This window comes from Passer domesticus, chromosome W, assembly GCF_036417665.1.
Source record: "Passer domesticus isolate bPasDom1 chromosome W, bPasDom1.hap1, whole genome shotgun sequence".
NCBI classification, from domain to species: domain Eukaryota; kingdom Metazoa; phylum Chordata; class Aves; order Passeriformes; family Passeridae; genus Passer; species Passer domesticus.
Window position 1 is genome coordinate 46,254,803 of NC_087511.1, and position 72,089 is coordinate 46,326,891.

The following is a 72,089-nucleotide window of genomic DNA, read 5'->3' on the forward strand; positions in this document are numbered from 1 at the left end:
CCGAACTGTTTTTTTTCTTTCCCTTTTCTTGGAACTGTTCAAGCCTGCTCTGGACTGGGGACCCGGGAAAACACCAAGTTCTTGCACTTTGTGGCCTACCAGGGCCTACTCTGGCCAGCAGCCTTTCCCAGTGCTAGAGGTACTGATAACAGAGCAACCACCCACAGGAGAGACTTTCTGAATTTGTCATCTTTTCAGAGCAGCGAATGAGTTTTTTCATCTGGTATTGTTCATTTTTTGTGCTGGGGAGTGCTTTGCCTGTTAAATAAACAAGTTTTTTCTACTTCTCTCTGAGGAAATTTTTCCCAAAGTTTTGCTTTCTGGGGGGACCCCCTTTTGGAGGCTTTCTCCCAAATTTGCCCTAAACCAGGACAGGGTCTCCATCATCTCCATCATATGTTCACTGGATGTTATCCCAACCAAGCAGGCAGTTCAATTATCACAAGTTTATCAGCTATTTCACTACTATGTCTAAGTTTAGTTAACAGCAGAAATAAAAACTATATATTTGTAGTAAAGTTATTTTAACACTATACATATAGCATCCATCCTAATATTTGTGAGAAGCCAATATTATATGTATTTATAACACTCAGAAACTGGCAATGACATGACTGGCAAGTAGGGAAAGGAGAAGTTTGGGGATGCTTGTATTGGGAAAAATTATATTAATTAGCTTTATCCCATTCCCTTTGAGTAAGACATGTACCTGCCCCACTAAAAGCAAACACTAAAGAAGCTGAACTCAATGCCAAGGCTGACCAGATGCCTCAAACTGATATTGCTATAGATCCTGATTCCACTAAATGGAACAGATTAGCCCACTGGCTGCATGCTTCATTAGGACATACTGGTACAGATGATTAAGCGCATGTTTGGGGTGTGGCAACTTTTATGAAAATTCCTTTCTCTATTGTATCAATCAGTCTTTATTGTATGAAAGTGTATTAACTTCATTTACACACATATATATATATATATATGTTCACATTATACACTGTAATGTAATGAGGTAGTGGAATTTTACTGGAGACTTTGGTATTTTTCATTAATAATTAAAACAAATTAAAGGACAGCCTGGCCCTGGAAATAAGGACTTTTCTTCTTGGTGATGCCATGGTGATTTTGTGCCTTTTCTTTTTATATAGTTTTTATATATTCTCTGTTGTCTTGGGGTGCTTTTATGATGATGCTTTGTTCCCTAATCATCTGCTTTATGCCCAGAAATGGCTGCTGTATCTTTAAGATGAACCAGGGGGTGGGGCCAGAGCTTGGGAACCCAGGGCACGGGCTCTGTTCAAACTCTTTCTTTCCGGCGTGGTCAGCAGCTACACAGATTGTTACTTTGTTGCCTTTGCTGAATTAATTTTTACTAATTTAGGCAAGAAACATCTGGGTTTTTTGGTTTTTTCCTTCCCCCAGCTTAGAGGCTTTTCACCAGCAAATCTTTTGGTGGCTTTTTGTTTTGTTTATTTTCCTTGAACTGTCTCGGTTTGTTTTTTTTTTCTTTGGTCCAAGGAGCCTGCAGGGTGGCCCCAGCTGGTTAGAATCCCGGGAAAGACCTAGTCAGCCAAAAGAAGGGACATTAAACTCCACCAACTTTTCCTGCTGTGAGGAGAAGACCCATGCTAGAAATCCAACAGGTTCCCAGATGCTGCATGTATTGTAAATCAGGGCAACCCCCGACAAAGGGAAGAAATGATGAGGAGGACTCCATGGATATCAGAAGGCTAATTAATTACTTTATTATACTCTATTATTCTATATTACGTTACATTATATTACATTACAGCTAAACTGAACCTGCCCAAGCACTCAACTCCACTGAACTGCACTGAATCTCGTGACTGTCAGCAGACAGTCCCAACACACACACACACACACACACACACACACACACACACACACACACACACACAGATTCAGTTGGTCAATGAATCAAAACATTCACACCAGAATCCAATTGCCAATTCCCTTCAGGTAAACAATCTTCCACAATGCATTCCACTTGTTCCAAAACACAGGCGCAGTAAATGAGATAAGAATTGTTTTTCCTTTCTCTGAGGTTCAGAGAATGTGAATCTCAGAAAATCCTTGGGAAGTTGTGCCTTGCTTTTCTCTGTGAAGACAAATGCAGCCACATGCGTGAATTCTTTTTTTCTTCCGTTCCCTGAGACAAAGAAGGGCAGCTGCCATCTTTGCCTCCCAGCCACATGGTGAGATGAGGGTGGGATTTAAAGTTCAAATTTTTTTCCTGTGCTTTGCGGATATTTGTTAATAAACAGTTTTACTTTTTTTTTTTTTTTTCCACTTTCACCCACAGGTATTCAGTCCTCTCATTGGCAAAAAGGGATTATTGGAGCCCTTCTCTTTAGAAGAAATGCTCATTTCCAGGTCGGTTTTCTCCTAAAATTTGTCTCTAAGCCAAGACATCTGTATTCTAAGCATAAATATTTGTAGCCTGATATCGAAACTTAGTTCTGGTATTTTTCTAGGCAGGAAGACAAAACATTCTAAAAGTGTCCTATCTGAAGGCCTGAAGCCCCTATGCTATCTTGGTTCTCCATAGAAACCAAGACTGAAACCAGCTCTCTGAGATATCTTTTTGTAAACAGGATACAAACCTCATCTGAGATGGGGAGACTCTAGAAGTTACCAGAATAGGGCGACATTACTTTATCTATTAAGCTTCTCATTGGGAAATCTTTATCAGATATGCTAATTTGAAAACTCTATAAAAATTGTATATGTGTCACATGCAGTGTGCATTTTTGGCGTTTTCCATCTTGACGAGTTGTGCACCTATGGATCCTTATTAAACGAGGTAAAACCTCTTTTATCTTCTTAATCATGTCTGGCTCATAATTCTTGGACCAGAGGAAAAGGCATCACTGGAAGCTCAGAGCTATCCTTGAAGAATAAAGGATATCCCTCGACTGACATGATCCATACTAAGGACGTGATTCGTGAAGGTTCTTTTTCACTGATCTCAGGGTGCAAAAACTGACACGACAAGGGGATTTGTAGTAAAATCAAAACAGAGATACTTTTATTGTATAGCCATAGCAAAGATGCGTTAGAGAGAAGGGGAATGAAGAAAGGGGAAAGAATAAGGAAAAGAAAAAGAAGAGAGGGAGGGCAAGGAGGTATATAGCTACCAGACGTGCGGATGACAAAGTCCCTCGAAGTCCGGTTGACAAAGAGGCCTGTCGTCGTCACGTCACGGGAGATCTCAAAGGTATCAGTCAGCTCTAACCCTTTTTATAGTCCTTTTGAAATGGGGGAAGGGGACACATTTCAAAATAGTCTATTGATAAAGGGTACAAAGAGTCCATCAGTAGTCCATCAGGAGCAGGCGTCGTCAGCAGCAGATGTCGTAGGCAAGAACCATTGTGTTCTCGGTCCAGTGGTCGCTTGCAAAACTTGCTTTGGTCCCCACGCACACCTTCCCTCACCCTACGGTAGGGATTTCAGTCTCAGTCCTTTTGGGAAGAAGAGGGGAGCTTTTCCATGTAGGGGTCGCATGTCTCAGTCCTTGAGGGGAGAGCCCTCTCCCATCTCAGTCCATCTGTCACGGTGGTTGATGTATGGTGAATGGAGGGTCTTTTAGTGGTGACCACCGAGAAGGTCCTTCCAGAGAGAAAGTCCAGCCAAGTCAGAAGGGTGGAGAAATTCCAGGACTAGCCTTGCTAGGTGATGCAGGCGAAGGAGAGCACACTGCCCCTTCTCGGGTGCAGTGTTCCATGAGTTGAGCAAACACACCCGTAGGCAATAATCTGGCTTGGTGGACCAGACAGACCTGGATTTTCAGAACAGGGTCTTTTCCTTTCCCCGGTGGTCTTGGCTTTCATGACGATCGAGAGGCAAAAAAAAAAAAAATGAGGGAAGTTTCGGACAGACACTCACAGACAAGCAAGATAACACCAGCATCCTAGCCCCTCTGACATGTCTTCAAAATCCTCCCAGTGTTTTCTGGCATCATAGATGAGTAAGTATAGCAAGGTTGACTCCAGTGACATCTGGATCAATAGACAAGAAGCAAGAACACTGCAGAAATATCGTTGCTTTGCCAGGTTTTACTATGATTAGTAAATGGCAGTGTGGGTGTTAGCAATTAGTTAAATTGTGTTGTACCTGAACACTTGAAGGGTCTAAGAACCCTGTGTAAAACCCCATTCAGTTTGCCCTAATTTGTCTGAGACACCTCATGTGCATGAATAAATATTTATCCTTGTAGTTCTATACTTTATGTCCTGGCCTCTCTCCTCTATTGGCACAGGCCAGTTGCAAATTTTCACTACACCACTAACCACTTGGCAAGCACATGCCTTGATCTCCAGTTGTGAAATATGTGCAGAAATTGGAAAACATCACATGGAAGGACAAATCTTTGCTATTTAGAGATGGTGAAGTGTGGATGCGACAGCCTGGTCAGAGAGCGAGAAAATTGGATTAGTTTTCTCACAGTGGACTTGTGAGACTTTTTAGGGAGTTGTATAGAAACGATGATAACTTGTTAGTATAAACAACCTGCAGGTGGTGTTTTCCTACTCTGTTTTTCTGTTCTTCTCAAGGACTGTTTGTGAGAAAGATGTTTTTGTTAATTAGCCAATCAAGTAGAATATGTCGAACCTGTCTATAAAAGAGGAGAGTTTTTTGTCTTAAAGCTGCTGTTGTGCAAACCAACCTTCTGGTGAATTTGTGTCATTTCTTGCTCAACGGTGACAGTGAAGTCCCCTGATTCACTTGGCAAACATTAAATTGGATGTCTCGAACACCTGAGGGGTGACACTATATACTTACTGGAGTTGAAATGATATCAGGCTTAGGGAAAGCTTTCTTCTGCTAGAGAGCTGATGGTCTTACCACTGTGACAGGGTTTAATCGAGTTTGCTGATATTTTCATGCCCTCCGCTGTGCAATCTGACAACAGCACTTACTTTAAAAATAAAATTGTCCAAGAATAATGTGAATGCCATATTACACCTACCCTATAGACCTCAAAGTAATGACATGGTTGAGAGGTGGAATGGTCTGTTAAAATGAGTTCCAGGACAAAATTTATATACAAGAAAATGGGGTAAAGTCTTAACCAGGACCACCTGACATCTAAATAACTGACAGAAACCCACTGGATGCCCAGCAGAATGAGCTCATTTTCCCACTATCCATCCCACACAACCTCCAGAGATCCCACTGTCAACCTGTCATTTTTCTCAGGGTGACACTGTTGTTACTGGTAAGCCTTCAATGGGTAAAATGTCTGTTGCTTTACTGTCTCCCGAAGAAAGGGGCATATGGATAGCCATTTCCAAATGGAGACGCTCTTTAACTATCACTGAAACTAGGATAATCTCTAGGACCAAACAATGTCTTACCTCTTTCAGGTAACAGATTCTACCCAGATGGATCCTTTGGCCTGGATGAGACTAGAGTGCACCCAGGAATCCATAACTTTAAAAATATGATGACATCTGCTGTACTGTGCTTATTCTTATTTGTATCTTGTTTTTCCATATCCTAAGAATGGAACAATAACCATATCATTTGTCGTGGTTTGGCCTGGAAGTGTGTTTCTGGAAGAGTCTAAGTCAGACCAATCAGTGGCCAAATTCGAAATTGGCATCTGGTGCTGGCCACTGAGGTTTGGATACGCCTCTGAGAACACACAGGGGTTAAAAGCAGGAGCTTCCCAGAGAACTTCCTCTTTGGGAATCTGGAGTTGGTGAGTGGAGTCTGGACCTCTCCCCTGCCCAGCTGCGTCTGGGTGGGGGAGGGGGAGGCCATGCAGCCTGTGGGGAGGAGGCCCAGGGCCCCAAAAGGTGCAGGGGTGGAGGTTATTAGACCATGCAGGGGTGGAAGAGACTTGAGATGTCTGGGCAGCCCCCCCGGAGAGAGAGACAGAGACTGTGCTGGCAGCTCAGCTGGCCAGAAGCGGGGGATGCGGCAGCTGTGGGAGTCCTTGGGCAGGCAGAAGTGAAGATTTTAATCCCTTTGTAGAATAATGGAAACCTTACAAATACTGAATCCTCCTGAATCAGAATGAGGAGAGAGAGATGAGAGATGAAATGGGCAAGCGTGAGGAAAGCTGGAAGAGGAGAGAAGAATCCAATGTGGAAGAGATGATGGAGTAGCCTTGGGCTGGACTCTTTCTTGTATAGCCATGGACAGACCCGTGGTTTTTTTTCCCTGTGACCCAGAGACTGTATTTAGGGGGAGGCAACACCTTGGAGTCAAGAGTGAAGCAGCGGCGTGAACACAGACGGCTGAGGAGGGTGTGGGATGCCCTCTGTCTCCACGGAGAGGAAGATCTCTGTTCATGTGGCCCCTCGGCCCCAGGGGGTGAAACCTGGGGGGGACTGGTGTCCCAAAGTTGAGAGACTGCTGCTTCTGGAAGTGGGTGGAGCATCTTTAAACGGGGAGCCCTAAAAGCAGTCCTGGCCCGTGTCCAGTGGTGAGAGCGCTGGACATGGGGGGGGAAGAAGTCACGAGGGTCAAATGTTCTCTGAGTGGGGCCATGGGTGACACGGAAGCACAGGAGATTTCAATTGTGCTTCCAGGGGAAGCCTATGATGCAAGGGAGGACTTCTCTCTCCCTGATGGATTTGAGGGTGGATTGTTTGAGGGGTGGTGAATCTGTGGAGAAAAGGGAGGGGGGAGGAGGAATGTATTTGGAAGGTTTTCATTCTTAGCTTTGTATGTGTTCCTTTCTAGATTTCTAATGAATAAAGTGTTGTGTTTTTCCCTCCATCCCCGAATGGGAGCCTTCTTTGTTCTGTTCCTGGGTCACATCTCACAGCAACCATTTTAGAGATATGCCCTTCATGGAGGCCCTGGCATCGTGCCAGGGTCAAACCATGACATCATTCAATTTATGAATACAATTTCTCACTCAGGTAAAGTACTGGATTTTAGGTATTGCCTACATTACTTTCAATCATTAGAGACCAAATTTGGGTGGTTAGCTGAACCTGTTTCTGAAGCATCAACCTGATTCGCTTACTTACTCCCCAACACTCCAAATTATCAACACCAACCTTTTAAGGCAGATTCTTATGATAGAACCCTGTGGTGCATTAGAATTTCCCACAGCACAAATTCAACCTGGGAAAAACAAGCAATTATGATGACACTGTATTACAATTAAAACCAAACATGCTTTCAATTTAAATGTAACAGAGTACAAACTTGTATTGGTTCTGACCTGAAATCTTCATGGACCTGTAATAATGACTCAGCAATTATCACATTTTTGCTAGTCTAAAACTCTGAAACTGTATGTGAAATGTTAACAATACAAATTGTGACAGATTTTATGTAGGGTGCAAGAAGATCCAGCATAGTTCACCTCTCTCATCAAGTATGTAAAGTCCCAAGTAGGTCTTGTTGCTACAGTAACCTGGGATAGTTCACCTCCCCTATCTGCACCTAATTTTGCATGGGTGCCAATGCATGCAGCCAACTGCAGATCTTGGAAATAGGATAACAGCACCTGCATTACATTCACTAATGAGCAAAACAGGACATTGGATATGTATATGTTAATCCCTCAAGCTTCACTCCTGAGCAGGGGTCTACTGTCTCAGCTCCTCATTTTGATTAGTGTCCATCTTCCAGGGCTCACACTGTGATAACACAGTGCTTTCATGAAAGCCAAAGCTTTCACTTGCTGAGCAGTGTGCCTTGTCCCTGAGGGATCCACACCTGCTTTTTGCTCATGACACCACTTGATATTTTGTGACAATTAAAAACAAAACAAACAAAAACCAAGCAAAACCCCCCTTCTGCATCCCTGTAATTAGGCAACAGGTAAGTAAAACAAATGGGACATTTCAGCACAACAGTTCTCTCCTATCTTCTTAAAAAAGCAGACGACACATACAACATATGCTACAAAACCAAAATAGCACATACTAGACTGTCAGCTTTTTAAAACAAATCTGCTTATTAAGACTGATCAAATATTTACCTCATTCTTGAAAAAAAATCTAAGAATTATTTAAGAGAATACCAATAAATCAATATGCATCACTTTCCCCATAAATGTAGGACACAACTGCAGCAACACTGCATCAATGAGATCACAGAGAAAAAGAAGACATAGAATTTCAAACTGCTAGTGAAATCTATAAGTGAGTCATAAGTGGTTTTCTCATCTGACACTGATACAGTTTTGTAGTATTTGAAATAACATGCTGGTTCTGCAATGATTGATTTTTGGTGAAGAGGGAAAAAGTCAGCCAAGGAAGTGATTTTCTGTGAGGAGCTGCTAGCAGCTTTCTCTGTGCCTGGCAAAACAAATTGCTGGCTAGTTCTGAGACTTGGCACACTGTTAGGCCAATTAGAAAAGCTGGAAATGTTTCTATGATATCATATTTAAGAACGAAAAAACACAGAAAGCTCTCTTGTTTCTTGCTCTCTACAGAGGAGTGGGGGGTTGGCTGCCCCCCCCCCCCCCTTCCCGGGGAGGCTGGGGCCCCTTCTCGGCAGGGCTGGGACCCTGTCCTCGTGTAGCTGCCGGGCTATGCTGCTGAAGACCATCCCGGTGCATCGAGCAACCATACACCGCAGTTGTTTTGACATGGCTCACAATGGACTTTATTTACTTCGCCGCTTTTAACCAATCATACTGCAGACAAAAAAACCAAAAGCACCTGCAGAAATTTTTTTTTTTTCAGCTTCCCACATGAAAAAAAAAGCATGGAATGGAGCCAGCAGCCACAACAGCTTGTGCAGTGCCAGTGGAGACCATGTGGCCAACAAAAAAAGAGAAACACAACAAATTATTTCCCTGTGGACCCTAGATAAAAGTAACCTTTCAGCATTACAGAACTCTATAAAAACCTGTTTCAATTGATAGAACTTAAGAACAAATGAACCTACAAACACCAATTCTCTCCCAAGTCAGAGAAAAGGAAAAAATGTGAGGACACGTGAAGATATGGTGACACTAAGGTTGGTACAAAAGAGGGAGGGGGAGGAAGAAGTGCTCCGAGTATCATGACTGAAATTCTTCTGCAAGTCATAGTAATTTGTGGAAAAAACAACTAACTCCACAACTTGTAAAAGTTGTAAAGCCGATATGTTTATTAGAGCAGTGGACACGTGTGGGGATCGTTCCCCCTAAAAGACACACACACCCCTGAGAATTCCCAATCCTTTTTTATTCCCCCCTCACTGCTACATATGCATACTTTCACAACAGTTTCATGCATATTCATTTTACTGGTTTTGCATTACTGAAATAAATAGGGCAGGAGTGTCGGGACCCAGGACATCTCTGGATGCCCTGGATGTCTCAAAGCCCTGGCAGGGGCTCGGAGACCCTGGCAGGAAGCCAAAGACACCTGAATGTGAGGAAATGAGAGAATTTCAGGCCTGAATGGTGAGGGGATGATATTCACTTGATAAAACTTGAATTATAATGCATTGTACAGGGGGGTTTTATATGTTGTACAGGGGGATTTGGAATTCTGTACATGGGTCGGGAGTCCCAAGATGGATGAATTTGGGCGTGCCCTGTCCTTCTTCTTTCTTCTCCTCGGCATCCATGTTCAGGATGATGTTGGCATGTGTGGATTGGGTTATAGGGAAAGTGCACTTGCCAACAAGGGTGAAAAGTATTGGAAATTAAAGGTAAATATCTTATACGCAGTTTTTACAATAAAAGAGACAACCGCCCCATGGGCGGGAGAGAGTGCCCTTGGCTGTCTTGCTGATCAGACCTCGGCTGGACAGACAGAAAAACTTTGTAGATAAGGAACAATAAACTCAACTGAAGACCAAAAAGCAAGAGTCCAGACTCCTTCTTCGAGAGCGCGGCCTGCCCAGAACCACCTTTTCCCGTGCTGGGGCAGAGACCACTGGCAGCCAACCCTGGCACAGGACATCTTTCTCCTTTTTAATGCCTTTATTAAAAATAATCAGCTCAGGTGGGGAGAAAGCGACGGGTGCCACCCACGCCGCCAGTGCTCCCAGGAGTGGCACGGAGGAGGAGGATGATGCAGCTGTGTTCGCTGGTCTGCAGGCAGAGCTGGGGCTTCTGTCCTCACAGGAGATTAGGAGATTCCACTTTTTCGGTCTAACATTCCAGGTCCTCTCTCTAGTTAACATCTTTTCAGGTTAGGGTGAGAAGTAAAAAGGATCTTAGCAGATACTGGACTAAGTTCCTCACCTTTAGACATCACTTTGGTCTTTTAATTCTATGTTGGCTTGTTGTTTTTAGGGTTTTTTTTCCTGGAAAACTGCAAAATTTGGTGAAATGCCTTCTCATCTGCATACCAGCTCTGATGTCACACCCTTCCCCTGCTACCTGCAGGGGTCCGGTGTCACTCCCTGGCAATCAGCCAGGCTGATCACCAACCATTAATAGGTAATTGAAGAAGAACTCTCAACAATAGGTAACTGCAACATGAAGCTAACTTAATAGCAACTGGTTCAACTTGTTTTGACTCTGCAACCTTAAAAAAAATAGGTAACTTTTTACTCATAACATTACAACTTGCAATTAGTCCTTGTACAGAGAACTCTCTGGTCACTTTGTCCTTCTCTTGCAGACTCAGCTTTGGTTCTTTGCCTTTGTTTCAAAATTCAAAGGGCCCCTCTTTTCTCCCTTTTCAGCTTGGGAGTTCGCTTTTTTTCCCTTGGCTGAGGCAGTTTTTGTGAGAACAGCAGAGTTAACAGACTAAACAAGTTAAAACAGTACATTTCAGCTATGCTAGCAAGATGCAGACTTAATAATTCAAAGCAGCACATTTCACCTAAATCCAAAATGATTTCTACCCTGTTAAATTTCCACTCTGTTTCAGTCGTGAAGACTGTAATACAAGTTGTTTCCCTATAATTTATAATGTGCATGGAGCAATGCAGCATTCACCTGCAGCCCATGAGAAAAAAGCACTTCTGCTGGAGCATGTGGATGCTGAAAAGCTGTGATCTGGTGAAAGGCTTAAACAGACAGAACCCTTGCTTTCAGAAATAGAAGAAAGCCTTTTATACTAGAACAGCTAATCCTTAAAACTGTACCACATAAACTAAATGGCCCACAAAAAGCAGTTGTGAAAAGACTGCAAGCCATGGGAAGGACTTCACGTTGCAAGCAGGTTCTGGGCAGACTGTCAGTGGTGAAAATTAAAACCACATTGGAAAAGTTCTCAGAGAACTGTTTCCCGTAGGAAAGACCCTATGGCATAACAAAGGAGACTCGTCTCCCTAAGTAGACTGAAGGAAAATCATAAAAACCAGCAAACTGACTCAAAATCCCATATCTTGTTTCCCTGCCTTGTCATTGGGAAACAAAGAAGGGCTGGGATGGGGGGGGGAGGGGGGGGGGGGGAAGGTGTTCTAAAGGTTTATTTTAGTTCTCATTATTGTCTTTTAATTCTGTTAATAAATCTTTTTTTCTTTATACCTTTTAAAGTTTTGAGCCTGTTTTGCCCTTAAAGTGTTTTCTCCTAATCCTTCTCACCCCATGAGTTTTCTTTTCCCCTCCTCTGCATAACTATAGCAGAGGAAAATGAATGAATAATTTTCATAGGTGCACTAGCGTTTGTCCAGAGTCAACTTGTTATGAATAGAAAGTTGTAATTTTTTTTAAGTTTCAGAGTTAAAAAAACCAAGCCAGACCGAGTCAGACTTCTTTAGGTTCCCTGCAAAGAAAAGCCCTTAATCACTCGTTGATGGTGGGTGATTAACTGATTGTTTCCCTGATGCTGGCTGCATGCCAAGAAGATACCAAGGGAAACCCTCCAGGGTAAAGAGATGAACAGTGACACCAGAGACAACATGCAAATGAGAAACGCAGTGCACCCTGGATTGTTACAGTTTTACAGTTTTTATAAGAAAAACCCCTAAAATCACGAGCCATAAGTGACTTAAAGTGACGTCTAAGGATGGGAGCATTGTCCCGTACCTGCTTAAACCTTTTTATTTCTCACTCTAACTTGAAAAGAAACTGATTAAAGAGACCCCCCGGGTTTCTAAACCAACAAACTAAGGACTCAACGACTCTCCCGTGAGGACAGAGTCCCCAGTTCTGTCTGCAGACCAGCGGACAAAACTGCATCGTCCTCCTCCTTCGTGCCACGCCTGGGAGCAGCGGCGGCGAGGGCGCAACCCGTCGATTTCTTCCCACCTGAGCTGATTCTTCTTAATAAAGGCATTAAAAAGGAGAAAGATCTCCTGCCCATTTATTTCAAACTTATCACAACAGCACATACTAAACAGCACATGATAAATTTGCATATTAATGAAGACACAAGAAATATTAAATGCATTCAAATATTTGCTTCTAAGCTTGAGTGAGTGGGGGTGTTGATGGGGATTTGTTTGTTTTTAAAAGCATCTTGCTCCTGAAAAATTTTCAGTGATTTCTCACTTGAATTGAGAAGGCTTTAAACTAGGTTCAAAGGGGGAAGAGGATGAAACCAGGCTTTCCAAAGAGGAGCCTAAGGGTGGTAAGCCAGAATTAGGGGTGAAATCATCAGCCTAGCTGAAGTGCATGTACACTAATGCACGCAGCATGGGTAACAAAGAAGAGGAGCTGGAAGACGTACAGCAGGAAAGCTATGATGTAGTCACTCTCAAGGAAACATGGTGGGATGACTTGCATGACCAGAGTGCTGCAATACATGACTACATGCTCTTCAGAAGAGATAGGTGAGGTAGGCGAGGTGGAAGGGTGGCTCTGTATTACAGGGAGTGTGCTAGGGTGACTTTATGATGCTTGTATCCCCAATTGTCTCTTCTGCTTATGCTGGATATTAAGTTCTGCACCTTTAAGACTGGTTCCGAGAGCGAGGGGGGAAGCAGAAGCAAGCAGTTTGTTTGCAGAAACTGCATTTGCTCCCTGGCATTCTTGCTCACAAACTATGTTGTCTGCAACACAGACAGCAGGAGAGAGCTCTCCTTTGCTTTTAGTTAGTTTTTTTAGCTAGCTGAGGCCAGAAATTTTTTGGAACTGTTCAGCTATTGTTTGGTCCAGGAACACCAGGACTATTGTCTGGAAGCCCCCAAAGCTGCTCTGCGACCAGGACACCAGACCCAAGCACTGGAGAGAGACACCCGAGCCCTAGAGAGACTGAGAGAAAGCCAAGAACACACCCATGAAAAGGACTCTTTCTCTCTGATCCGCAGAAGGACTTTCTGAATTTGCCATCTCTTCAGAACATGGAGAAGTTTCATTGTTTAATAGTATTCATTTTTTCCTGTTTGCGAATACTTTGCTTGTTGAAAAAAGTTTTTTCCACTTGTCTCAAAAGAGATTTTTCCTCCCAAACAGGTTGGGGGAGGGGCAGATTGAATTTGCTTTCTAGAAGGGACCATTTCAAAAGTTTCTGCCCAAAATTTGCCCTAAATCAAGACAAGGAGTCTGTTGACACTATAGAACTTGAGGCCAAGGAAGATAAGGTTGTGTCTATGGGTAAGAATCAGGGGGAAGGCCAAGAAGGCAAACATCCTGGTGGCTTGTTATAGACCACTGTCTTGGTTTAAAAGACAGGTGTCTGCCAAGGAAGGCAGGAACCTTCCTGGAAGGGAAAAGATGACCCCCTCTGTCCAAATTATTGTAACTTTGAAACTAGGGGGCTATCAGGCAAAGATCTGGGAAAAGGGATAACAGTTCATTAGTAAAATGTGTTTGTGTGTATGCATATATATCTATATATACATACATTAAAAAACCCAAGATGGACTGTCTTGGTTTGAAAGACAGGTATCTGATAAAGAAAGGCAGGAGCCTCCCTTGGGGTGGAAAATGTTAAGAATATAGTTAGTAATTCGTGCAGATAAAAATTATATAATTGTATAAAATATATGAACCAAACCGACTGTACATAGGGAAAGGGGGGGGGGGGGGGGGGGGAAGAATTTTATTCTCAGGATGACGAAACTGCGGCAGACTGACAAGTAGACACCATGGCATTTACGTAAGAAGGAAACATCAGCTGCACAGGAGATGGGCATTCATGGATGCATGTGTCCAGTGACGCCCAAGAGATGATGGCCCAGAGAGATACCCATCTGAGATAACCAGAGCCATCAACACCTGCCATCTGAATACCAGATTCCAGAATCGGGGAAGTGTATTATTCAATTCCCGGACAAAGGCTTTGTGCAGCCCAGACTGAAGAAAGGACCCAACGTGAATATGAAGAACTCTAAAAAGAAACAAAGGGACTCTGCCGCGGGCAAAATAAAGAGTATAAGAACTGCTACCTTGGAACAGCCAGTGTGGACAAAGGGGATTTGGTGCTCTAGAGGCCAGATCTACGTCCACCCAGCCTATCTCCCGGGGGTGTTGTGCTGTGCTTTTGATTGCCAGCTGTCGGGACTGTAATACGGTCACGAATAAATTCATTTTTATTTTATTAGAATTGGGCATATTTCATTTTTACCTACAACAATCTTGGTGACCTTGCCCAACGTGATCTGATTAAGGATTCCAGGGTCCCCTCTCGAGGTCCGGGTAGCACCCCTCTGAGTTCAGCGGCCAGACAAGATTGGGAGAACCCAGATTACACAAACTTTGTGTAGCCTAAAAGCCGCAATCAGGAGGTAAAAACAGGCCCAGAGCTCTCGAGGATGGAGTTAATTCTCCGTAAAGCCGGCAATTTTTACTCGTAAAAACGACGTGCATGAAGACTCCACGTGGGAAGACGAACCATAAGTATTGTGTGGTTGAGTGGGGAGTGATCGAATGTGTGTGAGACGTGATATTATCACGAAGCGAGTGTGGACCCCAAGATTGCAGTTCCACTCTTCCACGAGGAAAGTGGTCGGTCGTGGGGGAAGCGGGTGAAAAACTCGTTAGAAACACACACCAACCCAAAAACCCCGGGAAATTAGGAGGAGAAGGGGGTTGTTTTATCGATCACGGGCTGGATCAGGAGGGAACAGGAATCCATCAACAACCAGGAATGACGAGACCTCGCTGGATCCAGGGATAGGTAAGAGAGCTCTTCTTTTTTGTTGACTAAAAATCCGCAGATCGGTTCACTGCGCGACTAGTAAGTCAGCAAAAAGTCTTTTTTAATTAGAAACAGGGTATACTCGTAAAAACAGAAAACAGATCGGCTACTAAATAAGTTTATCAAAAAGAAGGTAAGTGAGGTGTAAAAGATATGGGGTTGAAAAAGACTAAGATCCAGGGAAAGACCCCTGAAAAAAACAGGAAGAAAAGGAAAGTATTGTATTCCCGACATACCAAGGCACAGTCCTCTGGGATGGATGTTAGAACATTGGGAAGATTGCCATATGAGAAGGCAAAAATCTAAGGAAAAGGTAATCTACTATTGTATGGAAAAATGGGCAGATGTGGGAATCAGGAAATATATATTTTGGCCTATGTTTGGGTCATTTAACAAAGAAGTATGCAGAGCGCTGGGGGAGTTTGTGTTTGAGGAAGAGTCTATGGGGGAAGAGATGGAATATGCTCGGTTATGGGAATACACCAGTATTGGGTTATTCCCTGTCAGAGCTTGTAAGCAACCAAAAGATCTAGTAAAAACTTGGGAACCCCTGGAGAACCATCCTCCCCCTTACCCAAACCCCCAGATGCAAGGACCTCTCCCCGAACCCGCGAACCCCGGGCACCGACAGGTAACACCGGAGGGACCGCCACCTGAAGTCCCATCTCCACAGGAGCAAGCATCGGCGATCCCCTCCCCACCAGAACAGACCTCGTCCCTTCCCCCTCCTACACAACCAAAGGAAAACACTACATGTGCACACACATCTGCAGGGAAAGGATCCCCACCCTCCAGTCATACGAGACGCAGGACCCGGAAAGTGCACATGGACTATAGTGAAGACATGGAGGGACAACAGGGTCTCTTTCCCCTCAGAGAAGTTCCGACCGCTCCAGGGGTCATTGGTTATGTAAATGTGCCAATAAATTCAGGGGATGTACAGGCATTCAAAAAGGAAATGAGAAAGATCATGGATGATCCGTTGGGGGTGGTGGAGTGACTGGATGAATTTCTGGGGAACAGCATTTACTCATATGATGATATATGTGCTATTATGAGGTCATTGTTTAATGTCAAAGAGTGGGATATGATACGAGTGGCTGCAATAAAGGACTGGGAACATAGAGACCCACCAGGGGGGAGCGGGGAGGTTAAATGGCCCAGCCAAAGGCCATCCTGGAATGCTCAGATAGAAGAAGATTGACAGAAAATGATAGAACTAAGGAACATGGTTATCCAAGGTATTCGGGGAGCGGTGCCGAAGGGACAGAACTTGGGGAAGGCTTTGGGGGAATGCCAGGGGAAGGATGAAACTCCTACTGAATGGTTAGAGAGATTAAGAAGGAGTCTCCAAATATATTCGGGTACAGACCCAGACTCTCCAGTAGGAGCCATACTGCTAAAAACACAATTTGTGGCCAAATCATGCGAGGATATACGGAAAAAGTTAGAGAAATTAGAGAACTGGCAGGAAAGGACATTGTAAGAGTTGTTGCGGGAAGCTCAAAAAGTTTATATGCGGAGGGAGGACAAAAAACAAAAGATACAAGCCAAGGTTCTGGTGGTGGCTGTAAGAGAAGCCCAGAAACAGGAAAAGAATATTACCACTGGGAAGGTGGCGCATGAGCAAAGGCCCTCGGGGAAACCCACGTATCCACCGAGGAAACCTGCGCCCCGTCAAATGGAGGTGCCGGAGTGCTATTATTGCAAACAAAAAGGACACTTTAAAAGAGAATGCAAGTAAAGAATGAAAGATGAGAAAATGTTCCAGGAGGACTAGAGGTGTCAGGGGCTTTTTAATATGAGGTCTGTAACACTGAAGGAGCCCTTGATAAAACTTAAGATCGGACTCCATAAGCAGGAGATAATGTTCCTGATGGACTCAGGAGCTGAGAGGAGCACCGTTCAATAACTACGACAGGGATGCTCAAAAAGCAAGGATTCTATGATGGCAATCGGGGAAAAGGGGGAACCCTTTAAGGTACCGGTGATCAAAAACGTAGAAGTAGAATCTGAAAATAGAATGTGCTTGGGAAATATGCTATTAGTAGAGGGGGCCGACTATAATCTATTGGGAAGGGATTTGATGGTGAACTTAGGCGTTAGCCTGATAGCTCAAGAATCACAGCTTGTGGTAAATTTATATAAGCTGACCTTGGAGGATGAGGGAAAAATCAATCCCAAGGTATGGCATACTGAAGGGGAGGTGGGGAAACTGGAAATGGAGCCTATATATATATAAATTGAGAAACCTGAGGACCCTATTAGGGTAAAACAATAACCGATACCCCTGGAGGTATAATAGAGGATTTAATAAAGAAGGGTACTTTAGAACCGTGCATGTCAAGGCATAATACTCCCATTCTTGCAGTCTGGAAACTGGACAGGAGCTATCGCCTAGTACAAGATCTGAGGGCAGTTAATCAAAGTTCTAAGACCCTGTTTCTTACGGTCCCTAATCCTTATACCCTCCTAAATAATGCGTCACCTGAAGATATCTGGTATAGTGTAATTGATTTGAAAGATGTTTTTTGGACTTGCCCTCTGGAGGAGGAAAGCCGTAATTATTTTGCTTTTCAATCGGAGGATCCAGAGACAAATCGTAAGCAACAACTCAGGTGGACTTCCCTCCACCAGGGATTCGTAGACTCACCAAACTTGTTTGGCCAGGCTCTCGAGCAGCTCTTAAGTGAATTTATCCCGATAGAAGGAACCAAGTTACTACAATACGTAGACGATCTATTGATAGCAGGACCCGATAAAGATAGGGGAAGATCAACCACCATTGCCCTTCTAAACTTTTTAGGAAACAAAGGTCTAAAAGTCTCGAAATCCAAACTCCAATTCACTGAACCCAAGGTAAAGTAGCTGGGTCACTGGCTTGTAAAGGGAAAAAAAGTTAGACCCTGATAGAATAGCCGGGATTATCTCCTTGCCTTCTCCTCAGTCTAAACGAGAAGTAAGAGAAATCCTGGGACTTTTGGGTTTTTGTAGACAATGGATGTAGGGGTATAGTGAAAAGCTAAAATTTTTATATGAAAAGCTAACCACAGAAAAACCCAAATGGAACGAGCAGGATGAGAAGAGCTTTAGAGAACTAAAGGAGTTTCTCATAGTAGCTCCAGCATTGAGCCTGCCAGATGTAAAAAGACCCTTTCAACTGTTTGTGGATGTAAGCAATCATACTGCTTACAGGGTGCTAATGCAAAATTGGGCAGGGTCAAAGAAACCGGTAGGCTATGTGTTTAAGCTTCTGGACCCTGTAAGCAGGGGGTGGCCTACTTGCCTCCAGGCTATAGTGGCCACAGCTGTGTTGGTGGAGGAAGCCAAAAAGATAACCTTTGGGGCTCCTTTAGAAGTATACTCTCCACACAATGTCAGAAGCATTTTGCAACAGAAGGCAGAGAAATAGCTCACCGATGCACGGCTTCTAAAATATGAGGCCATTTTAATCCATTCTCATGATTTGGAACTTAAGACCACAGCAGCCCAAAATCCAGCCCAATTTTTATATGGAGAAGCCCTAAGTGTGCCCCCCCACAATTGCGCTGAAATCGTTCAGCTACAGACCAAAATCAGGCCTGATTTAGAAGAAGAAGAATTGGAGGAAGGGGAAAAGTGTTTTGTGGATGGATCAGCCAGAGTTATAGAAGGGAAACGAAAAACTGGATATGCTATTATAAGTGGGGTAACAGGAGAAATGGTAGAATCAGGTCCTTTAAATGCAAGTTGGTTGGCACAAGCATGCAAATTATATGCAGTGCTAAGAGCCTTGTTAAGATTGAAAGGTAAGATAGGAGCCATTTACACAGACTCGAAGTATGCCTATGGGGTTGTTCACACTTTTGGAAAAACCTGGGAAGAAAGGGGGTTAATTAGCACCAAAGGAAGGGGGCTGGTACACAAAGAATTAATAAAACAAATTTTGGCAGCTATCAGGGGACCTGAGGCAATTGCTGTAGTACATGTAAAAGGTCATCAAACCCAAGCACAATTTAGGACAAAGGGTAACAGCTTGGCAGACCAAGAAGCCAAACACGCAGCACTCTTACAGATAAGTACCCCAGAAATTTGTGAAGGGGAAGCACAAGAATTTCCCCCCCAATTCTTTAAAAAGGAAATTGAAGGGTATGAGAAGATGGGAGGAAAGTTGGACAGAGGTAAATGGAAACTGCCAGATGGAAGGGAATTGGTATCTAAAGAGTATACACGAAAAATCTTAAGGAGATTACACGCGCAGACTCATTGGGGGGCTCAGGCTTTGGCGGAACAATTCCTAAAGTTCTTTAGATGTAAAGGAATATATGAACTGGCAAAACAAGATGTACAGGGATGCATGATATGCCAGAAAGTAAACCGAAGCTGAGCCAGACAGACAGCACTGGGGAGCCATCCAATGGCATACAGACCCTTTGAGAGGGTCCAGGTTGATTTCACAGATCTGTCAAAGGTAGGCAGATACCAATGCCTGTTAGTAATAGTAGAAAAACTGACGCATTGGGTAGAGGCATTTCCGAGCTTCCGGGCCACTGCACACGTATCCAAAATATTATTAGAAGAAGTAGTGCCCAGGTATGGATTAATAAAATATATTGATTCGGATCAAGGCACACACTTTTCCTCAAGGGTAATAAAACAAATGGCCGAAGCTTTAGGGATCCGATGGGAATATCATACCCCTTGGCATCCCCAGGGCTCTGGTCAGGTCGAACGGATGAATCAGACTCTAAAGGCACAACTGTCAAAATTGATATTAGAAACCAAAATGTCCTGGGTCAAATGCCTTCCTTTAGCTCTACTAAATGTCAGGACTCTACCCATCTCAGAAACGGGAATATCGCCTTTTGAAATGTCATATAGAATGCCTTATGAACATGGGATGCCAGTAGGGCACCCTAAAATTGAGGACAGACAAATAAGACCGTACCTTATAGTTATTAACAGAAACTTGCAAGAACTATAAAAACAAGGGATTATAATGCAAGGGACTCCTTTGGGTTTTGCCATTCATCCAGTCCGACCCGGAGATCACGTCATCATAAAGATGTGGAAAGACATACTATTATCTCCTCATTGGGAAGGGCCCTTTCTTGTTCTCTTAACCACAGACACACCAGTTCAAACAGCCGAAAAGGGTTGGACTCACGTGTCAAGGGTCAAGCAAGTGGAACCTCGGACAGACACACCGGAGTGGGAAGTCGTTTCTCCCCCTGGGGACCTGAAACTTACACTGCGCCCACCACGCTAATGACCAAGATCGACCGGAAAAAGTGTCAAGAGCCTGACTGCCCATGCCACCCATTTGTCATATTAAAGTGCTTTTATTGTAAAGAGTCGTGGGTGGTGCACTGTGAAAGGGGAGGGAGGCCCAGGAGTCTGTGTGAAGATTGTTTTAATCACAAAGTTCGCTTGACTAACCTATTTTTGACACTCCTCACAGAACTGCGGGTGATTGAGGTAGACTCCCTAGTGTGGTTTAGACTTTTTCAAAACTGGTTAAGGGGAAAACTCCAATCTCGGGCCCAAATTTTAACAGTCGAGTGCCGGAGACGAAACAAAGTACCCTGCAGTGCCCGGCCAGTGACACTCAACCGGTGAGGAGTATTTAAGCGAAGGTACACAGCTCGGGCTAGCTATGACCTCCGGGAAACTACTTCCTGCTGCCAAGAAGATGGTTCTCCCCACCACTGGTAGCAACCCAGTGGGCGAGAGTGGAGGCAGAGGAATGCTAGTAGGAGTGATTCTCATGAGCCTGAGTCTAGTCATGTGCCTTAAGACTAGTGCTCATGCCGAAAGCCAAGTTAATTTGGATCGGCGGAACCTCAGCTACAGGTGTAGAGTCCGTACCCAAGGCCTCGAGGAAGGGCAGGGTGAAGCGGAGGCTTCAACCAACCTCACCTCCGGGGACTATACTGATGGCACGGTAAGCAGGTTCTGTTTGTTCAATGGCACTCGATATAGGGGTTGTGTAAAAGAAGGGGAAGAAGTCTGCATCCCACAGAGAGTAGCATCCAGAAAGGGTAAGTCAAACCATTTAAAACAAAAGCGCAGTATTGAACCTATCAATATTCCTGTATGTGACAAATGTAACCGCACTGTTTGGACTGGGGGAAGAATGGAATCAGTTTTTGTGGGGTATTATCAGGTGACTAAGTTATGCTATGAAAATGAGCAATTAGGAATGTGTGCCATGGGAGGAAAAACCTATTGGGTAGGCAAAAATGTGAAGTACGAAAATAAACTCCCTATGAGAAGGGAACCAGTTATCATCAATTTACTCGAGGACCATGATGACTGAACCTGCCTACAGTATGACAAAACCTTTTGTTTCTCCAGGAACAAAGAAGGAGTAGACCCAGAGAGTAAAATCCAGCAGGTTGCTCAGGAATTAAAAAGACAGGAACCAGAAATGAGGAAACGCAGAATAGAACAGGAAATATTGAAAACCTTGAGTGAACAATATGATCAATTGGAAAATCAATACAATGATTTCGGTCTGCCCACATCTGACAGGAACTTATTTATAGATCTTATGCAGGAAATAGCTACAGAATTAGGTCTATCAAATTGTTAGATATGTGGAGGACTAAAATCGGCTGAGAAATGGCTTTAGAAAGGAGAAGGGTTAACCCCAGAACAACTATTAAAATGGGACAATACCAAAATTTCCAAAATTATACAACGACCCGAGGGATGGGTCCTGGACAAATGGGTAATTGGAACAATTTGCATAAGCCGGGAAGGAAAAGAATATACTGAAATTGTGGGTTACACACTCTGTATTTCCACATTAACACTGAACTCGGATGATAAAAGCCAAAATTGGCAGCCAGAACCTCCCTCACAGTACTAGAGCCAAAGAATGAAAAATGCGAATGGAGCTAGAAAATTTGGCTATGCTGGAATAAAGTGTCCGGGGCTAACCCTTTTCAATCCATAGGAGAATTAAGAGAATTCTAGAATAAGCCAAGAGATATAAAGAATTGGAAAGCACCAAATGGAATATACGGGATTTGTGGAAAGAAGGCATACAGTGAGCTGCCTTGGAATTGGAAGGGGTCATGCACCCTAGGACTAATCAGGCCAGCTTTCTTCACCTTGCCCCAGTCAGAGAGCGGCTTGCTGGGAGCTCCCTTGTATAAGACCCTGGACCATCAAAAGAGAGAGGTAAGGAAGAAATTCCCTGTCTTTGGAGGTAGCCAAAAATGGGGGGAGGAAGAATAGCCAGCAGAACGCATTATTGAATATTACAGGCCTGCCACTTGGGCCCAGGATGGTAGCTGAGGTTACCGTACTCCAATATACCTCCTGAACTGCCTGATTAGACTCCAGGCAGTGGTAAAAATTGTGTCTAACCACACCGCAGATGCCCTTGAGTTACTGTCAAAACAGCACTCTCAGATGAGGGCTTTTGTGTATCAGAATAAGATAGCATTAGATTACCTATTAGCAGAGGAAGGGGGAGTCTGTGGGAAATTCAACGAGTCCGAATGTTGTATTGAAATTGATGACTATGGAGAGACCATCCGAGGACTCGCAGCTGAAATAAAAAAGGTAGCCCATGTGCCCATCCAGAAATAGAATTCAATCCTAAATGCTTCCTGGTGGTACAATTTGTTTAATGGGGCTTAGTGGGAAAAGTTAATATTCTTTATACTCTGTTCCATAGCCGGAGTAATTTTCCTACCCTGTCTGATCCCTTGCTTTATCTGTTTGATACATTCAGTAGTACAAGGCATGCAAATTGCAGCCATGCCAATGGATCCAGAGTGTGCAACAGGGAAAACCAGTCTAGTTCCGGAAATTATGAAATTGGAAGAAGATGTTCCGCATAAGTGGGCAGCAAATGCCCTGGCACAATTTGAAAAACAAATAGAAGGTAACGGATCAGAACTCAGAGAGTATCAGGAAATACCTCAAGACGATTAAAAGAGAGAAGGGCTGTTGAAGAAATCACAATCATGTATATAGATTCACTGGGTGTACAAATATAATGGAAAAAGGGCTAAAAATAAAACACTTGGGTAAATTTTTAGAAAAACTACACAAATTAATATATTTATGAAAAGAGGGGAAGAAATTGTTAAGGATATAGTTAGCAATTAGTGCAAATAAAAATATATATAATTGTATAAAATATATGAACCAAACCGACTGTACATAGGGAAAGGGGGGGGGGGGGGGGAGAATTTCATTCTCAGGATGACGAAACTGCGGCAGACTGACAAGTAGACACCATGGCATTTACATACGAAGGAAACTTCAGCTGCACAGAAGATGGGCATTCATGGAGGCATGTGTCCAGTGACCAAGAGATGATGGCCCAGACGAGATACCCATCTGAGATAACCAGAGCCATCAACACCTGCCATCTGAATGCCAGATTCCGGGAATCGGGGAAGTGTATTATTCAATTCCCGGACAAAGGCTTTGTGCAGCCCAGACTGAAGAAAGGACCCAACGTGAATATGAAGAACTCTAAAAAGAAACAAAGGCACTCTGCCGCGGGCAAAATAAAGAGTATAAGAACTGTTGCCTTGGAACAGCCAGTGTGGATGAAGGGGATTTGGTGCTCTAGAGGCCAGATCTACGTCCACCCAGCCTATCTCCCGGGGGTGTTGTGCTGTCCTTTTGATTGCCAGCTGTTGGGACTGTAATACAGTCATTAATAAATTAATTTTTATTTTATTAGAATTGGGCATATTTCATTTTTACCTATAACAGAAAATGTAAACCCCTTCCCTCTGAATTATTATAATTTTGAAATTAAGGGGCTTTCAGCTAAAGATATGAGAATAGGAATAACAGTTCTTTAATAGTATGTATAATAAAGCAAACAAACAACAACTACGGCATTAAGAGCAAACAGAACCAGGAACCCAGTAACAGCCTTCCTGGCCTCAGGCACTTTCCCCTTTGGTGTAGTGATGGTAACAGCTGGAAGGGGCACTGGTGTGATGATTCTCCTGCAGCTGCAGGGGGTGCTCTGGAGTGAGCTCGGGGGGCACATGGTAATGGTGGACTTCACCAAGACGGGAAGGGATGGAAGAGAGGCTTTGCTTCACAAACCCCGTGAGGCAGTCAATCCCGGTGCCCCAGCAGGACTCTTGGAAGCAGCAAGCTGGAACTGTGAGATCTCAGCAGGCAAGGGGTGCTGGGCTACAGTGTAGAGAAAGCTTGAAGCAGTGCCAAAGAAGCAGCGGGGGCGGAGCAGCTGTGGCCTGGCTCCAAGCAGGGCAGAGAGAGGCAGGCTCATAATCCCAGGTACCTGAGCAGATGGTGAAAAGACCCTCTTTTAGTGAGGTAGGTGTTAATAAGGTCCCAGTTCAGTGGCTGCTGTCACAAGCAGAGGCTTGCCTCATGGCAGAAGCAGCAGCTCTGGGCTGGGCTCTGGCAGCAGCAGCAACTTCCATCCTCCAAGCAGCAGCTCTGACCATCTTCCTCTGAAACAGAGAGAGCTAGCAGCTGCCCCAGCCCCGTCTTTTACCAGCCCAATTAACGCAGTATCTCTGCCCCTCAGAGAGAAACTCCCATATAAGAGAAGTGCAACCAGATGCCCTCCTCCCCTGAATTTGGCCACTTTTCTCTCCCTTAAGTACCCAGTCATTATTGTTTCCTAGCAACTTATCAGAAAATTTCCCTAAGTAAAAAGGAACAAAAGGAAAGAAATCTAACCCCCAACATGGACAAACAACAGCAACAACAGCAAAGAAAACAGAAAACCCAATAAACAGTCTCTCCCCACTTCTTAAGCAATTTCCCCTTTGGTGTAGTTTAGGACCACAACTGGCAGGGATGCTGGCAGGCTCCTGATGGGCAGGGCAGGTGCGATGATTCCCTTGCTGCTGCAGAGGGCACTCCAGTGCAAGCTTGAAGACCTCTCCATGTGGTTAATGGCAGCTTGGCCAAGCCGGGACATCACGGATGGCTGCTGGTCGTGATTGCTGGGCAACCATGCAGAGAGGTGGCCCATATGGGGACACCCCACATGTCAGCTCTGGACTCCCCAAACGGCTGGGGAAAAAAAAAAAAAAATTAAGCAGACATGCAGTGCAGTAAACTGCAACAGACCAGGATCTTGGAGCCCAACACACAGGAGTGTCCGCGGCAATGCCCCATGGGCAGAGGGTCCACGCGCTGGTTCTGAGTTCTGAGCAGCCAGGTGGTAGAGAAACTGGCAAACAGCTCTTTCGTCCCTGAACTGGGAAAAAGGACAGAGCAAACCGCAGCCCAGCCTTGGGTATCCCCCTCCCTTCTTGTGGGATCACCAGCAACCAACCCCCAGCCAGGGCTATTTCAATGGAATGTTGCAACACCCAGCTACAACTTTTGTTTCCTAATTGCCCCATTTGTCTCTCAGAGAACACCCTCACCCCCCCCATTGTCCTTCTTCCAGGTAGCAGATGGGAGAAAAATTCACTGAAAAAACCAAACCCAGAACAATCACCCAACCAGAACAAAGAGGTGGACGAATTATTCTATAAGTTGCTGGCGGATATTTCAAGATTGCCAGCCCTTGTTCTTGTAGGAGACTTTAACCTGCCAGATGTCTGCTGGGAACTCAACACAGCACAGAAGAGGCAGTCTAAGAGATTCTTTGAGTGTATGGAGGACAACTTCTTGTCACAGCTGGTGAGTGAGTCTACCAGGGGTGGGGCTCTGCTAGATCTGCTGTTTATAAACAGAGAAAGGCTAGTGGGAGATGTGGTGGTCGGAGGACATCTGGGGTACAGTAACCATGAAATAAGAGAGTTTTCAATATTCAGTGAAACAAAGAGGGTCATCAACAAAACTTCTACAATGGACTTCTGGAGAGAAGACTTCAGCCTATTCAGGATGCTGCTTCAGAGATTACCTTGGGAAACACCCCTTAAAATCAGTGGGGTCCAGGAAGGGTGGATGTACTTCTAGAAAGAAATCTTGAAGGTGCAGGGGTGGGCTGTCATTATGTGCTGAAAGATGAGCTGGTGGGGAAAACAACCAGCCTGGCTGGGCAGGGAACTTTTGCAGGAACTCAGGGAAAAAAAGAGGGTGTATCACTGTTGGAAAAAGGGGCAGGCAACTCAGGAAGTGTTTAAGGATGTCGCTAGGTCAATGCAGAAAAAATTAGAGAGGGGTCGCGACCACACTGCCGCTGCTCCCAGGCGTGGCACGGAGAAGGAGGATGATGCAGCTTTGTCCACTGGTCTGCAGGCAGAGCTGGGGATTCCGTCCTCACAGGAGAGTAGCAGATTCCTGCCTTTTTGTCTAACACCCCGAGGCGTCTCTTTAATCAGCATCTTTTCAGGTTAGGGTGAGAAGCAAAAAGGATCCAAGCAGGTACGGGACTACGCTCCCATCCTTAGACGTCACTTAGGTTGCTTGTTGGCTCGTAATTTTAGGGGTTTTTCCTGTAAAAACTGTAAAACTGTAAAAATTCGGGGCGCAATGCATTTCTCATCTGCATACTGGCTCTGATGTCACTGCTATTCTCTTTGTACTTGGAGGGTCTGTCCTGGTGTCTCTCCCTGGCAAGTGGCCAGCATCAGGGGGACAATGGTTAATCACCAGCCATTAACAGGTAATTGAAGAGCTTTTCTTTGGCAGTGAAACTAAAGAGGTCTGACTGGTTTGACTTGTTTTTAACTCTGCAACTAAAAAAAAAAATACAACTTTCTATTCATAACACTTAATATCTTCTTTGCCCCAGTTTTCAACAATAGACAGGTCATCCTCAGGACAACTGGCCTCCTGAGCTAGTAGATGGGGACAGGAGGCAGAATAGCCCCCCTGTAATCCAGGAGGAAGCAGTTCATGACCTGCTGAGCCACTCAGATGCCCACAAGTCTATGGGACCAGAGGGAGTCCATCCTAGAGTGATGAGGGAGCTGGCAGAAGAGCTCTACAAGCCACACTCCATCATTTATCATCAGTCCTGGCTCACTGGGGAGGACCTAGATGACTGGAAGATGACCAGTGTAGCACCCATCTGCAAGAAGGGCCAGAAGGGGGGTATGGGAAACTATGAGCCTGTCAGCCTGACCTTGGTTCCTGGTAAGGTTATGGAACAGATCTTCTGGAGTGCCATCACATGGCACCTACAAGACAGCTGAGGGATCAGATCCAGCCAGCATGGATTTAGGAGGGGCAGGTCCTGCCTGACCAACCTAATCTCTTTTTATGACCAGGTGACCAGCCTGGTGGATGAAGGAAGGCTGTGGATGTAGCTTACCTGGACTTCAGCAAGGCCTTTGACACTATCTCCCACAGAATACTCCTGGAAAAGCTGGCAGTCCATGGCTTGCACAGGGGGTCTCTTCACTGGGTTAAGAACTGGCTGGATGGTCAGGCCCAGAGAGTGGTGGTGAATGGTGTTGCATCCAGTTGGCAGACAGTCACTAGTGGTGTCCTCCAGTGTCCTGGTTTAGGGAAAATTTTGGGAGGAAACCTCTGAAGGGGTCTTCTCTAGAAAGCAGATTCTAGTGGCCCCTCCCCTTACTGGAAGACAATCTCCTTTGAGAAAAGTGGAAAAAACTGTTTATTTAACAAGCAAAGTACTCACAAATATGAAAAAAAAATTAATTATAATAAACAATGAAACCTCTCATTGTTCTGAAGAGATGACAAATTCAGAAAGTTCTTCTGTGGTTCAGAGACAGTCCTTTTGTGGGGTGTGGCTCAGTTAGCTTAGTCTCTTTCAGTCCCTCTGGGGTTAGCACCCAGCATCCAGGCTGCAGAGCAGCTTTGGGGGGGGGGGAAGAGCCCCTGGGCAACTGTCCTGGTGTTCTGGACTGGAGAGAAGCTGAACAGTGCCAGAAAAAAAACCTTTATTGCTGTAGCTAATGAGGAAAACCAGTAAAAAAGCAAGGAAAACTCCCCATTTCTCTCTCTCTCAGAAGTGGAGGACTCCGAGAGCACTGCCGTGAGGTTGGAGAAACCTGAACACTTAGCTCTATGTTTTGAATACAGCACGGAAAAAATCCACCGCTCCCCTCTTTCTCTCTCTGTCTCTGGGCCTAGCTTATAGCTACAGAACCCATTTCTGAGCAAAAAGACATATGATGAGGACACCAGCATAATAAAGTCACCCCAGGACACCCAGGGATTGGTGTTGGACCCAATCTTGTTTAATATCATGATGATTTTGATGAGGGGATCAAGTCTACCATTAGCAGATTGGCAGATGACACCAAGTTCAGTGTGAGTGTCTATCTGCTGGAGGACAGAAGAGCTCTGCAGGGGGACTTGAACAGTCTGGATAGATGGACTGAATCCAGTGATATGAGGTTTAATAAGACCAAGTGTTGTGTCTTGTACTTTGGTCACAAAACCCCCATGCATCACTACAGGTTGGGTACAGAGTGGCTGGACAGTGCCCAGGCAGAAAGGAACCTAGGGGTGTTGAACATGAGCCAGCAGTGTGCCCATGTGGCCAAGAAGGCCAATGGCATCCTGGCTTGGATCAGGAATAGTGTGGCCAGCAGGACTAGGGAAGCCATTCTTCCCCTGTACTCAGCACCGGTTAAGCCATACCTTGAGTACCGTGCCCACTTCTGGACCCCTCAATTTAGGAAGGGTGTTGAGATGCTGGAGCATGTCCAGAGAAGGGCAGCAAGGCTGGTGAAAGGTCTAGAATACAAGTCCTACGAGGAGTGGCTGAGGGAGCTAGGGTTGTTTAGCTTGGAGGAGGCTCAGGGGAGAACTTATCACTCTCTACAACTACCTGAAAGGAGAAGGTTGTAGCCAGGAGAGGGTTGGTTAACCCACCACAATGATGGAAACAGGGATAGTGAGCTAACCCTCTCTGACTACATGCCCCTTAGCCATATCTAATCTTAAAGGGCCACTATACCCAAGAAATGCCATAGGAGTTTAGAAATTCAATATTTGCCTACTGAAAAAAAAAAATTAATAATGTTATAGGAACTGCAGTATATGCCACCAGTTTCTCAGAGGTTGGGGTTTTTTTTTGTTTTGTTTTTGTTTATTTTTTGTTTTGTTTTGGTTTTTTTACTACCGGAACATTAACTATACTATTTTTTCTGCATTCTACAGGAATGCTTGTAATTGGGAATCAACTTCCACAGATACTACACAGATCTGAAGATGCCAAAGTCCTCATGCATATTTTCTCTTGCACCCTAAGCCTGGACTGTTAGCACAGTTATGAACCTAATACAGAAGCAACACAGAAAACACCATGCTAGTCTCTCAGTAGTTCTCTGCACTGCAAGAAAAAAAAAAAGCAGCATTTCTTTTAGAAGCACTGTGCTATTAACAATCTACAGAAGCCCCAGGATTACAGCTGCTTGTGTTACTTGAGGGTATCTAGGCAGTCACATCAGCCATACCAGTAGATCCTCACACAGTGGAATGACAACCACTACCAGTCCCCCAAAACTCATACACAGCCCAGGGTGCTGTAAAAACTGCTGGAACCACCTGGTCCCTGGCTGAAACTAGCCCATCACCACACCATCACAGAGTACCTCTGTAAAGCCCAAAATTCACTCCTAGACTCAACATACACACAACCCAACTCCACCAATCTCCCAGTTGTCACCCTCATAGATAATCAACCTATGTAGCTCCCAGGTATTGGTGGAAAGACAAGCATTCAAACTACACAACCATCTCCACTGGCCTGGCCTTGCAGCACATCATTGGCTGTCCTAGTTCACCAATAAGCATTGATCTGTTATATTGAAATAGATACAGACACAGAATTCCATGGTTAGTTCATGAGAAGAGGAAGTTCTGTTGCTGTCTCCACTTGCTATGGCTAACAGGATGATCTACTTTTCCAACAAGTATTTTCACGAGCAATATGAATATCAGTGTAAGACTGAGAGGAGAGGGCTGGACTGGACTGGACTGGACTGGACTGGACTGGACTGGATGAAGGTCCTAGAAAGGGGCCTCTGTCATCTCTTTGAGGGGAGGGAAAGGCATGATTTGTGCAGATTCCTCTGTCTCTAACTGTGAGGTGACTTTAGGAAAGCAAGCCCCACTGATGTTGGTGGTAAATGCAACTCTAGAGAGCAACATTATTAGCTCACCTCTTCCGAGCTGGGGTTCTGGTTTAGGAATGGTACTTCCTAATTTAGTTGATGCCTTGAAAAGGCTGACCTGGAACAGAGACTAGACAGAGCTAAGAGAATAAAGTAGGTATTTATTAAAAGGCCGTAAAAGGATACATCTTGGGCAGAACAAGAGCCTAGCAAGGGCTACACCCAAGATGAACCAAAAATGGTCACAAAATGGATGACCAGTCACGAGGTCTCACACTTTTATAAGTTTTGGTCCATTTGCATATTGGAGTTAATTGTCCAATTATAGCTTCAGGTTATGAAGTCACATCCTCCTTGTTTGCTCCTCTTCAGTTCCCCATTGTTTATACCTTTTGGGCTGAAGCTCGTAACAGTTGTCCTTGGTCTCAAGCTGGAAAAGGATTGTTTTGTCTACCTACCCTGTGAAGAGAGCCTACTAACACTTAATATGAAGCTCAGAGCTACACTCCTAGGCAGCACAGAATCTGAAAAATATAAAAGCTAAAACTTAAGGCATCACAGTGCTCCCACTGGGACTCTCCAAACCATATGTTCAGTCCCCCTTCCTCTGCCTCTCCCCCCCTGCAGGTGACTGGAGAGGAGAATTGGAGGCACAAAAGGCAAAGATCATGGGTTGAGATAAAAATTGACTGGAAAGAGCAGTGAGTTAAGAAACAGAGAAACAGTAACAGCAACAATATTAATAACAGAAGTGAGAGAGAGTGTGATTGACATGCAAAAATGCTCACCGTGGAGCTTGATCCAACCATAGCCCTCCGGCTATGTTGCCCCACATTTCTCTTCACAGAGAAAAGCAAGGATTTCTGAGATTCACATTCTCTGAACCTCAGAGAAAGGGAAAACACAATTATCTTACTTGCTGTGCCTGTGTTGTGCCAAAGTAGAATGCAATATGGAGATTGTTTACCCAGAGTCATAGTGTTTTGTTCCCTTGGCCTATCAGCGCCAAGAGTATGTGTGTGTTTGGACAGTTACGAGAGAGTCACGGGGAAAGTCACAGGATTGAGTACAGTTCTATGCAGTTGTGTGCAGAGTGAGTGCATGGCAGATTCAGTCTAGATGTATATAGTATAGTATAATAAAGTAATTAATTAGCCTTCTGATAAGATGGAGTCAGATGCATCATTCTCTCCCCTTCATCTGGGATGCCTTTGTTACTATATGGCTAGGGACCAGCACCACCCCACCACTCTGTCCGCTACATTTGCTTGACTGGAAGGAACCCTTTCTACCTGGAAGACACTCCTTTTCCCCACCCCTGACAATGACATGGGGTGGCATAGAATAACTTTTGGGTCCTAGCCATGCTCCCTCATGGCTCCTGCAAAAATTAACCCTCTCTTGGCCAAAACCAGGGCAGTAGCTTAAAGCTCTCAAGGAGGAGCAGTCTTGCCTTTTTATCAAAAGCATTTGCAATACAGACTGTTCAGGTCAGGGGGGAATCAGGAAATTGCTGGCTTCAGTCTGCCTTGTCCCTTTTCTTGTCCTTTTTCTAGTTGTCTCTAGTAAACAGGCAATGACTATTCTGGTCAGAGGGCATTGAAGGAAGCAGTGGAGGTGAAGCCAGTTAGGTCTCTCTAGTGCAGCGGTTTTGGCAGAGGTAGATGCTGCTGAGTGGAGGGCAGCACTGCTGGATGGTAAGAGCTCTACCCTACCTGTTGAGTCCTGGGTAGCCGTCCATATGTTCATTTAAAGCTATGCTGTAGCACTAGTCTGTTCTGGATTGTATCTGAGGCTAGCAAGCATGACTTCTAAAAGTACAAAGTCCCTATTTTTCTGATCACATTAACTACTGATGTGATAGCTAATTGCCATTAATGTACTTGCATACCATAAATACTGTAATTAGAGCATGCAGGGGACTGAATCTTCTGTTTAAAGCAGTAAATGGAAGATTTCAGTGTACAGTTGCATTAAAGATGTTTGGTAGGCAAACTGAATTTAAAACTGCTTTTCTGGACTGATGCTTCATAATCCAATTAGTATCCATTAAAACTATAGGCTTCTTTCTAGGAAGTTTTTGGTATTCATAGCTGAAATTGTTTATTGTCTTTCAATATAGATCTGTGCAAACTTTCTGGTGTACCCTAAGATAGGCATTGGAGTGTGCAATAAGAGTTTATTAAACTTCTACAGACATGTGATGCTGCCAAGAGAACTTTCAAAGCAAGTACCAGAAAACTCATCTAATGTCTGAAGAGGAATGGAGATGACTCGGTGTTCAGTTAAGTCCTGGCCAGGTTCACTACACGATCCATGAGCCAGGTAAGCACAGCTAAACAAAACCAGATGAACAAAGAAGCCTAAAATATCACCTCTCTGGTGCTTGAAACTGAAGATCAGTGTGTAATTACTTTCCTCTAGAATCCAGTTGGAGTCTCCTACGAAATATTTAGACACTTCTTTATCTGTCATTTTTACCAACATGAGCGGTATAGCAACCTTTATTCTAAACTTTCACCCCTCACTCTTGCAACTCGACATGCAAAATCTGACTTCCATTCAGGTATCTGCAGTCTCTTAAAGGAAAAAACCATAATGGACTTGAATATGTTCCTATATCTGCCTATAAAAAGAGGTTTTAGTGAGATTGAAAGTTGTGTTAGTATCTCTGAGTGTCACAAACTTGATGCAGCAGTATGTCTTTGTATAATGAGACTGACATACCTACCTCATACAAAAAACCTAATAGACACTTACCTAGATGAGTGTCTTGGTTTGAAAGACGTGTCTGCCAAGGAAGGCAGGAACCTCCATTGGGATGGAAAATGTGACCCCCTTCCCTCCAAATTATTATGACTTTGACATTAAGGGGCTTTCAGGCAAAGATATGGGAAAAGGAATAACAGTTCTTTACTAGTATGTATATGAATAATGTTATAGATATATATTATAATATTGGCTTTTTGAAAATATTAAAAAGGATGCTATATGTATAATGTTAAAATAACTTTGCTACAAAAATATAGTTTTTATTTCTGTTGTTAATTAAGCTTAGACATAGTAGTGAAATAGCTGATATGGATATGCTTGTCTTAAAATGCCTGCTTGGTTAGGCTAATATCCAAGAAACATATGAGGAGGACCCCTGCTACTGATATGACCATCAGCACGTACCATCGGTAGAAAATATGGACCAAAGCCCATAACTGGAGGTGATGATAAGAATGGACTAATGATGGGTTTTCTCCTTGAGCCGAGTCTTATGAGCTCTCAGAGGACCTATCACACCTGAGATAGCCCAGCTACCTCAAATGGCATAAAATTAGCAGGATGGCTTCTGAGGTAGTGTTGGAAACAGAAAAGTTTTAATAAAAGGCAAAATAACAAAGCTCTTACAGAGGAAAAACCGAGAGGGGCAAGAGGTTCTTGCTCCTGCTAAAACACCCCACAAAAGTGATTATTTCCTTTGTTCTCTTCTTTTTCTAGTGAATTACCTATGCAGGACCTTTTGGCTTCTGTCCAATTGGGTAGCCTTAGGTTTGAGGTAAAGTCACAAAGGTCCTATGAGGTGTCTTTTTACCAAATTGAGGAGAGAAACTTCTGGGCTTTTTGCCTTTTTAAGGAGACAAAGGATAATTTGGTCACTCTCTCAACAGGGGGTACATTCCTACAGACTGAAACCACAACCAAGGAATATGTATGCTCTAAAAATGCGGACCTGAGGAGGAGCCATGCTAAACAGTTCTTGGAACATTGTTGGAATGCAAGTCTCTCTGAGTTCCTCAGAGAGGGAGATGAATACAGGGGTTGAATGAAAGCCTTTAGAGAAATTAAGATATATTAAGCCACATAGATATGAAGTGGAAGTGTAGGCTTAAATTTTAAGTAAATAGAAGTGCAAGTTAGAGTTCTAAGTAAGCTTAAGTTTTAGGTTTAAGTAAGTACAAATACATTCTAAGTGCCTTAAGAAACGGTATAAACTAGCAAAGGCCCTAAGGCCTAGTTAAAAGTTCAGCAACTTAGCCCTGGTCATAACAAAAACATAGCAAAACCTTTCCACTAGAATAGATAGAATTATTCACATAAAACAGATAAAACTACACACGCAAATAGATAGAACTATTCACATAAATAGATACATTTATTCACATACATTTAAAGTAAGAAAACAGATAGTACATTTGTGTAAATAGATAATATTATATGCATAGTTTTTTAGGTAAGAACTAACACTATTTTTGTATTATTTTGCACTACTTTTGCACATTAGAATAAAGTTCAGATTATTTTAGAAAGAATGTTTTAGAATCATGGTTTTAGCTGATTGGATGTTTTATAAATAAAAAGTCCCATAGTGGGGTACAAAGATCTTCAGCATCAGCTTCACCATCATCATCGACCACCACAGCATCAACACATCAGCAACCACAAAAAGAATAAGACAACAGAAGAAGGTAGAAGAAAGAAAGGCTGTGGTCCCTGCTGCTTGGAACATCAGACTCTATTACTGCTGCTGCTGCCTGGGACATCAGACTCTGTGCCTGAGAACAACTGTTGCTTCTGCCACCACTGTTCCTGCACAGAACCTGATACTCTATACCAGAAAGCAGCCTTGCAGCTGCTGTGCTTGCTTGAGACTCTAGACTAGAAAAGCTTTTAACACGGACTTTAACACCTTGAACTCTTTGCTTTTGAGACTGATGTATTAATGCAATAAACAACCTTATAGCAACCTACAGCTGCTTGTGTCTCTTTGAAGACCCTAGACCCAGTAAAAGATTGACAGAACATGTAAACTAGTTTGGGGAAAAGTTTAAATATGCAACAGGCTGATGCAATAGAAATGGTGTATAAAGGGTGTTTTCAAAATAGCAGGTGTGTTCTTGGCTGAGTGCCAAGACACACCCAGCTGTATATCTTTGCTCTATTGACTTTGTCTCCTATTGTACTTTATTAAACTTTCTAAATTTTTACAGGAGAGTAAACCTTGTTTTTCACAGATAACAAGGCAAACAAACAAACAACAACAGCAGCAACAACAAAAAAACCAGAAACCCAGTAACAGCCTTGTTACTTGTCAGGCACTTTCCCCTTTGGTGTAGTTATGGTCACAGCTGACAGGGGTGCACTATTGGCTCCTGGCTGGGCAGGGCAGGTGAGATGATTCCCTCGTGATTGCAGGGGGCACTGTGGTGTGAGTTCAGCTGCCTCTCTGCATGTGGGTAATGGCAGGTGCAGCCAGTGGAAGAGATAGAAAAAGGGCTTCCTTTACAAACCCCCAGGGGTAGTTGGTCCTGGTGCTCCTCTGGATAATGAAATGAGCTGTAGCAGGAGCCTTGGAAGCAGCAAGCTGGAATGGCAGAAGCAAGTAGATCCCATACTAATAAACAAAATGTATCAGAAATTCTGCAGCTGTAGCAGGAGCCATGGGGTATCCTGGCAGGCAGGGGGTGCTGGGTTACAGTGTAGCGAAAAACCTGGTGCTGTGGCAGAGAAATGGCAGGACTAGGCAGCTGCAGCTGGGCTCTCAAACATGGCTAGGAGAGGCTCCCTTGGAGGGGCTCAGGGTCCCAGGTTTTCCCTTGAGGCACCCAAGTAAATGGTGAGGGTCCTTTCTAGTGAGATAGGGTGTTAATAAGGTCCCAGTCCAATGGCTGCTCTTACGAACAGAGCTTCATTCATGGTAGGACAAGACAGCAGGAGATGGGACTCTGCAGTGGTGGCAAATTCTCCCCACAGTGACTGCAGCCTGTCTCCCCTCTGATGTAGAGAGTGAGAGCTAGAAGCTGCTCCCAGCCCTTTCCCCCCAGCCCAAAATCTTGCTGTTACTCTGCCCTCCCCAAGAGAAAAAACCCTCAGGTAGGAGAGTAGCAGCCAGCTGCACTCCTCCCCCTTCTCCAAGGCTGCATCTTTTGTCTCTCCTAAGTTCCAGTTGTTATTGTTTCTTAATAACAAATGGGAGAAAATTCCCAAAGAGAAAGACAACAAAAGGAAAAACCCTCACCCCTAACAATGAGGCCCTGCATCAATGCTAGGAAAAACATCTGTAGTAGTTTGAGTTCTAGCTATAACATCTGCTAAAAAGTACACTGAAGCAAGGGTCTTTTGTCTTTTCAGTTACTGGGCTGGGGAGCTGCAAAACTTCACTAAGTAGAAAATACTGAGAATGACCATTTTAGACACTGTTGTGTCTGGTGTCCTATGTGTGGAGACGCGAGGCTTGACTCCATGTTTTCAGAAGGCTGGTTTATTATATTATGATATATATTATATTAAAATACTACATTAAAAGTATACTAAAAGAATAGAGAGAAAAGAATCATCAGAAGGCTAGAAAGAACAAGAATAGAATGCATAACAAAATCTTGTGACTGCTCACAGCCTCAACACAGGTGGCTGTGATTGGTCATCAAGTGAAAACAATCCACATGGACCAATGGAAGATGCACCTGTTGCATTCCACAGCAGCAGTTAGTTATTGTTTACATTTCTCTCCTGAGGCTCCTCAGCTTCCCAGGAGGGAAAAATCCTAGCAAAGGATTTTTCATAAAATATCATAGCTACAAGACACCTTTTTAGTCAGTCTTGTCAATGGTGATTTAACTGGTGATAGATGAATTGCAGTTAATCCCATGGAATTGCAAGCTTCCAAAGAATCAAAAATCTGCTGGAAATACAGCACAGCAGAGAGGCAGTCTAAAAGGTTCCTGGAGTGTGTGGAAGACAACTTCCTAACACAACTGGTAAATGAGCCTACCAGAGGAGATGCCCTGATGGACCTGTTGCTTGTGAACAGAGAAGGACTAGTGGGTCATGTAGTAGTTGGTTGCTGTCTTGGGCACAGTGGCCACAAAATGTTAGTTTTCAATACTGGGTGAAATAAGAAGGGGCACCAGCAGAACTTCTACTTTGGATTTCCTTTGAGCAGGCCTTGGCCTGTTTAGGACACTGACTGACAGAGTCCCTTGGAAGTCAGTTCTGAAGGGCAAAGCAGTCCAGGAAGGCTGGATGTGCTTTAAAAAGGAATTGATAAATATTGAGGAGCAGGCCATTCCCATGTATAAAAAGACAAGTCATTAGGAAAAAAGACTGGCCTGGTTAAACAGTGAATTTAGGGAAAACAGATAAACTATCATCTCTGGAAGGAGGGTCAGGTAACTTGGGAGGACTATAAGGAAGTTGCAAGGTCATGTAGGGAGAAGATTAGAATGGCTAAAGCCCATCTAGAACTTGATTTGGCCGCTACAGTTAAAGAAAACAAACAAAAAAAAAAGTTTCTATTAAGCCCTTGGTAGCAAAAGGAGGGTCAAGGAGTGTCTCCATCATTTCTGGAATGCAGAGGGTAGTAAAGTGCCAGGGGATGAGGAAAAGGCAGAGGTATTTAATGCCTTCTTTGCCTTAGCCTTCAATATCAAGACCAGTTGTCCTGAGGATACCCAACTCCTAGAGCTGGAAGTTCATGGTGCAAAGATGAGTGAAGCCCCCGTAACTCAGGAGGAGATGCTTAGTGACCTATATGCCAATTAGACACAAACAATTCTATGGGCGCTGATGGGACCCACCCCGGTGTAATGAGGGAACTGCTTAAACAACTTGCAGAACCACTCTCAATCATCTACCAGCAGTCCTGGTTAATTCGATGTCTTGGGTTTGGAGACAAATTTCTGGAGAAAATGCCCTGGAATGAGTGTTTCCTTTCATGAGATAAGGGCTTCAGTAACTCCCTTTTCTTCTGCCAATGAGAGAAATTGATACCAGTGGGTGAAAGTGAAAAGAAAAAGAATTGTTTAATAACAAAAAATAAAAGGAGGGGGGTGCCTGCAAGGCACAGAAAAGGATTAAATCAATGCTAGATATGAACTTCCAGAAACTTACCCTCCACCCACACCCAAACACCCACCCACAGCAAAACAAAAAGAAAACCCTTAAAAAATGCCTGGGGAAGAAAAATACACTGGCTGACTGCATGTCCTGGAAAACTAAATGGCAACTGGTCCCTTTGTCTCGGGGAAGAGGAGTTCACATAGCAGCCCAGAGCAGAGCAGATGGAAAACCTGTTAAATTTCTGGCATGGGTATCCTCCTCACAGCAGCTGAAGTTGATGGATTTTAATGTCTTTCCTTGTGTTGGTTCAGCTCCTCTGAGGTCTTGGGTTTGGGGTGGTCCTGCTGGCTCCCTGGACAGGCTGAAAAGAAAAACAAGCCAAGCCGAAAACAGTTCAAGGGAACAAAAAAACCCCAAAAAGCTGCTGAGAGGATTCCCAATAGAGCCTCCAGGCTAGGGGAAGGGAAAAAATTTCTTGCTTCAAGCTAGCAAAAAAACCAATCCAACATAAGGAACAATACAGCATTCCCAGTCCACGCTGTCCAAAGCAGACCGGAGAGAGAGAGAGATTGAACAGAGCCTGCGCCTGACATTCCCAGGCTCCAGGCCTGCTCCCTGGTTCATCTTAGAAGTATTGAGGCGATACGTGGAATGAATAGACTCCACAACCGGATGTAGTTATGAAGTGGGGATGTATTGTCAGCGCCCAGCACAAGCGAGATAGCTCTCATGAAAACTTGTGCCCGAGCTCTGGTCTGAGCCACATCTTTATTCACAATGGTGTTCCATATACATTACATTGCACAGCCTTTTGCATGCATATTCAACCCCTGGCCCCGCCTGTCCTCTCCTCACATGGTAATTAGATCCACGCCCTTCTGAGCATGTGTTGTTCACAGTGGTAGTAGCACAGGGGTCTTTCGGTGATCTCTGAGGCTGAAGGCTGTGGTCTTCCTCATGATTGAACTTTTGAACTTTTCTCTTTTGCACATGCGCTTTGGTCCCTTGGTGCTTATCTGAGTACGTCTGTCAATTTTGATCAGCTTGGAGACAGAGGAGCTCCTTTATCTGGGTTTGTTGCATTCCTTGGTCTTCTCCTGGTATTGTTCTTTATCACAAGAAACTTCAGAAATTTGCATTTTCCTATGCCCTTTGTACCATGGCAGAGGTTTCTTAAATAAAAGGTTAAAATTCAACACACAATTCTACAAGCTAAAATTTAAATGCTTAATTCATATTGCTAGCTTAAGCAAACCCCCAAAACCTCCATTTCAGTATCGCAGCCATTTCTGGGCATAAAGCTGATGATTAGGGAATAAAGTGTCATCATGAAATCACCCTAAGACACTGGGGAAGTTCCAACTGACTGGAAATTAGCAAAGGTAATGCCAATCTACAAGAAAGGTTGAAAGGATGATCCAGGGAACTACAGGCCTGTCAGCCTAACCTCAGTTCCAAGTGTGAGAAACGGCTGCTCACTTTTAAAATTTCAAAGGTTTATTAAACCTTAACAAAAATACAACAAAAGGACTAAATAAGGAAAAATTACAGTGCTGGGAGAAAAGATTAAACCACCATGTACTCCTCTACAAAATGGATGCTCCATCTTGGGGATGCCATGGGACAGAGAGAGAGAAATGGCAAGCATTTCTCACAGTGGCTTGTGAGAAATTTTAGGGAGTTGGAAAGATCTAATAACTTGTTAGGTATAAGCAACTTGCAGGTGGTGTTTTTCAACTTTGTTTTCCTGTTCTTTTCAAGGACAGTGTGTAAGGAAGATGTTTTTGTTAGTTAGCCAATCAAATAGAACCTATCGTATTGCTCTATAAAAACCGCGCTGTTCTTTTGAATAAAGCCTTCTTTACCTCTTCTACAATCCTGTCTCTCACCTCTTCCTGTGTTATTCTCGGCGCAAGAGGGACACCATCTCATACCTCTAGCTCCTCTTAAAGTCTTGTGGTGGAGATAATTTTATTACATCTTGATTGGAGCTCAGGTGTTACCTGTTCTGAATAGAAAGTTGTATTTTTTTTTGAGTTTCAGAGTTAAAAAACAAGTCAGACCTCTTTGGTTTCCCTGCCGAAGAAAAGCTCTTCAATTACCCGTTAATGGCCGGTGATTAACTATTGTTTCCCTGATGCTGGCCGCTTGCCAAGAAGACACCAGGACAGACCCTCCAAGGTAAAGAGAATAGGAGTGACATCAGAGCCAGTATGCAGATGAGAAATGCATTGCGCCCCGAATTTTTACAGTTTTTACAAGAAAAACCCCTAAAATCACAAGCCAACAAGTGACTTAAGTGACGTCTAAGGATGGGAGCGTAGTCCCATACCTGCTTAGACCCTTTTTGTTTCTCACCCTAACCTGAAAAGATACTGATTAAAGAGACACCCCGGGGTGTTAAACAAACAAGCTAGGAATCTGCGACTCTCCCATGAGGACCGAATCCCCAGCTCTGTCTGCAGACCAGCAGACAAAGCTGCATCATCCTCCTTCTCCGTGCCACGCCTGGGAGCAGCAGCTGTGTGGTCGCGACCCGTCGATTTCTCCCAACCTGAGCTGATTCTTCTTAATAAAGGCATTAAAAAGGAGAAAGATCTCCTGCCCATTTATTTCATTACCATAGTAATAACAAAAGCTTTTTGTGTAACTGATAGTCTGTTGAACCACTGAGAAGCTGGACATGCCTCTGTGAAATACACATGTTAAAGATGGAAAAAAAACGGGAACTTCCTCTTTCTTTCCCGGCCAGCAAGAAGATAACACGCCCTGCCCCCCCCCCCCCCCCCCCCCCCCCCCCGCCCTGTCTCGGCCAGGCTAGGCCAGATGGCTCTGCCGCCAGGCCCCACTTTCTCCAACCCCCCCCCCCCCCCCCCCCGGGGCACCTGCCAGCCCCTCCATCAGCTGCTGGGAAGACAGGGAGTGGTGCAGGGCTGGCCCCTTTCCAGGAAGCCCGCTGGGCCCCATCCCGAGCCGGGCCAGGCCACAGCTGTTAAGATCTTGCAATCAGACCCCCTCCCCCCAGCGTGGCTGATACCAGAGGTAGCCCTGCAGCCATGCAGAGTGGCCCTGCGGCTAGAAGTGAATTCAGAGGAAACCAAAGACCAACTGTGAAAAATGCGTATATTATGGTTGGCTTTTCGCAAATATTAAAATGAATATTCTATGTGTTATGTTAGAAAGTTATGGTGTATTAATTTTCTTAAGTAGTGTGTTAAATATAGCTTTAGGTTATAACATAATGTTAAAACAGAAACTATGCTATGTAAGATAATTATTTTAAAGAGAGGACTTGCACCAAGATAGCAGCCACAGGACACCTAAATCTTTCAGAGAAAAAGAATTTATTGCTCTTTTATCAGAAGAAACAAACTTCTTCCCACCTCACTCAGCCCTGAAGAGGTTAGGATTCAGAGGAAGAAGTTGACACTGACCAGACAGAATCCTTTGAATGGAATTTATGCATTATGTATGAGGTATGTGAATATGCAACAGGCTATTGTTTTTAAGGGTTAATGTTAATGTGTGTCCTTTTTTGGGCTTATTTTGCCCAGAAAGAGGTACCCAGACTGTCCGTAACTCTTTGTTTTTATTGTCTCATATTGTCCTAATCCAAATTGTCCAAATTTTTATTACTTTAATTATATTACTATTTTTATAACCATTTATTACTATTAAACTTATAAAATTTTAAAAACATGTGGTTGGCGTTTTTCACACCAACCATTTCACACAGCCCAGCCGCAGCTCCCAAAGCTCCCTCCACAAGTTCCTGGCAGGTCAGGTGACCATTTGAAGGGCCCAGGCGACATGTTAACCCTTTCAGTGCTTCAATCTTCCCATGAGTGAGAGAAAGGAACAAGATGCAAGCACGTAAAGGAACAACATGAAGACATCATGGTCAATGAAGAAGAAATTAAGTCCCAGATGAGAGGGATGAAGGAGATGCCTTGATTTTGGAGCTGAAATCCTCTTGTAAGCTATGGAGAAAGGACTCTTTTTCCCTATAATGCATTAAATTATGGGGAGATGAAAGTGTTCAAATTAATATCGAGCAGAGGCCTCCATGTTAATGTAAGCAGATGTTAAAGTAGCTGTGATCCCATGAGAAGTTTGAACAGAGAAGGAGAGAAGAGTAGTCCAGTGCCCCCAGGAGAAGACCATCTCTGTTTCCCGGGATGAAGATGATTTTAGAGATAGATAATAAGAACTTTTGCCTTTGAACAGCTCATCTTTAAAACAATACCCCATAAGTCAACATGGCCCATTAGCAAGCTGTGGGAAGGCTTGTAGAAAATGGGAGTGGCTTCGCGATAGCAGATTTTCCCCCAGCGGCTGCTAGTCATGAGAGAGCCAAGAGAGCACTATTTTTTTTCCTCTTGTGGAGATGTCTCCACAATTTCAACAAGAGGGACCTCTCTCCCTAAGTGAATTGAAGAATATTTTAGAGGTCGTAAACTGACTGGAAATTTTAGGTTTTGTTTCTTTACATTGTCAGTGGGAAAGAAAGGTTGTGGGGGGAGAAGAAGTGCTTGAAGGATTTGTTTTGATTCTTACTACTTTTTTCTTTTAGTTACTTTTAATAAAATTTTCTTTTTACCCTTTTAAACTTTTGAGCCTGTTTTTCCTTTCTCCTAATCCTATCTCACAGCAGGACGTGAGTGCATTGGTTATTGGCCAGCACCAATGTCGTGGGGACAGGACATTTTCATGCTTATTATCCCAAATCGTGGTTTCTGTCCCCTGCTCCGTTTGTTGTGTCTATCGTTTTTGTCCTTCCCCCCCCGCCCCTGCCTTGGGGCTGGGCTTTTTGCATGCTTGCTTGGCCGGCTGGCTGCTTGCTTGCTCTTCTAGCTTTGCTTCTCTTTCTTTTTTTTCTTGCTTTTTTAGCTCGCTTGTTTTTTCGCCATTTTTTTTCCCTCCTTTCCCCGGTTTCTGTTGTTCCCTTCCTTCCCTTTCCCCCCCCCCGCCCCCCTTTCCCCCCCGAAGATATCGGACCGGCACCGGGCAAGGGGCTCTGTCCGGGGTCTGCAAGAGAAGCTTCGTACCCTCCGCAGCGAAGAGAGAAACGGCTCGACCCCTTGGACTGGTGAAACATCTGTTGCCATCTCGGGCTATTTCTCTTGTGCTGGGAGTGTTTTTTTGTTGTTCTTTAATAAACAAGTTTTTTCCACTTCCCCTCTGAAGAAATTCTTCCCGAACCCAGTGGTGGGGAGGGGGAAAGGTGCGGAGGGTTTTGTTTCGTATAAGGGGCTCCTTTGGAGATATTTTCCCCTAATTTGTCCTAAACCAGTTCACATAATTTGGTGGCCCGTACGGGGAAACCGGACGAAGTGGAAAAAGCTTTACTCTAATAATATTTTTGGCTTTAACTGTTTGTGGGAATATTGGTATGTCTCTTTTTAAAGTTGTAATGTCATTTGGAGTGAAAGCCTGCCTCTATCTCTGGTCATTAGAGTTCTTTGAAGTTTTCATAGCTTTATGGTCACTGGGGTTATTTTCTTATCCAGAAATAGCTCCGGTATTGTCCCTAATACGTAGCTTTTGTAGCAGAAGGGCACTAACCAGAATATTCATCGGGCTGGGCTTGAGTGTGATACTTTGCAAGGGGCTTATAAAAATGTTGTTATCGGTTCCAGGAATGTATAATTCGTGGTTGCGGCTGTGTGTTAAATTTGTTATGGGGGAGGAGGTTATTCAGCCTTTGCTTTCCTTTTCCTCCTCCGAATTGTTTACATTTCTATTAGAAAATGTTCAGTTCTCCCTGACTGCCAAGGACACCATCTTTCTGTTATTTAATTTAACAACCTTGCTCTATACTGTCTGCAGTTTATATAAGATGAAGGCTGCAATTTCTAGAGGGGCTGGTGAGACCCCTGATTTAGGGGTACAACCAAGGGTAAAAAGTCCTGAGTGGTGTGGGAAATGGGAGGATATGGGCCAAATTTTAAAGGAGTTTTCTGATCCGGTAGACTGGGACTTTCCATCTGAACAAATTCAGAACCCGGCTGAGGTGGCGAAGTACCTGAAAGGGAAATGCCAGGATAACCCTAAGGAGAAAAGGATCCTTGCAGTGAGCTGGGCCCTGGCATATGCTTATCGTACCCTGCTAGATACTGTAGGGCAGCAGACAGAGGGAGGGGGGCAGGGAGATAAATCAGCAGCTATCCCAGTTACTCAGGCTGCAGCTAACACCCCAGGCTCGAAGCCAGCAGTTAAATCAGACAGTGAGCCTCAACCAAGGGCTGTTGCTACTAGTACAAGAAGTGGAAAGTGTACAGATAAGACTGACCGACCAGTGGAGGATGATGATGATTACGATGCAGGAGAAGGACCCTCAACACCTCCTGACATAAAATCAGGAGTCAGAGCAACTGGCACAAGATCAGAGGCCACTATTGATTCCTTCTCCCTGAAGGACCTTCGAGGCCTAAGGAAGGATTATCGGCGACAGCCCGACGAATCTATAATTAGTTGGCTGGTCCGCCTTTGGGATGCGGCAGGGGAGGCTACCATTCTGGATGGCACTGAAGCGAGGCATTTGGGATCCCTGTCACATGATCCCGTCATCGACCAAGGCATGATGAGGGGGGCTAGCCCTCACAGCCTCTGGGAACGGGTCCTGGACAGCGTGGCACAGAGATATCTGTGTGCCGATGACCTCTATGTTCAGCAGACACGATGGAAGACCATAGAACAGGGGATCCAACGCCTGAGGGAGATGGCAGTGGTGGAGATCATTTTTTCAGACGATGTAACAACTAGGAATCCGGACTTTGTACCATGCACACCTGTAATGTGGAGGAAACTGGTGCGACTTGGGCCACCTGAATATGCTTCTGCGCTAGCAATAATGAAGCGGGAGGAGGTATATGAGACTGTACTCGATATGGCGAAGAAACTTCGGGCATATGCGGATGCTGTACATGGCCCGACTCATGCCAGAATTGCAGCTGTGGAAACACGACTGCAGGAACTAGAAGACAAAATAGAGGAAAGCAGCAAGAAACTCAGGGAAGAGATTAAGGAAGACCTCCTCCAAATTTCAGCTGTACAAATTAGAGGCCCTGGTACCCAACGCAGACGTTCCCTTGTTGGGGAGAGAAGGTACACCCCACGAGCTGAGTTGTGGTTTTTCTTACGTGAGTCTGGAGAAAACATGAGGAAATGGGATGGGAAGCCTACTGCTGCTCTGGCACAACGAGTGCGTGAATTGAAGGAAGGTAAGAAAAGGAAAGCAGCCCCAGTTGCCCGTAGCCGAACAGCCAGGTATGATGATGATGATGACGTGTCTGATCCCCTTGAGGGAACCTCCAAGACATATGCCCCAGGAAAGAAGGATAAACAGGCGTAGAGGGGCCCTGCCTCTAGACAGGTAGAGGCATGGGAAAACCGTATCTTTTGGACGGTGTGGATCCGATGGCCTGGCACATCAGAACCACAAAAATATGACGCTTTAGTGGATACTGGTGCACAGTGTACTCTAATACCATCGGGACATGTGGGGGCCGAACCTGTTTCCATTGCTGGTGTGACAGGGGGATCACAACAACTGACCCTGGTGGAAGCTGAGGTGAGCCTGACTGGGAAGGAGTGGAAGAAACATCCCATTGTGACTGGTCCAGGGGCTCCGTGTATTCTGGGCATAGACTTCCTCCGGAACGGTTATTACAAAGACCCAAAGGGACTCAGATGGGCTTTTGGCATAGCTGCTGTAGAGGCAGAGAATGTTAAGCAATTGAACACCTTGCCTGGACTGACAGAAAACCCATCTGCAGTAGGACTCCTGAGGGTAGAAGAGCAGCTCGTGCCAATTGCGACCTCGACAGTGCATCGCCGGCAGTATAGAACGAATCGAGATGCCGTGATCCCCATCCACAAAATGATTCGTGAGCTGGAGAGCCAAGGGGTGGTTAGCAAAACCCACTCACCCTTCAACAGCCCCATCTGGCCTGTGCGTAAATCTGAAGGGGAATGGAGATTGACGGTGGACTATCGTGCCTTGAATGAAGTGACACCACCACTGAGCGCTGCTGTGCCGGACATGCTGGAACTCCAGTACGAGCTGGAGTCCAAGGCAGCGAAGTGGTATGCCACTATTGATATTGCTAATGCATTTTTCTCCATTCCTCTGGCAGCAGAATGCAGGCCTCAGTTTGCTTTCACCTGGAGGGGCGTGCAGTACACCTGGAACCGACTGCCCCAGGGGTGGAAACACAGTCCCACTATCTGCCATGGACTGATCCAAACTGCATTAGAGGAGGGTGAGGCTCCAGAACATCTGCAATACATCGATGATATCATTGTGTGGGGGAAAACGGCAACAGAAGTGTTTGAGAAAGGAGAGAAAATAATCCAGATTCTCCTGAAAGCCGGCTTTGCCATCAAGAAGAGCAAAGTCAAGGGACCTGCTCGAGAGATCCAGTTCCTTGGAGTGAAGTGGCAAGATGGACGGCGTCAGATTCCCACCGATGTCATCAATAAGATCACAGCTATGTCCCCACCAACCAGCAAAAAGGAAACACAAGCTTTCCTAGGCGCCATAGGGTTTTGGAGAATGCACATTCCGGAGTATAGCCAGATTGTGAGCCCTCTTTACCTGGTCACCCGCAAGAAGAACGATTTCCACTGGGGCCCTGAACAGCAGCAAGCCTTTGCCCAGATCAAGCAGGAGATTGCTCATGCTGTAGCCCTTGGCCCAGTCAGGACAGGACCAGATGTGAAGAACGTGCTCTACACTGCAGCCGGGAACCATGGCCTGTCCTGGGGCCTTTGGCAGAAGGTGCCTGGTGAGACTCGAGGCCGACCATTAGGATTCTGGAGTCGAAGCTATAGAGGGTCTGAAGCCAGCTACACTCCTACAGAGAAGGAAATTTTGGCAGCCTATGAAGGAGTCCAAGCCGCCTCGGAGGTGATTGGCACGGAGGCACAACTCCTCCTGGCACCCCGACTAACAGTGCTGGGGTGGATGTTCAGAGGAAAGACTCCCTCTACCCACCATGCCACCAGTGCAACATGGAGCAAGTGGATTGCTCTCATCACACAGCGCGCCCGTATTGGAAACCTGAATCGACCTGGGATTCTGGAAGTAATTACAAACTGGCCTGAAGGTGAGAATTTTGGTCTCGCTGATGAAGAAGAACAAGAAGTGACACGAGCGGAAGAAGCACCACCATACAACCAACTGCCGGCAGAAGAAACACGGTATGCTCTTTTTACTGATGGTTCTTGCCGCATTGTGGGAATGAAACGGAAGTGGAAAGCAGCTGTATGGAGCCCCACACGCCAGGTCGCAGAAGCCACTGAAGGAGAGGGTGGATCAAGCCAACTCGCTGAACTTAAGGCCGTTCAGCTGGCTCTGGACATTGCTGAAAGAGAGAAGTGGCCAAAGCTCTACCTCTACACTGATTCGTGGATGGTAGCCAATGCGCTGTGGGGCTGGCTGGAGAGATGGAAAGGGGCTAACTGGCAGCGTAGAGGAAAGCCAATTTGGGCTGCTGAAGAATGGAAAGATATTGCCACCAGGTTAGAGAAACTACCTGTGAAGGTTCGCCACGTAGATGCCCATGTCCCCAGAAGCAGAGCTAATGAAGAGCAGCAAAACAATCATCAGGTAGATCAGGCTGCAAGGATAGGGGTGTCAAAGATAGACCTAGATTGGGAACACAAGGGAGAGTTATTCCTAGCTCGATGGGCCCATGATGCCTCAGGCCATCAGGGTAGAGATGCCACCTACAAGTGGGCACGAGACCGAGGGGTGGATTTAACCATGGACAGTGTTTCTCAGGTTATCCATGACTGTGAGACGTGTGCTGCCATCAAACAGGCCAAGCGAGTGAAGCCCCTATGGTATGGTGGGCGGTGGTCCAAATACAAGTATGGGGAGGCCTGGCAGATTGATTACATCACACTGCCTCAAACCCGCCAAGGCAAGCGCTACGTGCTCACAATGGTAGAAGCCACCACAGGATGGTTGGAAACCTACCCTGTGTCTCATGCTACCGCCCGTAACACCATCCTGGGCCTTGAAAAGCAGGTCCTTTGGAGGCATGGTACCCCTGAGAGGATTGAGTCAGACAATGGGACTCATTTTAAAAATAATCTTATTAACACCTGGGCTAGGGAACATGGCATTGAGTGGGTATACCACATCCCCTACCATGCACCAGCTGCAGGTAAAGTGGAGAGATGCAATGGATTGTTAAAGACCACCTTGAAGGCATTGGGTGGGGGGTCTCTCAAGAACTGGGAGCAGCATTTAGCCAGGGCCACCTGGTTAGTTAACACTCGAGGTTCCACCAACCGAGCAGGTCCTGCCCAGTCTGAGTCCCTCAATATAGTAGATGGAGATAAAGTCCCAGTGGCCCATGTCAGAGGTTTGTTGGGGAAGACAGTATGGATTAATCCTGCCTCGAGTACAGGCAAACCCATTCGTGGGATTGTCTTTGCTCAAGGACCAGTTTATACCTGGTGGATAATGCAGAAAGATGGGACAACCCGTTGCGTACCTCAGGGAGATCTGATTGTGGGATGATATCATTGTTTGTTAAGCGTGACCACCATTGTCTGTACATTAGATCATACAGACATGAAACAGAAGGAAATATGAAAGTGTCGAAGGTCTGAGCAAGTAAGAATGAAAGAAAACGTGTAAGTGTGGAAGGTTGGAGCAAGTGAGAAGAAAGTTTACGTTGTTCAATAACATGTTCACGATATGGGATAAGGGGTGGAATGTCGTGGGGACAGGACATTTTCATGCTTATTATCCCAAATCGTGGTTTCTGTCCCCTGCTCCGTTTGTTGTGTCTATCGTTTTTGTCCTTCCCCCCCCGCCCCTGCCTTGGGGCTGGGCTTTTTGCATGCTTGCTTGGCCGGCTGGCTGCTTGCTTGCTCTTCTAGCTTTGCTTCTCTTTCTTTTTTTTCTTGCTTTTTTAGCTCGCTTGTTTTTTCGCCATTTTTTTCCCCTCCTTTCCCCGGTTTCTGTTGTTCCCTTCCTTCCCTTTTCCCCCCCCCCACCCCCCTTTCCCCCCCGAAGATATCGGACCGGCACCGGGCAAGGGGCTCTGTCCGGGGTCTGCAAGAGAAGCTTCGTACCCTCCGCAGCGAAGAGAGAAACGGCTCGACCCCTTGGACTGGTGAAACATCTGTTGCCATCTCGGGCTATTTCTCTTGTGCTGGGAGTGTTTTTTTGTTGTTCTTTAATAAACAAGTTTTTTCCACTTCCCCTCTGAAGAAATTCTTCCCGAACCCAGTGGTGGGGAGGGGGAAAGGTGCGGAGGGTTTTGTTTCGTATAAGGGGCTCCTTTGGAGATATTTTCCCCTAATTTGTCCTAAACCAGTTCAACCAAAAACTGACACACTCTTTGGTGCGTTGGCTGGGAAATTTTAAAATTGGGGAAATCTTAAATTAGCAAACCAAAACTACTACACAAGCCAACCCTCCCCAAATTCCCCAACTACCAAGGCCATCCTGAGATAACAATGCAAGGGGGAGGACATATTACGGTAACATAACTATACATCTACAAAACTTCTCTTAACATATGCATAATGATCACCCCTTAATTGTGAGAGCCAACCATCTCATTACTCATCTATAACATAGGCAAGGTTATGGAAGAGATCATCCTGAGTGCCATTACAAGGCACCTGCAGGACAATCAGGGGATCAAGCCCAGCCAACATAGATTTATGAAAGGAAGGTCCTGTTTGACCAACCTGATCTTCAATGACAAGGCGACCGGCTTAGTAGGTGAGGGAAAGGCTGTGGATGTTGTCTATCTACATTTCAGTAAAGTGTTTGACACTGTCTCTCACAGCATTGTCTTCGAAAAACTGGCTGCTGGTGTCTTGGATTGGTAGACTCTTCTATGGGTAAAGAAATGGCTAGATGGCTGGGCCCAGAGAGTTATGGTGAATAGAGCAAAATCCAGTTTAGGTCAGTCACTAGTGGTATTCCCTAGGGCTTAGTTTTGGGGTCAGTCTTGTTTAACATCTTTGTTGATCTATACATGGGGATTTAGTGCACCCTCAGTAAATTTGCAGACAACACCAAGTTGCATGGTAGTGTTGTTCTGCTCAAGAGTAGAAAGGCTCTACAGAGAGACCTGGACAGACTCAATCAATGGGCCAAGGATAACTGCATGAGTTTCAATAAGGCCAAGTTCACTTGGGTCACAGCAACCCAGTGCAGCACTACAGGCTGTGAGAAGAGTGGCTTGAAGGCTGTTGGGCAGAAAGGGACTTGGGGGTGCTCGTTGACAGAGAGCTCAATGAGCCAGTGCATGCCCAGGTGGCCAAGAAGGCCAATGGCATCTTGGCCTGTATCAAGAATAGTGTAGCCAACAGGACTGGGGAGGTGATTGTCTCCCTGTACTTGCATTGGTGAGGCCATACCTCTAGTACTGCATTCAGTTTTGGGCCCCTCACTTTAAAAAGGACATTGAGATGCTGGAGCATGTCCAGAGAAGGGCAACAAGGCTAGCGAAATTTCTAGAAAAGATGTCTTATGTGGAATGGTTGATGGAGCTGGATTTTTTTAGAGAAGAGGAAGTTTGGGAGGGACCTCATTGCTGTCTACAACTACCTGAAAGGAGGTGTTTAGGAAGCATGTGGATCTGGTGCTGGGTGATGTGGTTTAGTGGTTATGGGGTTACAGTGGTAGTGCGGGGTGAATGGTTGGACTTGCTGATTTTAAAGGTCTCTTCCAAACTTGATGATTATATGATTATATGAGAATATGATTCTAAGTAATTAGCCTAATCTTCCAGTGTTTGTCTTATCTGGACACCTTTGATACTTTGAATATATTTCCTTGGGCTTTTTTTTAAAGGTATTTATTAAGTCAATGTTAATGCAGTCAACTTATGTTATTGATGCTTGTCACTTAGTACATACTTGGCCAGAACAGAATCACCACTTCATTTGAGTAAGTTACAGAGATAAAGCTCATCAAATAGTCCATTGCAGAGACAAAAATGGTACTGGTATATTAGTATTTCCTTAAGGTTACAAAACTGCCAATTTTTGGTATTAAACTTTAAAAAACATCTGTGACTACTCCAAAGTTACTATAAAGTTGATCTGGAAATACTATACATGGAGACCTTCCTGTGAACTTGATACCTTAGTCTGCTTGTTATCCGACAGGCAGCTTCAGTTATTGTTCAAGCTCTTTTAAATATGAGAAGTATCTGTAATCAGGACTTGAGTGACAGGCTGATGCTTAGTTTAATTTTATTTTCAGAGCCACATATTCTTCTCTTCAGAAGATCTCTTCCAAAGGATGAGCAAAAAAATGAACTGCCTTCTAGAAATGTCCTAAATCTTCTGGAGCTTTATGTATATGTGTCTATATATGGTATTGTCATGGTTTGAGGCTGGCACAATGCCAGTGCCCCCATGAAAATACACTTTCCCTAGTGGTTTTTGTGAGATGTGATCAGGAACAGACCAAAGCAGGCTCCAACTTAGGAATAATGGAAACAAACTTTATTAACTGCAGCATCTAAAAAGGAACAGACACAAAACTAAGAATGAAAACCCTCCAAATACATTCCTCCTCACCCCCCCCCCCATTTCCTCCACAGCATGAAATGACATTGTAGATTTCCACCCCGTCACCATCTCTCAGATAATCAACTTTCAGTCAATAATCAACCTTCAAGTCCATCAGGGACAGAGGAGTCCCCTCTTGCACCATAGGCTTCCCTCAGAAACACAATTGAAACCTCTTGTGTTTCCATGTCACTCATGGCACTGCCCACAGAACATCTGCCTTCATGACTTCTTCCCTCCATGTCCAGTGCTCTCACCACTGCACATGGACCAGGACTGCTTTTAGGGTTCCCCTTTTAAGGATGCCTCACCCAGTTCCAACAAAAGCAGCAGTCTCTCAACTTCGGGACACCAGTCCCCCCCCAAATTTCACCCCCTGGGGCCAAGGGGCCTCTTGAACAGAGATCTTCCTCTTCTCTGAAGACAGAGGGCATCTCACACCCTCCTCAGCCGTCTCTGTTCTCACCACTGCTTCACTGCACTCTCTTTGGCTTCAAGGCATTGCCTCCCCCTAAATGCAGTCTCTGTGTCACAGGAAAAACATAGGTCTGTCCATGGTCATACAAGAAAGAGTCCAGCTCAAGGCCACTCCATCATCTCCTCCCACCTAGGATTCTTCTCACCTCTTCTAACATCTCCCACATGTACTCACTTTCATCACACTTGCCCACTGCTTCATCTCTCTCTCATTCAGATTCAAGTGGATCGGTATTTGTAAGGTTTCCATTATTCTAGAAAGGGGTTAAAATCTTTGCCTCTGTCTGCCCAGAACTCCCACAGCAGCCGAGCACTTTTTTTTGTGCAGCATCCCCCACTTCTCCTTCTGGCCGGCCATGCGGCCAGTCCATGATATCGAATTTCAAAGCAGCACAGGCACTGGCTCTCTCTCTCTATCTCTCTCCCGGGGGGGGGGGGGGGGGGGGGGGCTGATGCTTCTCAGGGCTCCTCCACCCTTCCATCTTGCAAAGCCTTCACCCCCCTCTTCTGCCCAAGGCTCCGGCCTACCTCCCCCGGCTGCATGGCTTCCCCTTCCCCAGCCAGCCCCAGCTGGGCAGGGGAGTTCTGACCTCCTTCACAAACCAGGACCAAGAGAGAGTTCTCCTGGGAGTTCTTACTTTTAACCCCCTGTGTTCTCAGAGGCGGTCCATACCTTCAGTGGCCAAACCAGGTGCCAATATTCAAATCCAAGCACTGATTGGTTTGACCACAACCTCCCAAAAAACTCACTTCTTTCTTAACCTACGACAGGTACATATATGCATACATACATACATATATATGTAGTATTCACTGAATAATTGAAAGTGTTAGAATATGTATCCATAACTGTTCATGGGCTGTATTATTTACAGCAACAAAGTTCAGTCAAATGCAATTCCAAGTAGGCTGCTATGATATTAAAAGATTAACAGTGATCTTTAATATAATTGCCTATTTGACTTTAAGTTTTCATATTACATGTTCTGACTAGATAATCATTTGTTACCAGTGTTCCATAACTTTCACATTTATCTTTTCTGTTCAACAGTTTAGCATGTTCAAATCCAATGGTGCCAGCTGTTCAGTAGTAGGCATAAAGAAATAAACATTTAATGCTCTATAAAACCTGCATGTCCTAATTACCCAACAAAACTAATATTGTCTAACACGTTAGAAGGGGTACCCCTTTGATAAAAAAAAATTAACTTGGCAAAGCTATTTTGTTTCTATGCTGGAATTGTTTTACCCTGCAGTCCTAAGTTTCTGATCCTTATTTGAGTTTCTCTTACAAAAATTTAAAGTTAAAAGTAAATAGAGTGAGATTTGCAACTGCCTCTGACTAGCTCCAAAATAGCCACTAACTTGTGAAAAATGCATATTACATGATTAGCTCTTTGCAAATATTAAAATGAATACTATATATATGTGCTATGTTGGAAAGTTATGCTGTATTAATCTTTTTAAGCAGTGTGGTAAATATAGTTTTTAGGCTATAGCATAATATTAAAATAGAAACTATGTGATATAAGATACTTTTTGTAACTAACTCAAGGAATGGATAAGATAATCAAGAAATTCTTCACATAGAGATAACAGCAACAAGACACCAAGATCCCAAGAGAAGAATTATTGCCTCCTTATTGGGACGACTCAGACTTCAAGGGACCAAGGCGATTGATTTACAAGATGAGGGGGGAAGTAGACACTAAGCAGAAACACCCTTACTTTCCAAAAGAATGTTTGAATCATGTATGAGGTATATGAATATGCAATAGGCTATTGCTTTTAAGGGCTAATCCTTTGTTAGAAAAGCGTGCTTTTGTGGCAGAGCAAAAGCTCCTGGATGTCCATAATTCTTTGCTTTTTATTCTCTTTTATTGTCCTAATTTTGATTGTCCAAATTCTTATTGCCCTAGATTTTATTACTATTTTATTACTATTAAACTTCTAAAATTTTAACACAAGTGAATGGCTGTTGAGGTGTGATGTCATAGTTTATCTCAGAACCCCAGTTTCTCCCTGAAGTTTCCTTCCCCAGGTGTGTCAATCACCACTCCTTTCCCCCTCCCTGACCTCTGCTGAATACTGTCTGTCAGTCCTGAAATTCCAGTAGGGCATCAAGTGATTGGCAGATTCAAAGGATGCCTTCCACCTCTTGGGAGGCATTGGCCCATCCAGGCATCCCTTTTTCCCTAAGACCTCCTCCCCCTGTACCTGATTGGTGGTCCTTGGATTCCCTCCCCTCCCTCTCTCCCCCGGGTAAAAGGGCAAGCAGGCCACATGGTCGGAGAGTCCTGCTGGAACTGTTGCTAGATTCAGGGGCCATGCAGACCAGAATAAAAACTCTGCATTAAACTGTTATGAATAAAAAGTTATCTATTTTTTTTAAGGTTGCAGAGTTAAAACAAATTGGACCAGTGCTGTTAAGTTAGCTTAATTGTTAAGAGTTCTTCTTCAATTAGCTGTTAATGGTTGGTGATTAACCATTGTCACCCTGATGCTTGCCAGGGAGGGACACCTGGACGGACCCTCCAGGTACCAGGAGAATGGGAGTGGCATCAGAGCTAGTATGCAGATGAGAAATGCATTGCGCCCTGAATTTTGCAGTTTTCCAGGGAAACCCCTAAGAATTACGAGCCAACATACAACTAAGTGACCTAAGTGACATCTAAGGATGGGAACGTAGTCCAGTACCTGCTTGGATCCTTTTTGCTTCTCACCCTAACCTGAAAAGATGTTGATTAAAGAGACGACCCGGAGTGTTGGACCAAAAAGGTGGAATCTCCTAATCTCCCGTGAGGACGGAATCCCCAGCTCTGCCTGCAGACCAGCGGACAAAGCTGCATCACCCTCCTCCTCCGTGCCACTCCTGGGAGCAACGGCGGCATCGATTTCTCCCCACCTGAGCTGATTCTTCTTAATAAAGGCATTAAAAAGGAGAAAGATCTCCTGCCCATTTATTTCAAAACCCTCTATCAGAACCGACTCCTTTCCTTCACCATTGCCTTAAAAGCTTCTCCAGCACAAGGAGACCTGAGGAGTGACCGTCTTTGTCAGTAAGCTCCAGCCTGCAAGCACCGGAACTCAGGCATGCCTGGGCTTGCCCCAACGTACTCATCTGAGACTCACAGCTAGCCAACAGTGTCTCTGGGGTGAAACACCACAGTTGCCACTATTTGGTTCAGCACCAGGGCCAGAGAAGCCAAGGTACATCCCATTCAGCAATATTGGTAAAAACCAATAAATGGCATTTTTCACAAAGTCATCTGAAAAAAAAGCTGGCAGTGAGAGATAATACTCAGACTAACCCCTGAGAGCCTGAAACTATAGGACTCTAGACTTGCTGCTTGTTGTAATGTGATTACTTATTTTGCAGTGATTTAAGAATTCTCTGTGGTGTAAACTTGCCATAAGGTGTTCAGTGTACTAAAAACTTCCCTAAGTTTTTTAACACTTAAGATATTTTAGTTGCAACAATTTATCTTTCTGCCCCAAACTTTTAGTTGGGTTTTAGCCTGCACTTCCTGTCTTGTTGGTTGATGGGGTTTTTGATGTTTTTCTTTTGTTTGTTTGTTTTGGGGTTTTTTATTGTTTGTTTTGGGTTTTTTTTTCTCCTGGGACACTAGCTTGTACTCTTTCTGGGTGTTGACAGCATTGATTTAGAAGTGTAATCTAAGTAAATAGTGTTTTCCCTGTAACAAACCTCGCTGGGGGCAGAACAGTACATAATCAATTTCTTTAATTATAAAAGATTATAGATAATATAGTAAAACTATCATCAGTCCTTATTTAGAGAGTTGTGTGTCAACATAGGTGAGCAATATTTGGACTCAATATAGCAAAGAATTTCGGAGGTGGTTAGTTGCTGCAAACTGGCCCTTGTGGTAGTAGCACAGCTAATTAATTAATTAATTTTTTTATAGTGCCCCAGTATAACTTGTTTGAATCTATTCTACAATACCACTGATACTGTAAAAGATAATATGGTGCCAAAGAGAGTGTGAAAAATGCATATGATTGGCTCTTCACAAATATTAAAACGAATACTATATGTGTTATGTGGGAAAGTTATGTTGTATTAATCCTTTTTTCGTAGTACTAGACTAATCTTTTTAAGTAGTGTGGTGAATATAGTTTTAGGCTACAGAAACTATGTAATGTAAGATACTTTTTCTAACTAGCTCAAAGAGAGATAACAGTAACAAGACACCAAAAACCCAAGAGAAAAATTGCCTCCTTACCAGGAAGAACTAGACTTCGAAGGACCAAGACGATTGATTAACAAGATGAGGGGGGGTTGACAATAACCAGAAAACATCCTTTGTTTGAAAAGAATTTTTGCATCATGTATGAGATAAATGAATATGTAACAGGCTATTACTTTTAAGGGTTAATCCTTTGCAAAATGTGTTCTGTAGCAGAGCACCCAGACATCAGTAATTCTTTGCTTTTTTATTGTCCTTTATTGTCCTAACTCTAATTGTCCAAATTTTTATTGCTCTAATTTTTATTACTATTTTTATAACTATTTTATTACTATTAAACTTTAGAAATTTTAAAACAAGTAATTAGCATTTTTCACAGAGAAGTAAATGGAATAACTGGAATGCAGTTTTGATCAGGTCAGAACAGAAAAACAGTTCATTGCTATAGGAGATGTCAGGAAATTCCACAAACTCCAGAGGTTTATGTCCAAAAAGAAGACAGAGGAGTCCTTCAGCTTTATTTGAATCAAGGGGGAGAGTGCATTGGGGCATGTGCCTGCGGGGTTTTCTCTCTCAGGGTTTTGGAGGGCACAGCCTCCTTTTATCCTAACTCCTGGCTGCATGTTGCCTTCTTCCTTTCCCCATTGGCTGAGGTACCAGGAAAGTACAGACTTCCCGAACGGCCTACCACGTGTTTCCCCCTTGAACCTACTTTTTAACCCATAAGTTCAGAAGTTCAACCTTGTGCAGACCCTTGTCTATTTCAGGAGTCAAACTGTCTGGGCTCTGTAAAAATCCTGCTGCCACCGGAGCAGTAGAGACATTAAGACCCATTTCAAAGATGTTAACACCCATAGCTTCACCCATCAAATTGTTTGTAAAGACATTAGCACACATCTTTCAGATAGAATACAGCCACGTTAAAAAAAGAGGACTGCTATATGATATTGGCTTTTGCATTTATATATATTAGTTTTTGGATTGATCATAGTATTCAGATATAATATCATGTATGCCTTTATTTAACTGTTTGTCAGTATAACAAAATCTATAAATTTAACTATGCACTGCATAGTTTATAGAAATAGTAGTGGGGTGAATATACTATATTATAGGCCTTAGCTGAACAGTAGGTGTTAAAATACCTCTATGTAACCAAACAAATGGTGTAAAGTGATCATGTTGTTCCCCTTTCCATGTACTGAAGCCTCCAAGTGATAAGATAACCGTGACACAAACCAGAGCACCAGAGGACAATTAGAGAATACCATGTTAAATTTAAAGAAGATATACTAAATCTTTATGAGAGGATGTGAAATAGCAGGATGGAGACACAAGAAGAAATAACATATATTGACCTGACACACAGGATGTCATGCAGATAAGGAGTGTGAAGAAGCCAAACAAAGGAGCTCCCAAAACATCAGAAAGCTCACAAGAATGTTCAAATAATGTATGAAACACATGAATATGCATGTACCTCAGCAATGTAACCGTATAAAGGTAACACTGCCTGTATATACCATCATGTTATCTGGCTATCTGCCAGGAATACCCCAGCACTGGACTTTTGTCTCTTGTTTTATCCTTTATTAAACTTTACAAAAATTCTTTATCCTGCACTCTGTTTTTCACATCCAGTAGCAGAGTTTATATACCTTTTAGGTTATATAACTCATTCCTTGACCAAAATGTCTTGTTTAAAGACAATTTAAAAGGAGAACACGTTGTAATGAGTTGCCACCCTTTATAGGTTGAACCAATCTCTTTCCACCAATAAGAAACAAATACAAATAGATGTAAGTGGAAAAAAATAGTTTATGAACAAACACAACAGCAACAGGCAAAAAACCCCAGTAAATAATTGCTAGATACCAAGCTGCTAAATCTCACAAACCCCATGAGAACAGAGAGAGACGTAAAATGCTGGAAATACCTTTGCTGAGATGGTGCCCAGCAGGGGCAGATGCATGGCTTTAAGACAAAAGGATGACGATGTCACACCCTTCCCTTCCAAAATGGCGCTCTCCAGGTGATTGCATGGCTCCAGGAACAAAGAGACAAGTTGGTGGAAACTTATAAAGGAAAGGCAGGAGGCTACAGAGTCGTTCTAGTGGCAGATGAAGACTTGCTGGTTCATATACGGGTCCATACCACTGCCCACTGCTTCCTCCTGCTGTTCGTTGTGCTCTGCTGCTGCTGCTGTGCTCTGTACTGACTCTGTGGTGGAGGGGGAAGGACCGGTCTGTTGGCTCCAGCATGGAGTGGCCTGACCTCAGGAACTTGGGTGCTTTTTTCCTTGATGCTGGCAGAGTTTGCAAAGTTTACTTCAAAACATTTTCTAATTGTGAAATGCAGTCTTTATGAGTGGCTAAATTTGCAAACCCAAACCAACTACCTTTGAAGCAGAGCTCCCACTGTCACTGAAAATCGGGAAGAAAATAAAAACCCTCTAGCACTATATTTGAAGTTGTTATAAATAACCATATAATTGTTGGCTTTTGCATTTATGTATTGGTTTTTGCAAATTATTATTAATCACAAGGATTTTGATATAGTACTATTTGTAACCAATTTTAACTGCTTTAACATAGTATAATCTATTAGTTTTTGTATGCACTGTGTAGCTCATTAATAGCTTAGGCTTTTGCAAAATATTAAAATAGCGACTGTGTTAATGTTAAATGCCATTATTTGTGTAAGTAACTGTTAAGAGCTATGTTGATTTAATGTACTTGTGGAGTATCTTATCTGAATGATATTAGTGAAAAGAACCAGGAGAATAAACACCAAGAGAAAAATGCAAGGAGAGATTTAATACTGACCCTCCAGGTTATCAGGAAGTGTCAAACAATGGAACAGAGCTTTGAGAAGAGATGAAATATATTAATTTTATCTACAGGATGGCATGAAGACAAATCAAAGGCTGAGCCAAGCAAACGATATCCTGGAACATGTAAACCCACAGAAATGTTTGAATATGTATAATCCTCATGAATATGCATTTAACCAATATACTGAAAAAATATATAAGAAAATTGTTTTAAGCTAACGGGGTGCTCCTGGCAGTTTGCCAAGCACCCCAGCACTGGGTACTGTCCCTTTTATCTCTTATTAAACTTTAAAAAATATTACAGAGTTAGCCTTGTTTCTCACAAAGTGATAGAGAATCAGGTATCACTTTATTTTCTGGCCAGGATGTGCCAAGTAAAATATTCCAGACACACATATGTTTGCAGGATTTCCCCCCAAACTTCATACAGTCAAAACCCATAGAGATGCACTGTTTCAAAGTTCATTGATCCAGAGTTGAGCAACCCCCAGTATTCAGTTTCCCATTGGATCCGAATCCTCTTAACTCTGATGTTAATTAGACCTTCATTCTTCGATTTTCTTATCAGTCTTTTTTGGACCAGATGTCTCCAACTCTGCCAGAGGCATCATCTGTGGGTAAATGTTCCATTGATGTTCCGTTCATGTTCCGTTGATGGCCTTTTATCTTTCTGGGTATCTTTGGACTACTCCCAGTTTGTTGGTATGTTAAGCCCATCTCCTCAGAGTAATGCTACATCTCCTAAAAAATGAAAGAAAATTCCTTTCCCCAAGCAAAGTCAAGTCAAGCCTAACTAGAGAGACAAAATAGAAATTTAAAAGTTATATTGTTTCCAACACCATCTTTAGCAAAAGCTGCCATGAAAGAGAGAGCCTCTGCTTCCATATTTTCTCTCCTCGGCTGGGTGTTGCTGGTGAGCTGCCAGCAACTGGGACTGGAGTGGGGCTGCTCCGCTACTATCAGCACAATGTGTTGACTATGGATAGACAGTGGCAGAAATAGCCCTAAGGCAGCTCAAAACCACTAACTGCCATCTCTCTGAGTTGACGAAAAAACCTAAAAGAGAAGCCAAAAAGGGGAAAGCCTCTGCTTAAGCAAAGATCAGTCAGCGATGCAAAAGCAACGCGGCAAAAGGGGGACAGCTGCCTGTTTGAGCAGACGTTAAAAGTGCCAGCAATAACACCCCGCCTGCCCTAGGTTCCTGGTGGCAGGGTCTTAATGAGACAGTAACAAGTTTTGAGAACAGATAGATATGGAATACAATAACATTATAGGTTACCCCAGAACATTTCCACCCCTTATTCCATATTATCTAAATCATGCCCAAAATAATACCTTTCAACTGTAAACATGCATATCTATACATATATACATACACAAATAAAATTATTAGTGGCCACTGACCACCCCCAGAATATGGATTGAATTCATTTGATCCATGACTGATATAAGTAGAGCAGTCCATTCTCATTGTCTCTTTGTAGCTATGGCATGAAGTGGCAGTGCCATTCAGCAACCAGTGGAACATATGCATTTTAACATTACAGGCTGTTCTCACCCAAAGTCAAATAATCCTGAGGTACAAAACACATTTTCCCCTTGTGTGAAACGACCCTCACTTTTAATATTTTAAAGGTTTATTAAACCTTAACAAAAAATACAACAAAGGACTAAATAAGGAAAAATTGCAGTGCTGAGAGTGTCCGTGACCAGCAGCCACATGCTTGTCTACAAAATGGATGCTTTGCCTTTTATACCTTTAGCCCCTCCCAAAGTTTTGTCACTGAACTCCTTCTCTGAGGTCCATTGGTGGAGATTACTTTCTTACATCTTGATTGGAGGTCAGGTGTTGTTGTGCCATGCCTCCTAGTAATAAGCTGGACCTCCCCAAATGCCCTGACTACTAAGGCTAATGCAAGGAGGAGGGGAAAGAGGACTATGGGAGGACATATTACAATAGCATCACTATCCATCTTAACATATGCATAATATCTATCTCTTAATTGTGAGAGCCAACCATCACATTTGTGGCAGAGAGAATAGGGACAGGCGATCGGAAGATTTTGGGCTGTCACGGAAACCTGGTAGGGTCTCTCTCCCCTGACTCCCAGAGATAAGGATAGCCGCAGGACAAGAGGCCAAGAATGTTGTAACCCCCTCTAACACGGCCTCCACCCAGTCTCCTTACTAACCATATAAGGCAAAAGTCAGACCCCGGAAGTTAAGAAGGACCAAGGGTATATATACTGAGGAGAAAACCAATAAAGGGCCTTTGGACCGTCTATCACATTGATGTCTGCGTGTCCTTAGCCCGAACGGCCCAAAAGCATTGGGCCGTCGTGCTGCGTTTCCTTGGAACCAGGTCGCTACAACACACATTACTCATCTATATCACCCTCCATCTGCATTACCCACTAAATGTAACCAGGCCCTTGAGCAAAAATCCCACAGATGGGTTTGCCTTTGCTTGAGGTGGGATTAACCTAAACTGTCTTTCCTAACTAACCTCTCATTATCTCCATCTGCTGTACACAGGGGTTTGGATTGGGCAGGGCCAGCTCTGTTAGTGGAACCTCAGGTGTTAACTAACAATGTTGTCTTTGCTAAATGCAGATCCCACTGTTTGAAAGCCCCACCACCATTACCTTTTTGCCTTTTGCCCAACCTGGAAATGAAACTCGAGATAATTTTAGTAAGGAGGTAATATAAAAGGGGATCATTATTTGAAGGCCTTCAGGAGCAGTTATGGAAAGATGTCCACACAAGCTGCCCTGTAGGAATGTGCCCCCTGTTGACAGAGTGACCAAATTATTCTTTGTCTCCTTAAAAAGGAAAAAAGCCCAGATGTTTCTCTCCCAAAGACACCTCATAGGACCTTTGGGACTTCACCTCAGACCTGGGGCTGTCCTGCTGGACAGAGGCCAAGAGGTCCCACCTAGATAATTCACTGGAAAAGGAAGAGAACAAAGGAAATAATTGCTTTTGTGGAGTGTTTTAGCAGGAACAAGAACCTCTTGCTCCTGGGTCTGTTTTTCTCTGTAAGAGCTTTGTTAGTTTGCCTTTTATTAAAACTTTTTTCCCTTTCCAACACTACCTAAGAAGCCATCCTGCTAATTTTATGCCATTTGAGGTAGCTGGGCTATCTCAGGTGTGATAGGTCCTCTGAGAGCTCATAAGACCTGGCTTGAGGAGAAACCCATCACATGGTGCTTGAACTGGTGATTTCTCATATTGAGAGACATAGCTTGGGAATTTTTGATTGGCCCTTGATCAAAATAGGACATTTTTCCCTTGGTCTTGAATTTTGGGCAGTGCAGGCCTGTGACTGGGTTTTTGGAGCACCAGAAAAGACCCAGGTTATGAAGGATCTGAGGCAGTTAGAGGGGGCCACACAGATCGAAGCCTCATAGCCAGTGAAAGGAGGCTGAAAACCGGGACAAGCTGGAGAATGCACAGTGTAGTCCTAAGAACCTGTTGCCTCTTTGGAGAGAGCTGCTATTGGCTGAGCCAAGACTGAGGAACATAACTGCGTTTCCAGACCCAGGGAGTTCCAGAGACCAAGGACAATAGCTGCCCTCTGAAAAACCATCTTTTGGTGAGTAAGACATGGGGAACAAGTTATCCATAGCACAGCAAGATCTTTATTTTTATTTGAACTATAAATGAGTTCATGATGTAAAATTTGAGAAGAAACAGCTTTAAAAACTCATCAGATAGGTTTTCACAGAATTCCCAACCATAAGTATGCCTGAGACACTTATTCTAAAGTTCTGGGATGCTGTGGGACTAAGATTATACGGTATGGAAAAGATTAAGAAGTCCAGCCTAAAACTACACTCAATATTTCGAACAGTGTTACAATTTGTAACACTGGAGAGTGAAAAGCAAGCTAGAGACAGCCACAGAACACCTCAGCAGCAGAAAAAAAGGAGGGCAGGCAGACGTTCTGAGCCAGCATGGCCAGCCGCTCCCCATTCTGTTCCTCCCCCCACCCCCCCGCCAAGAGGAAAACAGACTGGCCCTGGCCAGACCAGCTTGCACCCCATTTCTCCTAACCCATCTAACCTGACGAATTCCCCTTGCTTTCCTCTTAAAAGTAACCTCAAATGCACTAAATTGGTGAATTTTGGCAATGCAATTGAAAAAAGTTGAGCCGAAACCATGCTCTGAAGACAATGGGCCATGTGGCTGGCTGATTTATTGATGGGATGGAAAAGGCAAATCGTGGTGTGTCATCTGGATGCAAACAAATATTGAAAAAACAGTCTTTTAAATCAATAACAGTTAACTTCCAATCCTTTGGAATCATAACGGGAGAAGGTAAACCTGGTTGTAAAGAACCCATTTCCTGAATCACTTTGTCAACCTTTCAGAGATCCTGCAATAACCTCCATTTCCCACTGTTTGGCTTTTTAACTAAGAAAACGGGAGTGTTCCAGGAGCTGGTAGTTGGAGTTAGGTGACCTTTATTTAACTGTTCCTGTACCAATTGCTCTAATACAGCAAGTTTCTCTTCTGGTAAGGGCCTTTGGCTGCCCCAGTGTCTTGGTTGAGGGCAAATTTGGGAGAGAACCCCCACAGGGGTTCTTCTAGAAAAGCAGATTCAATTGGTCCTTCTTCCAACTGGTTCGGGAAAAAATACCTCTTTGGAGAAAAGTGAAAAAAAAAAGTTTATTAAGCAATAAAGGTTAAACAATATTAAACAATAAAACTTTTTGCTGCCCTAAAAGAGATGACAAACTAAGGAAAGTTCTCTCCTTGGCTTGCAGCTTGGCTCACTCAGTCTCTTATCAGTCCCTCCGGCGCTGGAAATGTTGTGGCCCGGGCCCAGCCCGGTGGGCTACAGGTGTGAGCTGCTGGTGCTCTTCTGGGTGTTTAGTCTAGAGCAGGTTTAAACAGGTCTAAAGAAAAGGGGAAAAAAACCCTATAGTCCAGGGAACTTCTTTGCCTCAGCCAGATAAAATTAACTAAAACAAAGGAGAGCTCTGTCCTGCTGTCTGTCCATCCGCAGACAACAACAGTCCAGGAGCAGGAGTGTGGAGGAGTGAGCGCAGTGTCTGAAAACAAACTGCACGCTTCTTCTTTCCCCCCTTCACTCTCTGGAACAAGTCTTAAAGGTGCAAAACTTATTATTTAGCATAAACAGAACAGAAAATTGGGGATAAAAGCATCATACAGTCAACCCAGGACACCCAGACAGTTGTATTGGATGTCCATGTAAGTTTTAGAGTGTTATGTCCATCAACAGCCCTTGTTAAAAATCAGTTTCTGTTGTCAGACCCCATTGAGAGAGAATGTCTCTTCCCCAAAGAACTATATCAGCTCCTATTATGAATGGTTTTGTGGTGGCAACACGACCTTCAGGTCCCTCAAATGTGATAGAGTGCAAGGTAAGAAAGCTTTCACAGTGACCACCAATACCTGCCAGTTGGTCCAGCGTGGGTACGATGGTCCAGTCCTGTGACCATTTTGATTTCGATATCAGAGTGATGTCTGCTCCAGTATCTATCAGGCCAGCAAGGGTGATGGCTTTCCTGAGGTGCTTCAGGACACAGGTGAGTTGAGGCCACCCGCGGCTGATGTGCCTGGTCCAAGCGATGAGGGATGTGTTGCTCTGTGGCTCTGGTAGGAGAAAAGCTTATGCTATGGTTAGTCCTTTAGGCAGGAAACATGGAGGGTCTGGGCATAAAACTAATACAGTGATTTCCTGTGAACAGGTGACAGATAACACAGCTGGAATTATACAGAAACCTTCTGCACAAGTGTTGCAATAGGACACAAAATGAACGACACGCAGAAGCTGGGATGCCCAATGTAAAAAAGGGGTAGTTTTTGTCTTGACTTCCATATATATAGAATTCTCAAAGTGACTCTGGATTGGAGGATGAAATTGCTACCTTTCTGTTGACACTGGTCAAACGAACAATTTATCAATTTTCTCCTCCTCCAGAAAGGAATGCAAAACAATTATTATTTACATAAAAAGTGCATGAGGACTCTATTACGAAAATGTAAACATCAGAAGGCTTAGAAGAACTACAAGATCTGTTCACTCCCACTATTAAGAACTGGCATGGTTGTGGTTCAGGGCCCAGCTGTCCTGTGGATATTGTGTGAACAATGGCATTGGTTAGCATCACTGGCTGGGCTGTAGACAGCTCCAGTCTGGTACCTGGGGACATTGTGGTCGAAAGTCCTGCAAAGATCTGCTGCAGTTCTGTACTTGGTGGCCTGTGGTGGTTTCTGGCCTCTGGTACAGGGGTTCTTGTGTCATTGCACGCCACTGAACCATGCTTGGCTGCAAGTTTCCCAGCAGATGGCATGGGCAACCCTGTGCTGGGCAAAAACTGTTAGCATTTTGACAGGGACCTCTGTATCCACTGTTTTTTGGAGGTGGCCTCCTTCATATTTTAATATATTCCCTTTTGAAATGCCCTCTTGGTCACTGGAATAGCATGCATCCTTTGGAATCTGTTGGTTTTCAATTGCCCCCTTAAATGCTGTTAAAGCTTCTGCTAGGGTTTGTGTTTGAATTTCTACAGCTTTTTCCTGCTGCTTTAGGGTGTTTTCCTGTGCAGTTGTAATGGCATTAGTAAGCACCTCTGCCTGCATGGCCACTGCATGTTCAGGGGTACCCAGGCGATTGCAAGCATCTACTAGCTGTGTTAACGTGGGCTTGGGGTCTTGTGGCAATGCACATAATATTTTTTTGCAGCTTGGATTTGCATTAGATATTGCAAGCCGTTTTAATAACTCTTGTCTGGCATGATCTATGGGAATTTGCTTATCCAATGCCAATTTTAAACGGTCCAGAAACGTAATGTATGGCTCATCCATCCCTTGTTTAATTTCTGTGAAGTCTAATTCTGCTTTATTCCCATCAGGCACCTGGAGCAGGGTAGTCCTTGATGCTTCCTTAATACCCTGAAGGATTGGTCTATTAAGAGCCCTTGCCTGTCTGTGGATCTATGTAGGCTCCTTCCCCAGCAAGCTGATCTAGTGTTATATTTGCAGTGGCTGGAGGTCTTGCATAACCTCTTAAAATATCATTTTGTAAACACATCCATGCCAGCTCCCACAGAGAATACTCTGTTGGAGACGGCAAAGGTGTACAAAGCTACCTTAGGTCATAAGGGGTGAATAAATTGGCTGAAACGGTAGCCTGTAATAGAGCTCAAAAATATGCTGAGTCTCTTCCATACGACCTCGCTGCTTTGCATATCTCTTTTATTTCTGCAAAGCTCATTTGTTCCCACTGTGGTTCCCCCCCCCCCCCCCCCCCCCCCCCGGCATTATATTGGACTGGAAACACTGCTAACTTGGAGGCAATTTCCCATTCTCTGCCCTGGACTCCATCTATTCTTATTCTCTGACAGGTATCTGTGCCTCCTGATGTATGAAACTTGTCCTCAGATTTTGGGGGATCTGCCTGGGGGAGTGTATCTGTTTGAAATTGGGGCTTCCCCCAATATGGGCGACACCATTTTGGATGGGGTCGCTTCTGGGAGGTCACATCCAGTTCCCACAGTAGACAGGGGGAGGGTATGGTGTACCAGGGTGTGGGGGGGGAGTAGGGGCAAGGGGTCCTTACTCTTGCTAAAACACCCGACAAAGGGATTATTTCCTTTGTTCTCTTCCTTTTCTAGTGAATTACCTAGGTGGGACCTCTTGGCCTCTGTCCAATTGGACAGCCCCAGGTCTGAGGTGAAGTCCCAAAGGCCCTATGAGGTGTCTTTGGGAGAGAAACATCTGGTCTTTTTTCCTTTTTAAGGAGACGAAGAATAATTTGGTCACTCTGTCAACAGGGGGCACATTCCTACAGGGCCCTCCTCGGGTCTGCCTTTTTAGAGCATGCATGTTTCTTGGCTGTGGTTTTGATTCCTTCTCTTTATCACTTCTAGTTTGGGCCTTGGTCCATACTTTCTTCAGATGTTGAGTGCTGATAGTTGACATATCTGTAGCAGGTGTCCTCATCCTATGTTCTTTGGGTGTTATCCCATCCAAGCAGGCATTTTAACACAAGCATAGCTATTTCACTACTATGTCTAAGCTTAATCAACAATAGAAATAAAAACTATATCTTTATAACAAAGTTACTTTCACATCACACATATAAAATACATTGTAATATTTGTGAAATGCCAAACTTATAATATGTATCTATAACATGATTCAATCTTGTGGCTGTGGACATGAAGAACCAGTATCAGATAATAGAGGGCTGTACCAGACTGGAGAATTTTCTAGTAATATTCCTAACCCAGGCCCCAGGAAGGCAACAGACTTTCCTATTAGTTAGGTCCAGTTGGCATATTGGACTGTCTGCTCCCCTCAGAAAGGAGTCACCTATGACAACTACCTTTCCTTTTTTCTTAACAGAGGTGGTCATGATGCAGGGGTAGGCTGTCTTGCCCTAGGTGACTTCTCCATCCCAGAAGGACCTTCTACCACCTCATTAGTTATGTCCTTCCAGTTCCAGGGGCTCATACCTGTTGTAAAAGGTACCAGTCTTATTTGTTACCTTCAAGTTTTCAGGAGGAGGAGGAGGAGCTTTCCTCCTTGTACAGGTAGCAACTAGCTTCCAGTCTTCATATTGAAAAGACATCACTTACTGCTTGACAATTCCCAGTCCACCTGCATCTCCACTTCAACAGAGATATGAGACTCCTGAGACTATAGGGTCTCTGAGAATAACCTATCAATATCTCACTCATTCTCACAGATGCCATGCAATCCATTAACTTCTTCCCACAACTTTCTGACCTGGCAACACAGCAGAAGGGATAACTGTCAGACCCAGCTTCACAGAGAGGCAGTAGGCACTCCCAGCAACCTGAGACCTGGAGACCTATATCTACCATCAGAAGGTCTGAGTGGAGGCCTCTGACATGGCTGATGCAGTGACTCCAGCAACTGCAGGGGAATGAGCTCTGTGGCATGTCAAAACCATACCCAAGGGAGCACACACTAGTAAGACTGGGGATGAAAAGATCTCTGTTCTTCTTCAGCAACTATTGGGTCTGTTCACTGCCTCTGTTAGCTGCTCCCAGATGGTTAGAGGAGCCCTTCCTGCACACCCTTCCTCATGACAGGCCAGACATGCCTTGTCCTATTTGCCTGCTGTATTCCCAGCTCTTCTAGTCACTCAATCTCCTTATGGGTCCCTTATGAGAGTGGGAACAGCCCTTGTCACTGCTGGGTCTCCTCACACTGAGTCAGCTTTTCTAGGGCAAGCTATCAGCTCCCTGTGTGACTTGGCACTCTCCTGTGGTTCCCCTGTGTCCTGGTTTGAGAGAAATTGGAGAGGAAACATCTCAAAGGGGTCTCCTCTAAAAAGCAGATTCCAGCAGTGCCTCCCCCAACTGGTTCAGGAGAAAATCTCCTTGGAGAAAATGGAAAAAACCCTGTTGATTTAACAAGCAAAGTATTCACAAGACTGAAAAAATGAATAATATTAAACAATAAAACCTCTTGTTGTTCTGAAGAGCTGGCAAATTCAGAGAGTCCTTCTTTGGTTCAGAGAGTCTGCTGTGGGTATGGCTCAGTCTCCCTGGGGCTCGGGCCTGGTGTCCAGGCCTGACCTGCAGCTTGGGGGGGCCCTGAGCAATCTTCCTGGTATTCTGGACCAGAGGAAACTGAACAGTTCCAAAAGAAGAAGACGCAGTCTTGGGAAAACTTTTCTTGTCTTAGCTAATGAGGAAAACCAGCAAAAAAAAGCAAAGGAAAACTCCCCATCTCTCTCTCTGCAAAGCCGAGAACTCAGAGAGCACTGAATTCTTTATCTTTCTGTTTTGAATACAAGCAGCGAAAAAATTCTACCGCTCCCCCCTCCTCTCTCTGGGCCTAGCTTAAAGCTACAGCACCCATTTCTGGGCACACAGCAGATCAGGCGATAGGGCATACACAACATCATAAAGTCACTCCAGGACACCCTGGCTCTAGAAACTTGCCCTGCTCGTTGCAATCCCCTGCTCTGCTGCAGGATGTGCCTGCATCTGAGTTGTTCGCTTCAGCTAGTGATGGTAATAGTTGATGAAGGTTAGACCATGTTTAAGTCACTGCTGGCTCTGCCCACTCCAAGTCAGATGCTCTAGGGCTACAGACCCTGCAGAAACCAACAACCCTCCAGACATCAAGGTCAGTGAAGAAGGTGGGGGAGGAGATGCTTCAGATGTTGGAGCAGATTCCCTTGCAACCTTTGGAGAAGACTGGTGGCACAGGTTGTTCCCTTGCAGCCCATAGAAGGCTGTATCAAAGCAGATATCCACGCTGCAGCCTATGAAAGACGTCACACTGTATATGGACATGTCCTGAAGGAAGCTCTGACCCAAGAGAGAGCTGTGAAAAGCAAGGCACTAACTGCAATATGACTTGCTTGGAAGAACAGACACTGTGAAAAACACAGTTCACTCTCTTGTAAAAATTTAAAAGTTTAATAAAGGACAATAGGAGACAAAGACAATAAAGCAAAGATGCTATGGCTAGGTGTGTCTTGGCATTCAGCCAAGAGCACACCTGCTATTTTGGAAACACCCTTTATATACCATTTCTATTATATCAGCCTGTTGCATATTTAAACTTTCCCCCAAACTATTTTACATGTTCCAAGAACTGTTCAGCATGGCTCCTCCTCGGGTCCTCCTTTTTAGAGCATGTGTATTCCTTGGCTGTGGTTTTAGTCCATTCTTATCATCACCTTCAGTTTTGGGCCCTGGCCCACACTGTCTTCAGACAGTGAGTGCTGATAGTTGGAAAATCTCTAGCAGGTGTCCTCATCATATGTTCATTGGATATTATCCCATCCAAACAGGCCTTTTAACACAAGCGTACTTATATCAGCCATTTCACTACTATTTCTAAGCTTAATTAACAACAGAAATAAAAATTATATCTTTATAACAAAGTTACTTTCACACCACACATATAGAATCCATTTTATTATTTGCAAAAGCCAATATTATAATATGTATCTATAACAGATATTAGGATCTTGGGGGACACAAGACAGATTATGGACTTTGGACCTGGCTAGCATAAGAGATTTGATAACAGGATGCCTTGGCAATAGCAAACAGAACTTTGAGGATTAAATCAAGATTGCAAGAAGCTTCAATCAGACGGGTTTACTGGAAAAAGAAAATTGCATCAGACTTCTGCAAGCAAGAGATGTTTAAAATGTATAGGTTTGTTTATGTGATTATTAACCCAATCACTGTAGTAAAATATTACTAGCCTCCCTAAAATAGTATATAAATGTTTGTATCCCACAATAAAATTGGATTCTGATCACCGAATCAGTCTTCCCCATCTCTCTCCATCGCCGACAGACACTACCTGGGACTCTGAACTTTTTACCTCAGGGTCAATGTGACCTGAAGACCCAACTAAGCAGTGTCTTGCTGGTAGTCCACATAATAATAAAGCAATAGGAGTTTCCTTAGGAAATCAGGTGTATAATCATAGCCAGAACAGCAACTGAGCAGAATCCAGTATTAAACCTCTCCCCTGATATGCATGGTGTTATGAATGGATGTGGGGGTTTAGATAAGTCCTTGCCTTTTGCCCAGGCCTCCAGTAGCAGGCACTAGCTTTATTGAGGTGGCCAGCACCTCAATACCCACTCTTGTTTGCAAGTTCTTTAATAATGGCTGATTTGGTCTATTATAGAATGAATTATTTATTTAATAGACATAAAACTAACAGACATAAGACTTAAAACAAACTAATACTACACAGGAATAAAGACAAAAAAGAAACTACTAGTAGCTAAATACAGCATGAGGTTAAAGGTACCTATTATTTTTACAGCTAGCAAAGAAATAATATAACTTAGGATTCAATGTATCTTACCATCTAATTGTTGGTGGAGCACACATCAAGATCCTTTCTCTCAGTCCCTGGGAAAGTAACCATGGAATCAGCACCCAAACTCTGGGGAGAAGTCTCAAATGGTTCAGGGTGTGTATGTGTAAGAGGCTTCTACACCTGTGATAACTCATGTGTCTTTTATAGTTTGTAAAACAGTGTCTCTCAGTCAAGAATATTTCTTTATCTCTTCCCACGTCTGCTCTCCAGACTAAGAGGTTGTTTCTTAGCTGAGGCCTGAGCCCTTTTGGCAACAGAGATGGTCCCTTACTGGTGTTATAGATGGATAATGAGATGATTGGCTCTTGCAATTAAGGGATGAATATTGTGTGAATATTAAGAGAAGCTTTATTGATGTATAGTTATGTTATTGTGGTTTTGATGTCCCCTGTTCTCCCCATAGTTCCTTTTCCACCCCCATCTGTATTGTTACCATCAGACAAGCTGGGTTGTCTAGGACATGTAGAAAGAAGGCATGCACACATGCCCCTTACATGGGGCAGTTGGGAATGGAAAAGCTTATTACTAAGGGGTTGAGGCATGACAACACCTGACCCTCCAATCAAGTTAGAAGAAAATGGTCTCCACCAATAAACGGCAAAGAAGAGCTGACTGACAGACTTTGGGAAGGGCCAGGGTTGGCTGATTCAACCCCCAGGAGTATAAAAGGCTGAGCATCCATCTTGAAGATGAGCCAGCCACATGGTTTACAGCTATGAGGGCAGCTTCCAGGCCTGTTTTACCTTATTTAGTCCTTTTGTTGTATTTTTGTTAAGGTTTAATAAATCTTTTAAATTTTTTGAGTAGTCATTCTTCACACTGGGCCTTTCATCTGGGGTTATCTCTTCATGCACCAACTATTTTGGGGGGGGGGGGGGGGCTAGACGTCCTGCCACACATGGGACATTGGTTTAGAACAGTGAAGATTAACACACCACTGACCATACATACACACCACTTGCAAAGGACATGTACATATTGATTACATGAAAAAAAGTAACTCTAAAGGGTCTTCCAGAGGGGCCAAGACAAGCTCAAGAAGTGGGCCCAGGGGAACCTAATGAGATTTAATAAGGCCTGGGCAACCCCAGGTTGGGTGATGAACAGATCAAGAGCAGCTCTGCTGAGAAGGACTTGGGGGTGCCAGTGAATGACAGGCTGGACATAAGCTGGCTATGTGCACTTGCAGCCCAGAAAGCCAATCATATCCTGGGGTACATTCAATGCAGCATGGGCAGCAGGTCAAAGGAAGTGATTTTCCCCTTCTACTCTTCTCTTGTGAGATCCCACCTGAAATACTGCATCTAGGTTTGAGGATCCCAACATAAGAAGGATATAGATCTGTTAGAGCAAGTCCAGAGGAAGG

General features: G+C 44.1%; 1 long non-coding RNA gene across 1 annotated transcript; it reads left to right on the forward strand.

Moving 5' to 3' along the window:
* Positions 1 to 1,949: 1,949 nt before the first annotated feature.
* Positions 1,950 to 6,576, forward strand: LOC135289135 (uncharacterized). Its single transcript, XR_010351933.1, has 3 exons — positions 1,950 to 2,216; positions 2,324 to 2,394; positions 5,388 to 6,576. It is a non-coding gene; the product is annotated as an uncharacterized LOC135289135 (long non-coding RNA).
* The last annotated feature ends 65,513 nt before the right edge of the window (positions 6,577 to 72,089 follow it).